Source organism: Fistularia commersonii, chromosome 24 (assembly GCF_037954325.1).
Source record: "Fistularia commersonii isolate RoL2024-O1a breed Wild chromosome 24, RoL_Fcom_v1.0, whole genome shotgun sequence".
Classification (NCBI taxonomy): domain Eukaryota; kingdom Metazoa; phylum Chordata; class Actinopteri; order Syngnathiformes; family Fistulariidae; genus Fistularia; species Fistularia commersonii.
The window spans coordinates 762,301-823,248 of record NC_141307.1 but is presented as its reverse complement, the minus strand read 5'-3'; the positions used below and the strand labels follow the sequence as shown (position 1 = coordinate 823,248).

Genomic DNA, 60,948 nt, shown 5'->3' with positions numbered 1-60,948 from the left:
CGCCCACACTAAGCAGGTTTCTCATTAACCTCAACAAACAACATTTTTATGCATTTTTATTTAAAAACAGTTCATGATTTTGATGTGTTTTTTGTACTTTTATTCCAGATTGGACCTGCTACTGGCCCGCGGGCCATGTGTTTGACACACCTGGAAAAAATAAGACTGATATTGAGACAGACAGGCAGACACAGGGATGTTAAAGGTGTTTGTTGTTAAACACGAGGTGATGAAAAGACGGATCATTTCGAACTGCACGTCAAAATCCCCTGAACTTGAGTCTGCCTGTTTTCAGTTTTGTTTCCTCGTTCCCAACAAAACACATCCCGGAGCCAGCTTCCCCCTCATGTTGACTCATCAAATCAAAACAAAATCTTTTGAGGAAGTCCTTCATTTGAGAAAATTAAACACACACACACACACACATGTGACAGCTGACAAGTCACCGCTCTGAGCGAGGATGTAGCCCTGGGCCATCCCATCACTGTCTGACAACGTGTTGAGGTGTTTCTGGTTAAATAAGAGTTATAAACAAAAAACTCAACCTGCAAAAGGAGTTTTGACGCCCCGTCTTGTCGGCGGTGGTGATGGACAGGCTGACACACGAGGTTAGACAGGAATCTCCTTGGACCAAGATGTTTGCAGATGTGCAGTGAGAGCAGGGAACAGCTTGGAGAAGATCCTGAGAGGTGGAGGTTTGTGCTGGAAAGGAGAGGAATGAAGGTTAGTCGCAGCAAGACAGAATATATGTGTGTGAATCAGAGGAACCAGGGTGGAACGGTGAGGCTACAGGGAGTGGAGATCAAGAAGATGGAGGATTTCAAGTAGAGGTTAACAGTCCAGAGTGTAGGAGAGCGTGGAAAAGAGGTGGAGAGACGGGTTCACGCAGGTCGGAACGGGTGGAGAAAAGTGTCAGGGGTACCAAGAGATAGAAGAAGATCGGCTGGAATGAAAGGAAAGGTGGAGGAGACGCTGGTGAGATGATCAGTTGAAGACCCACTAAGATTACAAAGAAGTCCAACAAGAAGAGGCATGAATGCGTAAAGTTTAAATAAGCTTTGGAAGGCGGCGTTCACGGGCGTTTAGAAGAAGGTGAGAAGATGGTCCTTCGGGAAAACACACCCACGACACAGTGAACCTGGGCTTTTAATTGCATTATCCCCTTTTGAAATAAATAAATCTAATTAATTCACATGCGTAAACACACTTTTCGCACACGCCAAGTTAAAGGGGTTCATAGCAGTAATGATACGTTTTGGGTTTTTTTTGTTTACATTTGTACTCATTTGTTTTGCATGTTTACATCTGCTGCAAACCGCAGGCCATAACTGTGGAGATATCTGTCTCCATCTAACCCTGTTTGTCTGCGTTCATTATGCAGGACAAAGATTAATCTAGTAATCCTTCCGTTTTGGTTGTATTCATCGCCCTTATTTTGGCGGCTGATGTCATTTTTGGACCACGACATGCAGAGACGAGGGCTACCAGCTGAGGGTAGAGCCTTCGGTTTCTGTTCCAGTCAAGGTCTGATGAAACCGCTGTTTTTCTTTTGCGGTCAAGTTCCTCACTTTGACCCCAGAGTGTCTCAGAATGAGTTATCAGAAAGCTTTCCAGGAGGCTCCCAGTCAAAGCTGCTGAAAGGCCTCCTCGTCCTATTCTCCGATAAGTGTACATTCCTGGTCTATAAATGGTCTTTTTTCTGAATCCTCCATTAGCTTTTTTTTTTTTTTTCCCTGGGAAAGCGTCTTTCTGTGAGCGTAATTCCCCTTGCTAGCACAAATATTCGCGTCCCGTCCCAAACAATGTCATTTCCTCAACAAATTCCATCCATATTTGACAACAAATATATGTAGATAACAACGAGACTGAAAGGTCAAGTTTTATTTCAGTCGCAACTTACACATCAATGACAAGAAAAACATCGGTTGAAAGGAGGAGGAAACCGTAGAAGTTCCGATGAAACGAATTAGCAAACAGAGGCGAAATACAACGCCGATAATGATGGCGTGAAATAAAGTGGGAAAAACAAAACGGACATTTATTTCCAGCGTGAAGTGGATAATCCATATAAATGATTGTCATCGCGGAGTTTTGAAACTTTTTTTTCAACTCCGTTCTCCAATCGGGTCAAACCTTCACCTTTTTTTTATTATTTTCAGCATAAAGTCAGTCGGAGATCAAGGTATACAAAGTGAGGTACTACATTGACGCTTGTTCCCAAACACAGTAAAATCGTCACGACTCGACCCCGAACGCACAAACACACGTGGTATAAAAGGAACATCGGACATAAAGAGGTAGATACCATGTGGGCTGAGCCCTTGGATACTTTGACGGGTCAATCCCAGTATTGAGTCACTCAATAAATACATCTTTCAGACAAAAGAAAAGACAAAAAAAAAACAGCATTTGCTGTCAATGCCATGAAACTTTTCTTTCAAGAGCGACAGCTGGATGTTTTGTGCGGCCGCTGACCCCCCCGCTGATTGGTTAGCAAGAAACCCACGACTTTAGGAAAAATGAAGTGACAACATTTTAATTGCTTTTGTAAGTCGTACACATTCGACTGTTAAAAATACAAAAACGGTGCTCAGTTCTCAACAGGGGTCAAATCCAGCAAGGTCACTTCCACTGTTGACACCTCTGGATTGTTCTGGGAAAAAAAAAAAAAAAACAAGGCAGCAGCAGCACGGACCTTTTCCGGTTGTCACGGAGACTAAAAAATTAAAAACACTAAAACTAAAAAGAAAACCTTTTTGTCTTGCAGTGTTTTTTTTCCTTTTGATAAAAGACGCCGTGGTTTGCGATGGAACTCTTCTTTAAAGTTACACACTTTGACCTGGATATGTAGGAGTACAGAAGACTTGTCTGAACGCCTAAAAACGTCAGGTTCAACACAAGATTACAGGGTGAATTCATAGACAGGCATCTCCAAAAAAATAAAAATAAAAACATTCTTGTAATGAAGATCTGTGATGGCGCCGTGTGTGACCTTGAAGATTACCTCAGTGCTGGCCGGCACACAGGAGGTTGAGGTTGGCGTCAGCTGTCTGCAGCTTCTTCTGCAGTCTCGTAACGTCGGCGGTCGCTCCCGCCCTCTGGAAGATGTCTGGAAGCGTCCGGATCTGCGCCGGCGTGGCGGAGTCGGTCCAGGCGGCGGCCTCCTGGAGGAGTTCCTGGACGCCCATTTGCAGGAGGGACTGGCGCCGCTGCTCCCTTTTCTCCTCCGACGGCAAGGTGACCACGATGCGCCGCAGCCGCCTGAGCGGCCTCTGGCGGTGGAACAGCGCCCGGATCACGTGTCGCAGCTGCCCGGCTGCATCTGCAAAAACAAGAAACGCTACTTCGCTAAGTTATTTTTATTTTGCAGCAACTTTGGCTATGCAGTGTGTGTGTGTGTGTACGTTTGTGTGTCTTTGTCCAAAAAAAAAAAAAAAAAAACCTCACTAACCCCAGCTTACTGTTCTGTAGATTTCCTGTGCATCTTGTATTTGTAAGTGTATTTGCAGTCCTTATGTCCTCTATTGTAAGTCGCTTTGGATAAAAGCGTCTGCCAAATGCAATGTAATGTAATGTAATGTAAAGTGCGCGGTGTTGCGGGAGGGGATGGGTTTTAGCTTAGCATCGGCGCTACCTGCGGCGGCCGGGCCGGTGCAGTTGGCGCACACGCTGTCGTGCCAGGCGGTGCCGTTGAGCAGGAGCTCCCGGCCCTCGGCGGCGCAGTCGCGGTGCAGCGTGCAGTTTCCTTCGGCGGAGAGGACGTCCGAGAAGGCGCCGGACGGACAGCTGTGGCAGACGGTGTCCTCGTCGGCCGTCCCTGAGGGGGAACCGGAAAAACAAATCCCATCCGTCATCATTTCTTTCAGTGCGGGGGAGATCTGGACATCTTGACACCTGCTACATTCTGCAGTTCACACTTTGATTCATGAACTTATTCTGTATCGTGTTAGCTCTTAGCTGCTAAGAGCCGGCGTGGGCACCTACGGCCCGTCGGTGCCAAAGATCAGTCCAAAATTCATACTTAATGTGATTGAATGGATGTGCGAGCTCAAACTGGAGATTATTTCATTTTTGGAGCTACTTGAGAAGTTTCCTGAGCCGAATGACACGGATTGGCTTTGCGATTTATTTACGAATGAGCTGGACGTGAAGCTACCAGGAAAAAAACGATTTGTTTATGAAATGCAAACAAACGTCAGAGCCTTCAAAACCGAGCTGCTTTCATTTTCAAAGCAAATGTCAGACGAGTCTGATATGTACCGCTGGCAAATTATTATTATTATTTTTTTTTATATGTATCCGATCTTATGCTGACCCAGCCAAGTCAACACGGCCCCTGAGCCAAAAAGTTTGCCCACCCCTATGCTAAGACTTAGCATGTAGCTGCTAGCGATACATGTTAGCAGGAATCCCGTGGCTATCGCACTCTGGACCTCCTCTGGTCACCAGAGGAGATCACCACAGAAACTCCTTCCGACCCTCTCTTCCGTATCCTCACCGCCTCTTTACTTCTTCTTCTCTCCACCTGTGGGCTCTTCCAGCTCCAACCTCAGCTTCCCTCACAAAGTTCAAGACACATGCACGTCCTCAGGGTTCTCCAGGTTCGCGGAGACACTAATTAGCCCGGATGTGTGAATGAGAGGGTGAATGGTTGAAGTCTCTACAGGACGTGTTAATGGTTGTAAGTCACCACAGTGCATGTGATGAATGAAAGGGTGAATGGTTGTGAGTGTGTATAGGATGGGTGACGGGCCGGGTGTCACACGCCTCTATCAAGAACGAATGACAGGGTGAATGTTGTGTCTCCAGGAGGCCCGAATGAGAAGGTGAATGGTTGAAGTCTCGATAGGACATCTTAATGGTTGTATGTCACCATATTGCACGTAATAAATGAAAAGGTGAACAGTTGCGATGGTTTATAAGATGGGTGACAGAGTGAATGTCATATGCCTCTATTAGAGGCCTGAATGAGAGGGTGAATGTCAAATTTCTCTATCGGGGTGAATGTCACGTGTCCCAATACAAGCTGTGAATGAGAGGGTGAACAGTTACAGGTCTATGTGAGTGAATGAGGGTGAATGTCAAATTTCTGTATAAGGGGTGAATGAGAGGGTGAATCTTGTGTCCCAATGCAATCTGTGAATGAGAGGGTGAACGTGCTGTGAATGAGAGGGTGAACGGTTGCAGGTCTATGTGAGTGAATGAGAGGGTGAATTGAGTGAATAAGGGTGAATATTGTATCTCGAGGAGGCCCTGATGAGAGGGTGAATGTCTAATCTCTGTATCGGGGTGAATGAGAGAGTGAATTTCATCTGTCCCAATACAATCTGAGAATGAAAGGGTGAACGGTTGCAGGTCTATGTGAGTGAATAAAGGTGAATGTTAAATTTCTGTGGGTGAATGAAAGGGTGAATATTGTGTCCCCATACAAGCTGTGAATGAGAAGGTGAACAGTTGCTAGTCTATGTGGGTGAATCTTGTATCTCTAGGAGGCCCATATGAGAGGGTGGATGTCAAATTTCTGGAGAGGGGTGAATGAAAGGGTGAATCTCACGTCTCTAGGATCCTTGAATAAGAGAGTGAACGGTTGCAGGTCTATGTGAATGAATGAGAGGGTGAATCTTGTGTCCCGATACAATCTGTGAATGAGAGGGTGAACGGCTGCAGCTCTATGTGAGTGAATGAGAGAGTGCGTGTTGCGTGTCCGTCTAGAAGCTGTTGCGTGTGTCGATGTGCGTGAGTGCGGGTACCTGCGGATGTGACCCCGCTCCCGGCCGCGCATGCTCGGTGCGGCATGCACGGCACGTCCTCCAGCGGCGCGAAGAAGCCCGGCCTGCACACGCAGCGGCTGTTGGCGTCCGCGCGACACGCCGCGCTCAGCACCTGGTCGCGCGCACACACGCCGCACGGCAGGCACCTGCTGATGTAGTTCCACAGCTGCGTGAACGACCCCGCCGGGCACGGCGCGCACACGCTCGGCGTCGTGGCCGTGCATGCGCGTTCAAGGTAGGTGCCGGGCCGGCACTGGGCGCACTGCAGCGGCCGGCCGTCGAGCGGGTCTTCCGCCGGGAAGGTCCGAAGCGCGGCGGCGGCGGCCGCGGCCGCGGCGGGGGGTTCCACCGGCCCGGAGTCGAGAACGAGCAACAGCAGCGGAAGAAGCGAGCGGGACATCTGGGAGCAGAGAAGAAGAAGAAGAAGGAGAAGAAAGAGAAGGAGGAGTCAGAAGACGCCATTTGTCCGCTGGAGACGGTGCGCCACCGGAAGCGCTCCTACCTCTGGTTCCGCTGCGGGGCGCAGACTGTCTGCAGGAGGAACTCCCAACTTTATATACACCGCCATCTCTTTCCCCCCCTTTCCCTTGGTGTTTCCCGCCCTGCGGGGGATGTCCGTCTGCCTCCCGAAGTTAGGATTTGCAAAAGCATCAAGTGACGTGCGGCGCGGGGAGGACACGGGAGGCAATCCAATAAAAGACATTTACTGCCATTTTTTGTCTCCTTTTAAATCTTTTTAAAGTAGTACACATGAGCGCGGTCTACATGTACCGACTTGCCGCCGCTTCCGATAAGGTTCGAGCTCGACGGTTTCGGAAGAATTAAAGTTGGTTTTTGACGACTCCAAAGCAGAACATTCGTCCCCGTGACCGATGGCAGATCTGACGGCAACTTCTAAACGGACGATCGACAGGCGACCTTTGACCGACGACGTCTCACCGAGCTCGGTGGGATCAATTCAAGCTCGGCGGTTTCACGCTTTCGGACGATTTAAAGTTAGTTTTTGACGACTAAAAAGCAGAACATTCGTCCGATGGCAGATCCGACGGGAACGTCTAAACGGACGATCGACAGGTGACCTTTGACCGGCGGGCGTCTCGCCGAGCTTTTAGCAGCGCCGTCACCTGGTGGGATGGATTCGAGCGAACGGGATGGTTACTCACCGAGGTGACGAGGCGGTCCGGGGTGGGCAGAGCCGGCCGAGGATTCGTGACGTCTCGTGAGTCACCTGACCTCGGCGGGTTGGATTAAATCGTGACAAAGAGCGAGTCTGTTCCTTGTCATCGCCGAGACTTGGCGAGGGCACGGAAACTCCCAAAGTTCGCGGCCGAGCCGAGGGAGGGAAGGCGGCGAGTTCATCACTGGAAAAAAACCCCTCTTGGGTTAACAATCTCTGGGTTTTCCCTGAAATCACCAGGACTAAAACAGCAGTCCTAAATCCGCCCACGAAGTGATTTATTTCCAAGAAGCCGGCGGGGGTGATTGTTTCCACGGATACCCGTGGTTTTTCCAGGAATCCTCCTTCAAGGTAACCTCAGATGCACCACACCGAGCCGCAGCTGCCTCCAAGATAATGCCCCCTTTCTTTTTTGGTTTCGCCGCCTCGCGTTTACTGCGAACAGCTGATAATTCCTGTTTAGGCTCGACAGGTTCTCCTCGCAGTCCTGCCACCTGCAGAACTTCTCAGATGACTCTGCCATCGTGGTGTGGACTGAACCACCTGCAGCTCAATGTGTCTAAGACAAAGGAGCTGGTGGTGGATTTCAGGAAACAAAGGACCCACCTGGATCCGGTCACCATCAGGGGTACAGAAGTGGACATTGTGGACACCGACAAGTACCCTGGTGTCCACTTGGACAATAAACTGGACTGGACCTTGAACACCAACGCCATCTTCAAGAAGGGTCAGAGTCGCCTGTTCTTCCTCAGGAGGCTCAGATCTTTCAACGTCTGCAGGACCATGCCGCAGATGTTCTATCACTTGCCGGTGTCCAGCGTCATCTTCAAGACAGCTGATGCTAACAGACTCAAGAAGCTCATCAGGAGAGCTGGATCTGTCCTGGGAGTGGAGCTGGAGTCTGTGGTGCAGGTGTCAGAGAAGCTCCTCAGCATCATGGACGTCCATCACCTCCTGCATGGACACTGACGTCCTGTCAAAGCTCCTTCAGTCGTCGATTGAAACCACCAAGGAGCTCCACTGAACGCCACAGGAGGTCTTTCCTACCTGAGGCTATCACTTTTTAATTCCTCTTCCTTCAGCCAAAGTGAATCTTCAAATCTTTGTACTTTTTAAGACCAATAAAGTTGTTCTCATCTCATCTCAAAATCCCCGTCCGAGGTCCAGAGCGTGAGGTTCATTTGCGTCGTCCGTCCACCTGGTGAAGCTGCTGATTCTGCACACCTGATTGCACTTTGTCAGACGATCAGGTGCATCTTAAATAGGTTCACCAGAGGATCCACAGGCAGAGAAGCAGAAGCTCCTGGTTTCTTCTTTTGCCGACCATTGCTGGGCAACTGTCGCCGCAAAGGTTTGTGGAGTCTGAGATGGCAACAATGGCCCCTGGATTTTGTTTAAGGTGAGTTTTTGGTTACTACATTGGAAATGTTGGTCATCTGTCAGTGAACTGGGAGTCCTTGAAGGGTAAAACTAGTCCTGGTGGAAGGGTTACTTAGTGGACCTTCACTATTAATGCTGTCTCTTGCTTACAGAGCATTTGCACTCTGCCTGTTGGCCTCTGGATTCCATATCCATGGTAAGGCCCTGCTACATTAGCAAGCTGGTAGCTTAGCATCCATTCTAACTAGCACCCACAATGTCTTTCTCTCCCAGCGTTTATCCTGAAATATGGACTTTCTGGTGATAACTCTAAATCGTATGAGGATTTTCCCGATGGCCGCAACAAAGAGTGGAATCGTGTGGATGACGTCCCTGGTGCCGGACTTGACAACGGTGAAGAAAGTTACGTTCCATTTGACCATGCTAGCCGGATTCGCCGAAGCATCAGACAGAATGCCCATCTTACCGCTGGTCACGTACCATATTCAGAAGATGTTCTCCAAAGCAAAGCTGGCATGTGGGACCCACCTCTCACAGAAGAAATCTGTGACACTAGAAGCGATAAAGTTCCTGAGCCACTGAACCACAGACCCACAAAGCAGGATCAGCCAACACTATCGCCGACAACTGGGGTACCAGAGTCTGCCACTGAGTCCACTACCCTGGCCACCAAGACGACCAAGGCTGCCGAGTACATCCCCCAGGTCCTCGTGAAGACCAAGACCGCCCAGTTCATCACCCAGGCCATCAAGAAGGCCCCAGAGACGACCAAGGCTGCTGAGTCCACCACCCTGGCCCCCAAGCCCACAGAGAAGGTCACCCTGGTCTCAGAGACGACCGAGGCCACGGAGACAACCACCCTGGTCACCAAGAAGGCCACAGAGACCATCACCCTGGCACCAAAGACGACCAAGGCAGCCGAGACCATCACCCTGGCCCCCGAGGCCACGGAGTCCACCCTAGCCACGGAGACGACCGAGGCCGCCAAGTCCACCACCCTGGCCCCCAAGGCCACTGAGACCACCACCCTGGCCCCAGAGACGACCAAGGCAGGTGAGACCATCACCCTGGCCCCCAAGGCCACTGAGACCACCACCCTAGCCACGGAGACGACCGAGGCCGCCAAGCCCACCACCCTGGCCCCCAAGGCCACTGAGACCACCACCCTACCCACGGAGACGACCGAGGCCGCCAAGCCCACCACCCTGGCCCCCAAGGCCACTGAGACCACCACCCTAGCCACGGAGACGACCGAGGCCGCCAAGCCCACCACCCTGGCCCCCAAGGCCACTGAGACCACCACCCTAGCCACGGAGACGACCGAGGCCGCCAAGCCCACCACCCTGGCCCCCAAGGCCACTGAGACCACCACCCTGGCCCCAGAGACGACCAAGGCAGGTGAGACCATCACCCTGGCCCCCAAGGCCACTGAGACCACCACCCTGGCAACAGAGACCACCGAGGCCGCCAAGTCCACCACCCTGGCCCCCAAGGCCACTGAGACCACCACCCTGGCAACAGAGACCACCGAGGCCGCCAAGTCCACCACCCTGGCCCCCAAGGCCACTGAGTCCACCACCCTGGCAACAGAGACCACCGAGGCCGCCAAGTCCACCACCCTGGCCCCCAAGGCCACTGATACCACCACCCTGGCCCCAGAGACCACCAAGGCTGCCGAGACCACCACCCTGGCCACGGAGACCCCCAAGGCCACTGAGACAACCACCCTGGTCACCGAGAAGGCCACAGAGACCACCAAGGCCCCAGAGTCCACCACCCTGGCCCCAGAGACAACCGAGGCAGCCGAGACAATCACCCTGGCCCCCAAGGCCACTGAGACCACCACCCTGGCAACAGAGACCACCAAGGCTGCCGAGACCACCACCCTGGCCACGGAGACCCCCAAGGCCACTGAGACAACCACCCTGGTCACCGAGAAGGCCACAGAGACCACCAAGGCCCCAGAGTCCACCACCCTGGCCCCAGAGACAACCGAGGCAGCCGAGACAATCACCCTGGCCCCCAGGACCACTGAGAAGGCCACAGAGGTGACTTCTGCCGAGCCCACCGCCCTGGCCACTGAGGCGACATCTGAGGCCACCACTGTAGCCCCCCAGGCCACATCCAGGTTTATTCTGCCACAAAAGGCTTATCAGTATGGTTTGAAGCAGTAGGGCTTGTGACAACATAATAAACTTGCAAACTCACTTTCTGTTTGTCTCATTGGTGGTGTGGGGGGGTCTAAACCTTACTTAGTTTGTGGCTGGAGGTGAAACTGGCAGTTCATGGCTGCGGTTTCAGCAAGCTGTGTTGGCAGAGCGTTTCCTTCCAGCCTTTGAATCCCCTTTCTGTCTTAAAGGGTAAAACTCAGCTGCAGGAACAATTTGACTCCTTTCCAGTTCCACAGGTATTTCAGCAACTAGAGGGCTGAAGGTGCTGGGATTGTTTATCTTCAGGGGAAGGCAGTGCCTGAAAGGACTTGTAATGTTACTAGGAGAAATTGCACCCTGACTTGTAACTTCAAATCACTGGGAAATTTTTATTTTACAAAAATTATGTAGAAATAAATACAAGGTGAGACTTTACGGGAATTGGCAATCAGAAGTTTTCAGAGTGGCCTGTGATTGGCGGCTGTAGGGCGCGTCTTCATCCGCAGCAGCTCTGCGACCGGTCGCTCGCTGTCCCGGTAGAAATCCAGCCCCGTGATCCACTCCACGTCTCGGACCCGCGACTGGTGGAACCACACCAGATCCTCCACCCAGTGGGGTTCGGGTTGTGAGCTCTGGAAGCCAGGCAGAACAAAGTTCTAGGTCGTCTGGCTTTTAGATGCCGCTTAGGTGTTTGGCCCATAAATCTTGTCGTCAGAGGTGGATCAGTGACGCCGCACCTCTGCCAGGAACTGTAATTTCACACGTTACGCTACTGAAGCTATGAAACCTGGATCTGACGTCTGTTTCGTACCACGCCTTAAAGACTGAGTAAAGTACAGGAATCGGCGGGGCAGGAACTTCTGAGGATTGTTTAGAAATCCCTCAGGGTATCATAGTTTAAAATACACCAGCTGTGTATCAGGCTGGATTCAAGACAAACCGGCACGGCGTCAGGAGAACCTCCTTCCCACGCGTCTTCGAGGCGGGATCCGGTTCTTACTTCACAGCTCTCAGAGTTGCTCGGCCGGTGAGGCAACAGGAAGGCGACGGTCTGCAGCTCGCCGCCGCACAGACCCGCGGGCTGGCTGGCGTCCCTGCAGCTGGTCAGCACGGTGAAGTAATGAGTGGGCACGGGGATCCTGGAATTGGGCAGGAACCTGCGGACCACAGCGTTTTTCACACCGACGTTCTAGCAAAAGCTCCGTGAAGGTCGGGGCATCCGTCTGATTTTGCTCGCTCCTTTATTCATTGACGGTAAAAAGAAGACTGACGGGGGAGCGTCAAGAACCCAGATGTTTCCGTCAACCTCGGAAAGGTTGTCACCAGGCAGGCTCACCTCTGGATCTCCTCTGGAGCGTCGTAGCGTCCGTCGTAGTTGAAATCGAAGGCGGGGCCGGTCACTACGTTGATCCCGTTGTACACGGAGGCGTACTTCTTCAGCAGGACGCCCTGGAAATAGTCCCACATTTCTGCGGAGGGCAGCAGAAGCCTTTGAGATGCCGGTTCTGACAGCAGGTGGAGCAGCAGTCGTCCGTCCACCTACTCTTGAACTCCGGGAACATCGGCGCCATGTTGCTGGTCAGCAAGGCGTCGTTCTGCTGCTCCGCCGTGACGCTCCAACCTGTGCATAAACATTTATTCCCATAAATGTTTCCAGAAATGCATCTAGGACTTTATTTTGCTGGGTTAGGAAGGGATCTGTGAAAGTGCAGTCGCAGTTCAACAATCCTGAGTGTGTGTGTGTGTGTGTGTGTGTTTGGTAGAGCGGTTCTGTGGAATCAGCTGTTCCTTTGAAGGCTTCCATGGAGCTTGGGTGACAGATATTCACTGTACACATGGCGTGCATCATCCTTTCCCAAGATGCATCTGCACATTTGCACACACAGCGGGAACCGAACCTCACTGATAGAAGTGTGTGTGAGTGTGTGTGTGTGTGTATATAAGAAGTGTAAGTCACTTCTATTAAACTGTGTGTGCATGTCCCTGAGTGTGTGTCAGGGTGGCAGCACAGTTCCCCGGAAAAAGCTGTTCCATTGTAGAAGGAACTTGCTTGTGTATCTGTGCGACTTTGTTGCAGCGTGTGTGTGTGTGTGTGTGTGTGTGTGTGTGTGTGTGTGTGTGAGAGACGCTGGTACGTACCAGGTGGATACAGGAAACCGTGCGTGAGGTTTCCTGCGGCGGCGTACAGGTCACAGCGTGGTGCTTTAGGGGGTGGGATTCTGACATCGGGCCTCAGGCAGTCGTTCCTCGGCGGGCTGAAGTCCATCTGGACACGTGGAGAAGAAGTTCAATGGAAAAACAGTCTAGTCTTGCAGGAAGATGTGGGTTTGTTGGTTTGTTAGCAGATGTTTCCTGCATGAAGCACCAGCTGCAGTTCACTGAGGGTTCTCCAGAGTCTTCCGCGAACCTGCTTTAGCTATGAAGACGAAGACGGAGAACCTGAAAAAACATGGAGTCCGACCCGCTTCAGGGTGGAGCGATCATGCAAACCTTCTCCTTCCATGTTCCTCATGGTGGCCTTTGGTGCCACCTGACCGGAGCTGCAGCTGAGAACATCACCGCACACATACCGTGCTTTTGATGGTGAAGGAGCTCCAGAGGGGCATCAAGTTTGTGTGGCTGAAGCCGCTGACGAAGTCCTCCTGATGGAACAGGCAGTAGCTCTGGTTGCGCTGGAGAAGCCGTGGACGACCGAATGGCATGTGCGTCTTCGCCGCCACCAGCGCTACATACATATATATATATATATATATATATATATATAAACATATATATATATATTTTATACCCATTTATCATTCATGTATATCATATATATAAAATTCTGAAGATGATCCTTTATCTATCTGTTTCCTCACCTTGCGCCGCCGTCAGGTTCAGACGGCTGTTGGAGGCAATTATATCCTGGGGCATGAAAAATAGAAGTTATAAAAAAAAGGAAATTGATCAACATAAAGTGATGGATGAGTAAGAAAACTGTGATGACATGAGAAAAAATAAATAAAATAAAACAAATTGATGTTGCTACTCTGTAGTTCGTCATGTCAAGTCATCCCCCAATGGAGTAATAACATTAAAACAGGAGAAGTAACAACTACAACAACATATTAATAATAATAAATACTTAATAAAGTGTTTACTATTATTATTGTTGTTATTGTTGTTGTTGTTGTTATCATTATTAATGTTATTATTATTATTATTATTACTGACAAGAGGCGGGAAACTTTTAAGAGGCTTAGTTTTTGAATGAAATTCAGCAGATGCGAGCTGCTATGTAAAATCATAACCAATAAATAAAGCTTTTTTCCGATTTCTGATTTCTACGCCTGCAGACAGGCTTTGGTGTGTTGAAATTAGCGCGTTGATGACTTCTCACCGAGGCACGCTGCAAATACCATCGACTATGATTCATTCTGCCGAGCTGACGAGATCTCTGATCAAGATATGGACCCACCAGGCCAGGGCAGGAGCATCCGAGAAGGTCTGCAGGGCTCAGGGTGAGCAGCGGGCACTGCTCCGGCAGGGTCTGCTCCGTCGGAGGCTTCGGGGTGAAGCGGGGATTCCTCAGCGCGTGGTTCATGCTGCCGTGGGTCCCGTTGTTGTCGGCGGGCGAGATCTCCAGAACATCTGCAGAGAAAAGGCGAGCTTTAATCCTACGCTAACATTTGGAGGTTCGGACCAAGGGGAATATTTAACTGATAAAAGCTGGGCTCAGGCAGAAGTTGAGCTGGTTAGCTTATCATGTTAGCATATGTTAGCAAAGGCTCTTCAAGAAACAGTAATAGCTTGCAAGCAAACGCTTAGCTTAGCTGCTTTTCTCAGCTACCTGCAGAAGGAGTGCAACTTAGCGACGCCCCCTCACTTTCCGCGGCTAACAAAGTAGCTCCCAAACAAACCCTTGACACCATGTAAACTGTATTAACTCTACAGCGGGAGCTGGATTTCCAAGAATTTTCAGGTTTTTAAACTGGACGTCGTACACAACCGCAGTATCACGGTGCTGCTGATGTTATGGCAGTACTATCAGTAGTATGGGTAGTATGGGTAGTATGGGTAGTATAGGTAGTATCTGCTGAGCTCAGGGAAACTCACCACACATCAGATTGTACAGCTCAATGTTGGAAAAAGGCTGGATTTCAGTTTTGGGCTGAAACTTGGGTCCATAGCTGAGGAAGATGGCCTGGGAGAGAAGGCAAGCGAGGGACATCTCAATTTCAGAGGGACGTCTGGAGGTTCTGACCGTTTGGCGTGGAGGGCTGGAACGACGCTCACGTGCATGCTCTCCACGTCATTGTCGTAGCCGTGAGCTCCGCCGGAGCAGAAGTGCAGGGATTTGGGATACCTGCCAGGGTCCAGATGGAGAATCAGGGACGGATCTCGCAGGTGTTCCGAGCCAGATCATTGCGGCGGCGGTGAATTCTCCCGGTATGAGAACTTGAACACGAATGACCCAATATGTTGGTGGGGCTCAATAACGTGAGGCTGGAGGAAGGATCTGCTTCGTAGGAACCTCAGTTTCAGGCTCACGCGTTGGCTGGTTCATTTGTTTATTGATTGTCCACACTAGGAAGGGGGACCAGACGTCCAACCATTCACACCTTTGGACAACCGAGAGAAGCTGCTGACAGAGAACCAGCAGAGCTCCAGTCCAATCCAGATCCAGATTACAGGATCTTGTTTTGATGATTCCGCGGTTTCGGTCCGTCGGAGACGACGATGCTAACATTTGGAGTTTCGTACCAAGAGGAATCTTTCAGCGGTAAAAGCCGTCTATCTGGGTTCCGGCAGAAATTGATTATCGGTTAGCGACCGTCTTTGGAACCGAACATTCCCGGTTGGATTCCCGGCTTTGGCCACATGCGGGTCAAACCGAGCCCGGGACACTTAAAGCTAACACGCCTGGCCAGAAACACACGAGCCGTTGGTGTCGACGACCGAGGGGGGAATTAAAAAAGTACAATAATGGCGGGTGGACGAACCTCTCGAAGAGCCAGCCGGGCTCCACCAGGACGTTGACGTCCTCGATGCGGCGGCTGTTTGCGTAGTGGAAGCGCTTGGGCAGGTGGGCCTTCAGGTACGGCTTGATCTTCTGCTGCGGTCGTTTGCACTGCCGTCGACACGCCCGCGAGCTGGTTAGCGAAAACGGCGAGGCGGCTGCGGTCGGTCGGGGGCGGCTACTTACCGTCATGTTGGCGACGAGCGCCTCCCTGTCCACTGTCGGGAAACAAATACAAGAAATAGATGTGTTCATCTGAACTTGCTAGCAACAAATCAAAGAAAAAAGGAAGCTCTCCCCATAAGATTAGCGTGAACTTTTTAATTTGTAGCGCATCACATGATGGAAATTCCTGATTTCCCGTACGGAAAAGGTCATCCACCAGTCTTTTGGGCTTTTCATCATGACTTGGAATCTTTCATGTGTTTTTACAACCAAGAAATCCAAACAAGTCGCTGTGACACACAGGAGTCATAAGAAAAACAATAATTTGGTGTTGTTTTAAAGGCTACGCTAACGGGGTCGCTTTCAGGTTCACGCTTGTCGGCGGAAACCTGGAAAATTGTATTTTTGTGTTTGAGCCACTCACGCTGCTGGTTCTTGTCCTTGGCCCGGATGCGTCCGAAGGGGCCCTCGTAGACCCAGAGGCTCCTCACGTCCCCAACCAGCTCCTGCAGAGCCTCCACCCGCTCGCAGCTGGTCGCCTCCATACCTGCGGCGGCCACCAGAGGACGTCGGCCGTCAATGTCTTCGTCATTCAACGACCTCGAGGTCACGTGACTCGACCGTCGGCGTCACGCGCGGTCAGGCGACGGACAGACGGACCAGACTTTTCCGCCCTACCGTGGTCAGACACCACCAGCACGTTGAGACAGCGTTCCAGTCCCATCTGCTTGAGGCCGTTCATGAGCTGGCCCATGATCTTATCCACCCCACCCAGCGCTTTGATCACCTACACACACACACACACACACACACATTACACGGCGGGACAGTGCTGAGCGATGATGATTGGATCCAGATGTTTGGAGTGGATGTCCAGTCCACGGACTGATTTCTAGCTCCTCTCAGCCTCGGTATCTGCAGGAGTTTTCGTGGCGTTCTTTGTTGACAAAGCAAGTTGAGGGGGCTCTCAACATCTTTCTTATTTTCTTTGCGAGTCCGGACGTCTCCGACCCACCTGCCCGCTGACGGGGCCGTACTTGTGTCCGGATTTATCCGGCTCCTCCAGGTACAGCGTGAAGAAATCCGGCCTGGGGACGGGAAAAAGTCACAGAAAGGACGGGCGTCATTATTCGACGATCAGACCATAAACACCGAGGCCGATCGTAAACTTTTAGGGCGCCCGCTGTAAAAAGGGATCTTTATCGATTGGCCGGATTTAGCATCAATTTGTGGTGAGGAGAACGCAGAATTCACCCACCTCTGTTCATCTGGAAGCTGCAGCCACTTCAGCACGGTGAAAACTCGCTCCTCGTACGGGACCTTGCTGGAGGGGGAACAGAAGGATACACTCGATACTTGTTCTTTCAGAGGTTGAGGAGGAGGAGGAGGAGGAGGAAGGTCCCACCCGTTGTACGGTCGATACATGTCTGGGTGGCTGCCATTGATTTTGACGTCAGATCCCGGCCAGAAAAACGTCCCGGACTTCAAACCTTGGAAGCTTGCCGTGTGCCAAATCTGCGCACACACACACACACACACACACACACAACGTGATTGGATATGGTGTAGCAATTTGTGACCTTGGAAGAGTAAAGTTGTGAAAGTGCAAAATGAAATGAGTCTTTTGGGGCTCGATGGCGACGTTCTCCGACAGCGAGGAGGCCAGAGCTTCTCATAACCATGTAAATATTCACATATAAAAGACCTGCTATGGCTTTTTATTTCAATTTAGGACTTGACGTCAGTCAAGTTCAGTCTTTTACATTAGTGAGGTATTTTGTATGAAATATTCATTCATAAAAATCATATTGAAAAAAATTAAATATGAGTAAAAAAAATAATTATAAATATTTGACATTTCATTTCTTGATTTCTATCAAAGAATTTTATAGGAAATATTTAGCATAAATCCTATGGAATAATTCATAAAAATAGTCAGTCTAAATATTTGATATTTCATTTCTTGACTTGAGTCAAAGTATTTTAAATGAAATATTTAGCATAAATCCTATAGAAACATATATAAAAATAATCAGTCTAAATATTTGATATTTCATTTCTTGATTTCTATCAAAGTATTTTATAGGAAATATCAAATATCAAATATGAAGAATTACTTCATATTTGATATTTCATTTCTTGATTTCTATCAAAGTATTTTATATGAAATATTTAGCATAAATCATATAGAATAATATATAAAAAATAATCATAAATATTTGATATTTCATTTCTTGATTTCTTTCAAAGAATTTTATAGGAAATATTTAGCATAAATCCTATGGAATAATTCATAAAAATAATAATTCTAAATATTTGATATTTCATGTCTTGATTTCTATTAAAGCATTTTATATGAAATATTTAGCAGAAATCCTATAGAATGATATATAAAAATAATCATTCTAAATATTTTATATTTCATTTCTTGACTTGAGCCAAAGTATTTTGAATGAAATATGTATGAATATAAATCCTATAAAATAATTTAAATGATATGTAAAAGTAATCATTCTCAATATTTTATATTTCATTTGTCAGATAAATGAAATATAAATTGCCCCCTTTCGACTTTGTCCCCAATAAATGGCTCCTTCAGGCGTTTATTATTATTATTATTATTGGGGCCGTGACCTCGTGGATTGTCTGCACTGGTATCTTCTCCTTCTTATCTCATGGAGGAGGACGTGGAGCAGCAGAAGCAGCGTTCAGAAGGTTTGCGGTCGGCACGTACTGACCGGCTGTCCCAGGTACCACGCAGGGTTGTCCTTCTCCGGACTGGACAGGCTGAAGGAGGCGTCCATCACCGGGTCGTACATGCTGTTGTCGATCAAACCGTTGGATTCTGGGTAGAGACCCTGCAAAGGAGGAGGAGAGGAGGTTAGAGGTGTGTGTGTGTGAGTGTGTGTGTGTGTGTGTGTGTGTGTGTGTGTGTGTGTGTGCGCGCACCGTTACGATGGTGTAGTGGTTGGGGAAGGTCTTGCTGGGAAAAGCCGCCTGCATGTACGGAGCTGAGGTTCCACACGTCTCTGGCACAGGAGCAGCAGAAGAGACGTGATGTTTGTATTTTATTAGCTTTATTTACTTATTCCTTCTTCCGTGCAATAAATGTAAACAAAATTACTGCATGTAATCGCATACATGTGCTTGTATATACAGTACCTTACATATATTTTTACATACCTTTAACTTTATTTTTATTTATTTCTCTTGATCTTTACTGTTCTTCCTATTTTGTTTTTATTATTCGCTATTTTATTCTTTATTTTTATAGATTTTGATTCTTCCCCACTTGACTCTGTTTACTGTTTAATGTAACGCTGCACTTTACTTTTAATTTTGTTGTAATTTCATGTCAGGGTGGGATTGTGGGTAACAACTTCTCCAAATCAACGATAGAGCCGACTTTTTACTTTATTGTATTAACTTTTTTGAATTTATTAATTTATTTATAGATATATTTTAAAAATGTTAGTCTTTGTTGTTCACAATTTGATGCCGCTACGCCAAATAGGGACAAATAAAGTTTTTTCTGATCTGATTCTGACTTTGAGTTTGATTCTTATCATTTCTTTCTGTTTGGAGCGTTTGGGTCCACTCAACATCCTCAGCGACAATAAAGCATTTCTGATTCTGGTTGCAGTGAAGATCCCGGTTGCGTAGTTTTAACATAAAAACATTAGCGGGAAAGAAAAACAGAATTACATGTCAGCAAACAGCTTGTTTCCTTCTCTTTTGAGTTTCGTGTTTTCCCCAAAAAACAAACATTTCAAGTGTTTTGAATCTCCAAAAACAAACCCCGGGGGTGTAATTACTCATTTTGTCCAGGACGGGCGTCACGGAGCTCCACGTCCGCAGGTACTCGGCCCTGAGGCCGTCCAGAGAGACGAGCAGGAGGGGCTGCCGCTTGAAGCTGGCGAAGGGAAAACGTTACGGTCAACTTGAAATGCGAGGAAGCAGACTTCGGAGTGACACGTCCCGCTCGTGGAGGTCGCCGACCTCCTGGGTCCACCTAGCCGACCAGACAGCTACGGCTAACAGAGCCGAGCTGCCTGCGCTACTTCCCGTCGCCAAAAAAGATCCGACGGTCGGAGGTCGGCGAGTCTTACCCCGGTGGACACTTGGGGGACGCCAGATCCTCGCACTGGTCCTCCACCCACTGGCTCTCCCCTGCAAGAACGCCGCAAATTATTCATTTAGCGTCGATTTGTCCCGCTAAGTTAGCGCACGCGGTGGGAGCTCACCGTGGCAGACATGTTTGTAGTCCGTGCAGCAGTCTCCCGCCGCGAGGCAGTCGTTGGAGCAGTGGCATTTGCTGTCGGCCAGGCGCTTCTCGCCGCAGCGTAGCTTCGTGCATCCCCACTGCTGGGCTGAGGGCGGGAGAAGCACAACGGAGGAACCCAATCAGGAACATCCGGGGGGAAGCGATTCGGCGGCGTGGCTGCGGAGGATACGGCGTCTCACTCGGGACCAGGCACAGGTCGTGGAAGTCGTGGCAGCAGGTGCCGTCGGCCCCGCAGCCGGCGTCGCATCTGCAGCCGGGGATCTCGTCGTCGAAGGGCTGGTAGCAGATGTTCCTGCAGGACGTCAGAGGAACCGCTGGAAAGAGGGAGTCAGAAGATGCTTAACGTCAGATCTGGTGGGACGCAGAACTTTCGAGGTCCGTACGGGGAAGCATGAACCGGGGAACTCTACGGCATCAACTTGTCATCTTGGTTCCCCATCTTCCTCCCACAGTCCAGAAACACCAGAATGAATGTTGTGATGCGCTCCCGCTGGCGGGGAGGGGAACCCTGTCCCACATTCTCTCCTAAACAACCTGAGATTTATTTGTTTGTGGAAACCAGATTTCCTGGAAGCAGACTTTTAAAGATATCCCTCACGGCTGCGCACCACATAAAAAATTCTCCACTGGTGACTCCACAACGCCGATACCTCTTCGGGGATGCATGTTCGATGAATCACGGACGCCGCTTTTAACCTTCTCCAGGCAGATGTTGCAGATTTTTCCTGCAACTACAACTTAATTTGAGCCTGAGAGGGTTAAATAGGATCATCTTTTTAGCTGCCGGATCGAAGGAGTTGGCGGGCAGGTTCTCCGACAAGCCCGGGCAGAGTACGGCGAGGTGCCCCAGAGTTTCTCAAGGGAGGAATCCTGTACACACCCAGCGCTCGTGACACACCAGCGAAACTGATCCCGGCCCAGAAACCTGGAAAAGGAGCAGCGAGCCCCGAGCAGAATCGGGGGGAATCAGGCCGAAGTTCGACATATTCATTCATCCGTCTCGGGACAAGCTCTCCGGCCAGTCCGGATGGAGTTCCACGGGTCGGTATTACTCCCCCGTAGGTCACCATCCAAAACTTCAGACTGTCCCGGGGGAGCCTTCGATACACCGAAGAGGAGTCTTCGAGGGAGATCCCGTCCGGCTTCGGGAACAGATTTCGACGAGCCGTCCGAGCTCGGTCATCCCAGGTGGAGCCAAGCGGTCGGGGGACAGATAAGGGAACAAATCGGACCCCGTTGGCGAAGAGGTTACGATCTTACGTGCTAATCATTACTGAGGCTTTGTCACGGGATGATCCAGCGCTGACTCAGCCGTGGAATGCCGTTCTCCCGTTTGCCAACCCGGGAATGTCAGGAAGAAGATGAGCTATCGGAGCTGTTGCAGGTTGCAGATCGGCCGTGAGTCAACCTTAGGGCTGAGTCACGATGCTATGAGTACTAACGTGACTCTGAACAGCTGCCGTTTGCAAGGATGTAATGTCTCTTGACATGAAGCCTTCGTTCAGCTTTGCCAAAATTCAGAGCTGTAAACAAACACGGAGGCCCGTGGAGGAGAAGGGAACCAGGAACCCAAAGGAAGCAGGGGGGTCGGTTAGCAACCCGGGACTCATGTACCTTTGCTTTTGGGTAATTGTTTTACCAAGCAAAGTTTGGTTTTTGCTGACTCGACCACACCTGTGGTTTCCTCCTGAAACACTGAGATGTTTGTGTCTGTCGAGGTGGAGGTGCCGTTAGGGTGAAGTACAAACCTGTGTCGGGACACGGACGCGTTTGCATCCCCAGGCCCAGTCCGAGCCCCAGGATGATGGTCACGATGGAAACAGCCAGTAGGCCTATCTGTTGGTGACACACACACACGCACACACCATTCAGAAGTGTTGAAAGTCAGGCAGTGTTTCAGTGATTTTGTCAACAACGTTGCTTCTTACACACACACACACACACACACACACAAAGAATGCAACATGACGCAGGTCAGATGTGCAGGAATGATATGACGTCAGAGCTTCTGAGGCCATGACCTGTTCGGACGTCACCCCATTATTCTGCCCACACACACACACACACACACACACACACACTGCATCATGATCCAGGAGGGAATTTCTGCAGCAATTATTGTCAAGCCTTGCAGGATAATCTGATAAGGGGATTCTGTCACATGTCTGCAAGATAAGGCAAAGATGAAACACTGTCGCAGTCACAGGGGAAGGATTTAAGAAATGAAGTCATTTGCTTAGAAAAGCTGCACTTTGTACCGTTTTAACTTACAAAAATAGAAGTAAGAAGAAGTGGTGGATTTAGTCTGGAAATAGATGAGGTTTCAAAAAAAAAAAAAAAAAAAAAAGAGGATGTGTGATCAAACAGGAAGTCTGGGGAATATCACCCCTTAAAAAAAAAAAAAGAAAAAAAAAAAGGGGGTTCTCCTCCCGTCCCCCGCTGCCGGACCGGGTCCGGCTACTCACCAGGAACATCTTCTTGGTACGTGGGTCGGTGAAGTCCATGGTGACGACGTTCTCAGCTCACTCAGGAGTGACTGATGGATGCAGCGGTGTGTGTGAGGGTAAGGGGGGGGTGTCGACGTTCGCGGCGCGCGACCTCTGGACCGGCGTGTTGATAAGTAACCCATTACCTCACGTTTTATTTGTGCGTCTCCAGCCTGTCAGGTGTTTTTGCCCCGCTCACCTGGGGCAGAGCATCATGGGTAATAACGGTGGCGGAGCACATTCCTCCAGATGCTGGGGGGGGGGGGGGGGGGGTCAGGGTTGCCATGGCAACGCAGCATCACAGATCATTTGTGGCGCGAGACCTAACTCCCTGTTCGTCGTCTTTGTGGAACACGCATACTTTCCTGGCCGCCACCCATGACAGCCGGCGTCTCGGGAGGAAGTAAGTGTCGGGCCGGGGTTGCCATGGAAACCGTCAGCAGCTGTTTCCCGGGAGTACGGATGAGCAAAGTCGACACCTCGGGGTGACGCCACGTTCATCCGAGGTTCAACTTCCCTCTTGCGCTTGGAGGAGTGACCTGGTAGGACCCTGGCTGGAGGTCATGGTCCAGCAACCCCTGCTCTGACTGTTAGCTACCTGGATTTTAGCAAGTGTTTGTTAGCGAAAGACAACAGAAGGTCCTCGAGCTTCAGGCCCGACTGTCTTTTCGGGGTCTGCGGCTCCCTGCTGTTCTTTTGACGTCCGACTCCACCTGTCCTGACTTTCCCGTGAATGAAGACCTTCAGAAAGACCTCACACACACACAAACAAACATGAGTTGTTACAAGATTGCAGCATCAAATCTATTGTGTGTGTGTGTGTGATTAATGAAGGCGAAGGATCGCTCACTGAGCTTAGCTTAGCATTAAACCTGCAGACGGTCCGTTGAAGGCTTTGACAAGCTGTCTCGAGCAGGTGAGACCAGAACGTCAGCGCTGACGGCTGTTTCCCCTCCGATAAAACACTGCAAAGGAAACCTTCAGAGTTTCAGACGTTTAATTTCACATATTTATACGTTCTTCACAACTCAGCCGGTCGCCTCCTTTACTGCTGCACGTTCTCCAGGTGGAGCGAACGGCACCTGAAAGCGGATCCAGGGTCACTGATCTGACCTGAAAATATCTTTATTAACAAGAAAAATCTGACCGCCCCCCCAAAAAAAAAAAAACAAATGTTATACGATTTGGTCATTAAGTATTTAATAAATGATCGGGTTGTAAAAAGAGGAAAAAAATCGAGGTCGGCAATTCAATGAGATGCTTGCTGACGATTTAGCAAAATCCGTTTTTTGTTTATTCGGAGGAATTTTTCTGATTCAACTGTTTGTTAAACAAACCAATAAACTAAATTGATGCTGTTTTTCCAAAGGAAATTCACCCATTTATTTATAAAGCAGGAGGAGGCAGCTAAAATAAACGTACATGACATAAAAAAAAAACAAAAAACAAATCTGGAATAGTAAGAGAGAAGCGTTTCCTTGAAAGGGGAAATGAACGTGTGATAACTGTGATATTTACGGGTCAGTTCGGGGAGCCTGCGTCAACCGTTTCCTGTTTACTCTGGAGGTCAAATACTTCTGCCCTCCTCGCCACCCCACGCCATCTGACCTTTTATTTCGGAAAGATTGTACTTTTATTTACCTCGGGGGAGGGGAGGGGGGCTAACATGGCGTCTAGGTTTAACAGCTGACAGTCATTAGCGGCGTGCGGCGTGCGGCGGCGGCGGGGCTTAGAGATGGCGCTGGTCTAGTGAAGGGTCGGTGAGTGAAAAGCGCACGGAGGCGTCCGTCCCGAGCGCAGAGGCCTGTGTGTGTGTGTGTGTGTGTGTGTGTGTGTGTGTGTGTGCGCGCGGTCTAATCGTCGCTCTCGAAGCTCTCCATGTGGGTCTTCAGGCTCAGGGTGGACGTGTAGGTCAGGTTGGTGGAGCGGAACAAGTCCAGGCCCGTCAGCAGCTCCACGTCCCGGACCCGGGCCGTGTGGAGCTTCAGAAGGTCCTCCACCCACTGGGACTCGTCCTCGGCGCTCTGCGGGGACGCCGACAGGAAGTGTTCAGGATTCGGAAGAGGGACGTTCAGCCATTCATCCATTTTTTTAATATTATTATAGTATTTTGTAATTTCTTGTGTGGCCTCTAGAGGGCGCCAAAAGCCTCAAAGGAACCCCTGCATTAGGTCATCATTTAAAAGGGGATTCCTTGTTTCTCACATACACACACACACACACACACACACACACACACACACACACACACACACACACACACACACACCACCCCCAGCTGTGATTAGTCACCTGCCAGGTAGAATGCCAAGAGTGAAGAGTGCAGGATTTGCTTTCTCCAATTAAATTTGATTGCCAGTATATGTGTGTGTGTGTGTGTGTGCGCGCGTGTGTGTGTGTGTGTGTGTGACAGAATACACATTAGGAGGTTTTGAGGTTATAATCCTTGTCTATTTTCCTGAAAAGTTAATGCTTTTTCTAGGTTTTGACATTTTAAGATAACTTTCCAGTGTTATGGTTTTATTCAGATTTTTTTGGTTTTTATTGGTATTTATTTTTCCTCCCTGTGTTTGTTTCTCCTTCCAGAAGAAAAAATCCAAAATGATTCAGTCTAATATAAAGTAGATAAAGTGATATCTCTGCAGCCAAACATCTCCCTGGTCTTCTCCAGACCTCCTGTCTTGGAGCTCCAACCTCAGCATCCTTCTACCCAGATCTTCACTATCCTTCCTCTGTAGGAGGAAGTCATCTCCACAACATCTACCATGAGCTGTCCCTCACTCCCAGAGGAGAACCTCCATATCTCCACGCCCCTGTCTTCTCCTCAGCGTCTCACCTCTCCTCTCATTCATTTCCAACCTGCTCGCTCACTTTTCTCCACCCACTCTGCTGCTCTGGACTGTTTACCATCTCCACTTAACCTCCATCTCCACTCCCTGTTTCCTCACCGTTCCTCTTGAGTTCCTCTCATTCCCACACACGTCTTCTGCCTTTATTTCTCTCCATACCTCAAACCCCTCCCGCTCAAATCACAATGTCATCTACAAACATCAGATAAAGAGATGGGGCTGAATGAATCCAATAATGAAAATGCAAGATGTTTACATCTACGGACCGAAACCGACGGTCTGGAGACCGTTGGAAATTCCATGACGCATCAGATGTCAACCAACTGTCAGCAACGGCAGGGCTGACCTTTTGCATCGAGTAACTGCACGCACACTCACACACAAAGAACTCCAGGGAGGTTCGATGTGTGTGTGTGTGTGTGTGTGTGTGTGTGTGTGTGTGTGGCCTGCAGTAAGTGTTTATCTAGTTCATGGGTCACAAACCCTGGCTCCCTGAGGCTTTTGAAAAAACATTAAGGAGTATCTAATTAAAATGTATTTTATTTTAGTTGGTTTAATTTTTGAAATGTCATTTTAAATTTGAAGATTAAAATTGTTAAAATATTTTTGTTGCTGTTAATGAAGTTAACAGCAATAAAAATATTTAATAATTCAAGTTTATTTCCAAGAAGGATTCAAATAGACGTGGTGTATTTTGCTTAAAAGTAACCTTTCATCCAACTTCTTTTTTTTGTAGTTTGAAATCTTTTGTTGCAAGTGTCATCTCCTTGTCTCAGTAGTTGTTCACTGATTTTAAATTTTGTTTATACGTAGCATAAAGGCCGAAAAAAATAATAATTAAATGCCGTGTTAATTCATTTTAAATGTCAAAAGTGCTGTGCGGCCCCCGGTGTTTTCTTTACTGTGGACAAACGGCTCCAAATGGCTCTTTGAGCGGTAAAGATTGCCGACCCTTGATCCAGTTAACCGCCATTTTGTTTATTTTGGCGTGTGTTATTGTCTGTGACGGGCACGCTAGCGGCGGCGGCGGCTCAGCTCTGCTGCCGACTGATGGCGACACACTCACATTGCAGGTCTCGCTGTTGAGCTGCCGGTGGGGGATGAGGAAGGAGAAGACCGTCAGCGCCTCCTCGCACTCCTCCAAGGTCCGGTTGAGCTCCTGGCAGCTGGTCACCACCGTGAAGAAGTGAGTGGGGACGGGTGGACCGCCGCCCAGCGACCTGCGGCGAACCAGCAGGAAGTGACACGTACGGATTTACACGCTAACTCCAAGGCGTGCGTTTCCCCGAAAGAAAAGGTCAAAGGTCACGAAGAAAGCCCACTTCTTTCCAGGCCCCCAAACAGGAAGTGGGCCCCGGAGATAAACAGGAAGTCACTGGGGTGGCCTTATACCGACGGGTCGCCATGGTAACCCCCTGGAATCAGGGTCTTACTCTTTGATGGTGTCGGCGGAGTCCCGCAGCCCGTCGTAGTCGAAGTCAAATATCGGGCCGGACAGCACGTTGACGGCGCCGTTCTCCCTGGCGTAGCGCCGCAGCAGCACCCCCTGCAGGTAGCTCCAGATCCCTGCGCCCAGACGTGACAAAACACACTTTTACCCGCAGATTGTGACATAAAATTGAAACGTTAAATCCCGGCTTTTACCGAAAAGCTCGCGGGAAGAAAGGCGTCGCGTGACTCCCTCGTGGTGATTCAGGGAGGAAGACAATGGGGCTTCTTCACCGGACAAAGAGCGTTTGTCCCGGCGGGTGTCAGGAGCTGACATCGCCACCAGAGACGGAAACCTGACTTTACCCCAGTGTCAATCAACTTGTTACCGCAGCGACAGAGCTACTCCCCCCCCCTTCGAGCTGGAACAAACAAATCCCGCTTCATCCACCGAATTTCCCTTCTGCTGCAATCCAATGACTGTAACCTCCTACCGAATTCTCCAATCCCAGATGAAGGTTTAAAATACAACCATTTCAGACGGCGCCCTCTGCACCACGAGCTGAGGCTGATGAGCAGAACTGAACGCTTCAGACGCACCTTTACGGCAACACCAATCAAACCGTATCACCGTATCATATTTTATTCATATTTATTGACACTCTAACTGTTACCCTGCTGTGACAAAAGAATTCCCCCGATGGGGATCAATCAAGTTTATCTTATCCTCCTGGATCGTGAACGTCCAGCGCGAGGACCAGGTCAGAAGGTTGACTGGAATCATCACTCACGCTTGAAGGCCGGGAACATGGGCGCCGTGTTGGTGATGAGCGAGGCATCGTAGCGGGACTCGGGGGACGAGGCCAACTCTGCACACACACACACACACACACACACACACACACAAACCGCATGACATATATCATTTAGGGCAGGGGGCGGAAACCTATTTCCACTCATTTGGAGCCGTTTCCCCACAGTAAAGAAAACACCCGGAGCAACACAACACTTTTGACAGCGTGGCATTATTATTTTATTATATTATATAATTTTTTTTTTGCCTTTATGCTATGTATAAACAAAATATGTGGTGCATTTCTTTACATCAATGAAGAGCTGCAGAGAAAAGGATATTACATTTGGTTAAAGGTTACCTTTAAGAAAAACACTCCATGTCTATTTGAGTCCCTACAAGAGACATTTTAAACTAAAATAAAATACATTTTAATTCAATGATAATTATTTTCAAAAACCACAGGAAGCTGGCGGATTGCCGACCCCTGATTTAGGGACGGTCGCGGACTTGTGACCCCGAAGCGGACCCACCTGGGGGGAAGAGGAAGCCGAAGGTCAGCCGGTCGTCCTGGCTGTAGGAGGTGCAGCTCTGGCTGTGCTGGGCCGACACCCGGGGGTCGACCCGCACGCAGGAGGCCCCGGCGGAGGCTTCCGGCAGCGGGGTGACGTCTTCCTGGGGAGACACAAGACACCGCATTCATTCGCTCATCGTGAAAGTGGGCGGGGCTTGACCCGGACCCGTCCGCGTGGATGGCAGAATCGTTCAGATTTGATTCGGCTCGGGGTTAAAACAGGAAGCGCAATGAATATCGATGACATATAACATCTGATAGACGCGCACGCTTGTTAAAAAGTGTTTGCTGGTCTGTTTCCGCTCCCAGAGGCTTTTATTGGCCCCTGGCTTTGCAGGGGCGACAACGAGCGTGTTGTTTCCAGCTCCGTTTTACAAGGAGGCCCCGACCGACGTGGGCCAGGACGTAGGCTAGGGTCCGGGGGCGACACTCCCGGTGGGATTCCTCTGAACGGATCCAGTGTTCAAGAGAAAACACGCAGCACGCCACCGCCCCAACACCTCCACGTGTTTTTGTTGGTTCTTCATACCTGGTGCTGAAGCGTGAAAGACGTCCAGAGGGGAAGCGCCAGCTCTCTGCTGTAGCCGCTGATGAACTCTACGTGGTGCAGCAGGCCGTACTGGGTGTCGAACATGACGGCGGGGCGGCCGAAGGGCAGCAGGCTGCTGTCTGCGGGGACGAAGACGGGGACGGGGTCACCGACAGAAGCAGCGGAGAGCCTGCGGATGAGCCTGCCGACGTTCTGCGGACAGGAACAGACGAGGAGGACCTACTGTAGGTGTAGCTTCCGTCCGGCACCGGGCTGAAGGGTTCGATCACCTCCTCCACCGTGTTCTGAAGGAGACGGGGAACACACGGATGAGCGGCACTTCCTGAAAAGGAAACCTGACATGGCTAAACGGGGCTTAGCCACAATTAGCATGAGCCTTAAAAACTACAAATAAGGAGTAAAAAACTACAAGACAAGGTGTTACCGTCACTTGTGGCAAAGTCTTCGGTAAAAACACGTCTAGAAGCTCAATCCAGGCTGTAGGGAAGCTATCTAAAACTAGCCGGCTATCGGCGGGCTAACTAATTTGCAACATTAGCGCATCATCGGGGTTTTCAAGTGGGCACCTTGCATCGTCGCCCTGTGCGTGAACACGAGCGAGGTGTGTGTGGGTGTGTGTCGCGGACTAGTTGGTGAAGAGATGGAGAAGTTGTTGTGGGTGAGATACGGTGACGGACAGCATCGTCTGTGAGAAGGCGGGAGACATTCGGCGGTAACGTGAACGCACGAGGCCCCCGGTCGGGAGACGATTTGAAAGTTTTAGAAAGACGAGTGGCTTCACTTCTCAAAGTGTCACAAAGTGTGCGGGGTAAATTTAGCAATTAAGTTGTTGTAACGAGTGAGTTAAATGAAAAAGTCCTCCAACGTCCTCCATTTTATCCTGCATCATTATTATTTATACGTCATGTTTTATTTATAAAGTACATTTTTCATTTAGACATAACAAAACCAGGGACTGGAACAGATTTCAATTAATTTTAACAGGGAAATTCAGATTGAGGTTACGGCTCCGTCGCCTATCTATTTCTTCTGATGGATGCACGACAAAGCTAACGCGCTTCTCTGGTCTGACGTGAATGGGCGGGGCTTAGGCGGTTACCGTGGCCTCGCCTCCACCGACCTCCTCATCGCAGCTGCAGCCCAGGTCCCCTGCGAGCACGGCCTCGGGCGCCGCCGACGGCGCCGTCACCTCCTCCGGCATGACGGGGAAAAACGGCGGCTCCTTCAGCATGTCATTCAGGCTGCCGTACGTCCCGTTGTTGGGCGCCGGCTTCAGCCCCAACAGGTCTGGGAAGGCGGAGAGGGGAAGGCGAGGGGGGATTTTGATCCAACGAGCTGTTTGGGTTCAAAAAGGAATTGAAGAGAAAAGAAAAACACGACTCTCACCGCACATGACGTTGTAGAGTTCGATGTTGTCGAACTCGGGAACCTGTTTCCTGAACTTGAAGCTGGGCCCGTGTCCCATGAAGATGGTCTGCGGGGAGGAGAAGCGTCACGCTCTTTAGCAGGAAGAGAGCGACGAGAGAAGAAGGAAAGAGGACCAACCCTCATGCTGTTGATCTTGTTGTCGAAGCCGTGGTCGCCGAAGAATCCGCATCGGGACCGGGATTTCTCCGGAGCTTTCCTGCAAACGAGAAGAACCTGTAAGCGGCTTGGCGGGTACCGAGCGCACCTCGTGCAGTCATGTGACCTACTTTGCCACGTGCCACTTCCTCTCCATCAGCAGCTGCACGTCCTCGATCCGCCGGTTGTTGGCGTAGTGAAGCCTCTTGGGCAGGTGCTGCTTCAGGTACGGCTTGAAGTGCTGATTTGGCAATTTACACTGAGAAAACAGCGGTGGAGGTCAGCGACCTTTGACCCCCTGAACCTCCATCCTCCCCCCCCAGATGGTTCTTACCGTCAGGTTGGCGACCACCACCTTTGGGTCATCTGGAAGGGAGAAACGTAAGCATTAGCATGAGCCGGGATCAAATACACTTGGGACAAAAACGAAAAACATCTTCTTCTTTTGAGGCTGATATGAAATAACGGAGAGGCTTGAACATCTTCGACGTCTTCAAGTGAAATTCAGGTCCAGTTGCCGCGACAAGAAGATGTTGACAGGAATGCGACCTCCGCACACAAACCCATAGGTTTATCGCGACAAGCGGTAGCTATCAAAATTAGCATGGACGGAAAGGCGGGTCCCTCACAGGTGGGGTTCTTGGGGTCGCGGGGTCGGATCCTGCCCAGGGACCCCGGGATCAGCGTGATCTCGTCAATGTTGACGGGGTACTTGCTGAGGAACTCTATCCTATCGCAGTGGGCCTCCTCCATGCCTGAGGAACACACACACTCTTCTTGATGTGCAAGGAAAAAGAGCCTGGAGAGTAATATTTTGGTATTAAAAATAATAATGCGTGCGCGCTGAGCTCTGACCGTGATCGCCCACGATGATGACGTTGATGCAGCGGTGCAGGTTCATTTGCTTCAGGCCGTTCATCAGCTGCCCGATGATGTTGTCGATCTCCCTCAGCGGGTTGTCCAGCTGCAAACACACACACACACACACAGCGACTGACATCCAGGGACCGACGTGTCCACCTCCACCTCTACCTCCTGCTGTGACCCCTCACCTCGCTGCTGAGCGGGCCCAGACGGTGCCCGAAGGTGTCCGGCTGCTCCGAGTGGACGGCGTACACGTACGGCCTGCAAAGCGTGTCGAGAACAGGTGGACACACCTGAGCTTGAAGCTTTTCAGCGCTGAGCCACCGAAGCACCCGTGGACTCGTGACTCACCTCTCGTTGTCGGGCAGATGCAGCCAGCGTAGGATGGTGAGGATCCTCCTCTCCAGAGGAATCACCCTGAAAGACAGGCGGCGGCGTGGAGAGTCAGCTGGCGGTCCACTGGCCCCGCCCCCTCCATCAATCACAATGCAGGGTCCCCCTAGTGGTCAGACCTGGAACTGCATGCTAAATTATCTGGTTTTACATAAATATGTAATGCAAGATAAATACACTGCTCCAAAAAATAAAGGGAACACTAAAATAACAAATCCCACATCTGAATGGATGAAATATTCTTATGAAATACTTTGGTCTTTACATAGTTGAATGTGCTGACAACAAAATATCACACAAAAATCATCAATGGGAATCAAATGTGTGAACCCAACGAGGTCTGGATTTGGAGTCACGCTCAAAATGAAAGTGTAAAAACACACGACAGGCTGATCCAACGTTGACGTGACGACAAAATGAATCAGTGTTGCTTCCTAAGTGGACACTTTGATTTCACACAAATGTGATTAACTTAGGGTTAAATTGTGTTGTTCATGTCAGTTGGCCCCGACCCCGGGATCAATTGGCTGCCCAAGAAATAATCAATTATTTCCGTGGGATTTATCATCTGAGTCTGAACAATCTTCATTTTGAAGAATCTTTTATTTTGAAAAATGACCGGATTCTCTCGGTTACACCTCGGTCACTCTAGTGCCAAAAATGTAACCCACGAGCTAGCAAAATGATAAAAAACAGACGACTTTGGAAAGTTTCTTTTCAAAGGGGACAGAGGAAGAGCCTACAACGTCCAAGAAAAGGAAAGCTTTGAACAGACAATCCCAGGAGTTCTACTTGAAATATGGATTTATCACAACAGGTTAGTCCAACCTGAGGAGCTCGCTCTGCATAATATGCAGCGACCGGGTCTCTAATGAGGCAATGAAGCTTTCAATATACTCCTGTTATGATGAGAAGCTGCTAATAAAGTTGCATACGAGCACACAATGGGCTCACGTTTATTATTATATTTGCAATGTAAGCCCCCAGTCTGTGGGAAAATTGTCAGGCGTTGAGCACGGTGATAAAAAAGTTGGTGACTATTGGTTTAAGTGTTCCCTTTACTTTTTTGAGCAGTATATTTATCTTAAAATTAAACTTTACATAGAGCGAGAGCCGATAAACATGTTTTCAACTCAAATGATAAAAATGACAATATAAAAAAAATAAATAGAAAAATAAAAAAATATATGAAAAAAAATAGATAAAAATATGTAAAAAAAACTGTGTGTGGCTCCGAGTGTTTTCACTACTTTAGAATGTTTTCCATCACTTTGTGAAAATTTGCCAATTACGGAAAAAAATAGGCTGCTAATAATGTGATCTCAAAAAATAATGTGACGGTACTATTAGTACCAGAGCAGAGGACTAATATATAGTAATAATAATAATCCATGATGTTTAATTCGTCGACCCGGAGGTGAATCTGAAGCCATGAAAAATATTCCAGTACCAACTTCAGTACCAAGGCCAGAAGAAGGTGCCGGCTTTGACTCCCTGCTCCTCGGCCGTGATCCAGATCTGCAACACAAGAACCACAGCGGCTCCGTCGTCACGCGGCTTCAGAGCCTCCCCTCCCCTCCATATCTCCCTCTATCTCAGGATGGATCCACACTAGGTCCACAGGGGGACCTCCGGACCCCCACGCCCACGCCGTTCCACTCACTGGCTGCCCACCCCACCAGCGGTGGTTGAGCTTCTCCCGGGTACGCAGGCTGAAGGTGGCGTTGAAGACGGGGTCGTGCATGGTGTTCCCCACGATGCCGTGGGACTCGGGGTACAGACCCTGCGGGGGGAGAAGAGCTGGGCTCAGTATTGTTCGTGCCAGAAAAAGAGGCGTAGAGCCAAAAAAAAAAAAAACAAGAACAAAAGCTCTTATTTTTTTTTTTTTTTTCTTTGTTCTGTACAGCACAAATACAAAGATATTTCACTTCTGCTTACGGCTATCGGTAAAATATTTTTGGCACTATCCCACCCCTCTGGCCTGTGCAATATCCATTCTTTATTCTTCTTACTTGTTATTATTTCATTTTTACCAGCCACATCTCCATTATATCCATCTCTATATTATATCTCAATTGCTTTTGCTTCTTTTAAATTTTGTATTCTCTTGTGAATTGTTTCCCATGTTTTTCTACACAAGTACAAAAGTATGTATTTTACTTATTCTTAACTTGAACTGTGCGTTAACTTGTTTTTAACATTAACTGTATGCTAGTGTTTTTAACTAACGGAATGCCCATGTATTTAACTTAAACTGCATGGCACTGTTTTAACTTTAACTCGATGCTAGTGTGTAACTTTAACTGTATGCTTCTTGTTTTTATCTTTAACTCTATGCTAGTGTTTAACTTTAACTGTATGCTAGTGTGTAACTTTAACTGTATGCTTCTTGTTTTTAACTTTAACTCTATGCTAGTGTGTAACTTTAACCATATTCTACTTGTTTTTAACTTTAACTATATGCTTGTGTGCTTAACTTAATTGTATGCTACTTGTTTTTAACTTTAACTGTAAGCTACTTGTTTAAACTTCTGTGCACAAGTGCAAAGTGCAATACTTTGTATGCTCATGTTTTTAACTTAAAATATTTATGACCTTACTACCTTGACTGCAATGAGCACTTTCGGCAGTTTGAACATTTAAAAACGCACTGTGTTCTGCACATGGTTTACTTATCTCATGTTTTTACGACTCACAGTGGCGAGGGTGTACAGGTTGGGGAAGGTCTTGGTCGGGTAGACCGGCCGCATGTAGGGCGCCGACGTGCCGCAGGTCCCTAACAGTGAACGCACACATTCAGTGTAAAAGCCAGATTTGCGGGGAATCGAGCGATGACGGGGAGACGTACGGAGCTTGTGGATGTTTGGCGTCACCGACTTGCCCTTCCTCAGGTAGGAGGCCCGGAACCCGTCCACCGACAGCATGATGAGCGGCGGGCGGACGAAGCTGCGGAGCCACACTGACAGTTTCCCTTACAAACACACACACTGTGCCATGCATTATTTTGTACAAGTCATATATTTGAAGACACCAAAAGGGTCTGCGGTGGACATGCTAATTCCTGCTACGGTGCTTTCAAAGTAAAAGCCTGGAAGTTTGCATTTCCTTCCTGTAATTCATTCATTCCCATAATGAAAGGCGGGGCTTGACATGAATGGGTCTCCTGTCAATCAGGAGTTTCATATTTAATATCCCCATTGAAATGAACTGTATAAGAAATATGTACTTTATGAATAACATTTCGGTTTCGGGCAGGTGGAGAAGAATGTCAAGTATCAGCCAGAAGGAAAGGAAAGGTCTACAAGACAATGGTGAGACCAGTGAAGCTTTGAGTCCGTTAGAGGGACAGCACGTGTTAGATGTTTTGGAGGTAAGGTCCGAGAGGCCAGAGCGAGATGTTCAGTCACGTACAGAGGAGGGAATATGTTGGTAGAAGGACGCTGAGAGAAGATTTATGGATGGAGTCAAAGAGGACGAGAAGGTAGTTTAACGGTTGACGGGAAAAGAAGAAAGGAGAATGTAAAGAAATAAAGTGGTTTTATAAAGTGTATTTTACCCAGAAGGTGGGACGAGGAGAGGAGTTTTCACTCGTGTTTTATCGCTTAACTTAATTTACCGACTACACAATTAATGCTGCAATGTGTTGCAAAATGTAACACGCACGCTTTGCTACCATTTTTTGTCTAAACACAACATCTCGCTGTCTGTCACTCAATCTCACACACCCACTTCTCCATGGCTTCGCGACACGCACACCTCATTCCTGTTTCTCCATGCAAATACAAAGCCAAAATATCTGCCGAGTGACAGCAGGGATCTCCTCCGTTGATGCACTCGTGTTCCACTGCACAGAGGGATCAACCGAGAAGAAGTGCAGCTCCATAGAGGCATTAGTTATTCCTCATTTCTCTACAAACTTGGAGCTTCATTTCTAGACACAACTGGAGAAGCGTCTACTTTCGGGTGCAGCGTCAGTAGAGGAACGCCATTTCTCATTTGAAACAGAAATATGTGGAAAATACAAACTACAGTTTTGTTCTAATGGGGAGAAACATCTCCTTTTGGGTGCGGCATCAGTGGAGGAACATCATTTGCAACATAAATATAATAATTATACTTTATTAATCCCTCATGGGTCAATTCGTTCCCTGCAACAAACCCATCTTGGATGAACCATGAGCAGTAGGCTGCCGTCCACCAGCTTGCCTGACTCTGCTTTTATTTCCGTTAGGTCTAGATGTAAATACAGATGTTGATGTCCACACGGAGCTCCGGGTTTGTCGCACCCTTGACGAGAGCGCCTTGCTTTCAAACTCACCCTGCCGGACACTCGGCGCTCTGGATCTCCTCGCAGTCTCCGTCCACCCATGAAGACTCGCCTGGGACGGGAAAAGCGAGCAGATACTTTTTGTACGTGTACTTGACCCCAGAGAGCGGGTGTTCTTTGGTGGAGGTACCCGTCCTTACCCGTGCAGAGCGACTTGTAGTTGGAGCAGCAGTCGCCTTTCTCCAGGCAGTCCGCCGAGCAGTGGCAGGCATGCTCATCGTTGCGTTCCTCGCCGCAGCGTTCCTGGGAGCACTCGAAGCCTCCGGCTGCCGCGCGGGAAACAGAATTTCAAAATAAAACAACCCCGCCGTGTGGTTTAACATCTTCCGGGAATGAATTTAGCATACGGGCGTAACACTGACCTGTCTTCAGGCAGTGTTCGTCAAAGTCGGAGCAGCAGCTGTAGTAGGTTTTACACAGATTGTCGCACCTGCAACCCGGGGGTTTGGCTTCCTCCAGCTCGAAACACCTCCCCTTGCAAGAGCCCGCCGAGCTCACCCACTCGGAGACCACTAGGGGGAGGAGAGGAGATACAGGGAAATTCTTCTTTTTGACAAATCTTTAAGGCCTGCCCTTTCTAAATAAAAGCACTCGAAGGCGCAGGATAAACGGTATTATTACAGATCTGTTTGCGTCGGTAGGAGAAAGGCACCCTCTTGTGGAGGAAGCCGGTTTGACAAATAGTGAGCAGGTTTTGCTCTTCTTTGCGAACCCGGAGCTTCAGGGGCTTCTTCCCAGATCCAGAGCTGGCGTGACATTCCCCTGTGAATGACGCTTTTCGCATCCGGTCGGTCGCGGCTCGCCCGAGAACGTCCCCATCCTGGAGACGATCCAGGGGTTTACCTAGAACCTCTGCAGGTTTTCCCCGAGGCAGCAGCTCATGAAGGTTCCAGGGGCTTCACCGGAGGCCAGACAAAGGCCTCCTTTCAAAGGCATGTCACTCTTGTTCCACACCTGCTTCCGCTGGTTTCTGTCCCACAGCGTTCTCCACAAGAAGTCCCTAAAATTCTCCTGATATCTCCTGACAGACTTGTGGAGCACCAACCACATACAGGAGGAGTAAACAGAGTACTACCGGTTCGCAGAGGGAGGGTAAACACATCAAAAAAGGAATTCTAGCTAAGTGCTAGGCTACGTTAACGGTTGATGGAACACGGCGGAGATGGAAAACGAGGCGTTCTCACCTTTGGTGTGCGAGGGGGGGCCGTCCCCCCCCTCCGAGGGCCCGCTGGCCGGATGCAGCGAGATGTAAGTGCCGCCGACTCCGATGCCGCACAGGCCCGACACGACCACTACCTGCGGAGACACGAAAAGCATTTTGGTTTTTAGTTTCATCCGGAGCACGGATTTGACACGGGTTGGTGTCCAGAGAGGTCAACCGTCGGAGCTTGGTGGTTCTGAGATTGGATCTTCAATGACTTTTACTCTGCGGTACCCGTTGGAGAACCTTCTCCGGTGGAGACCATGGGATATTATCAACGCCATCAATCCAAGGTGGAGGTGGAGTCAAGAAGAGCTGTCATTGTGCAAAGAGTTACCCTGGACGGGTCACCCGTCAATCAAACGGACATCCGACACCTACGGACAATTCGGTTTTCGATGAACCTGCTGGTTGTTCTAACGGCGTTGGGGAACCTGGAGAACGTGGGGAGAACCAGGATCCGAGACGCCCCCACGGAGTGCCTCTGGACACACATTTGTAGTTTTATTAACAGTGCAAAGTTCGGCCTCTGAAAGGAGAACGCAACGTTTTTTAACTTGTTTGACTGACCTACTTTGCGGTGAAGATGGAAAGGGTTAAACGCCACACACGACCACGTAAGCGACGCAGAGGCGTCAACGATTGCAAAACGGCGGAATATAACCTCTGACTTAGTCAGAGGAAATATGGCAGAGCGAAATCTGAAGTAAAACTGGCAGGGGAATTTACAGACAGTCAGCGAACGCAACATTGAATTCATTCATTATCTGCAGTTTCAATCTGCACAGCTGTTTTGGGGGAGTGGGCGGCGTCTGAGCTGTCAATCACAGGACATCCATACGTTCGATGAAGCCACTGACTGTTTTTGAAATGCGGGGACGATAACGGAGGACCTGGTGGGACCGGGTGCGGGTTTGGGCCTCAGGTTGGAGGCAGAAGCCTGAGGGTGAACTGATGAAGCAGAACCCGTCCTTCATCCTGGTCCACAGCCTCCAATGTTCTACCGACATCCCCAAAATAAACAGCAGGACAGGAACATTCTGGCCTCCTCCGCTCCCACTGGATCCTTTCGAGCTCATTTTTCACATTTGTTGTTTTGAAATCTAGATGGTTATGATTTGTTCGTAATTCACAATATTTTTGTACTTTTTTTTAAAAATTTTTTAATTAAAAAAAAAATTATTATAAAAATTTAAAGGACTTCCTTCCTGTATATGAGCTTTTTCATCTGATTCCGAAAAATAATTCCATTTTAAAATATAAGAAAGATTGTTTTAGGTGTTTTTTTAGTCACAATATTAAATTGCTTTTTTTTTATTTCCGGTCGAATTTCAGGTGTTTCTTAAAATAACTTTCTTCTTGCGTTTGAACCTTTTCATGTGATTCCGAAATATTAATATATTGATAATAAAAAAAAAATTAGAAGGTTGTTCCCCATGGTCTGATAATTCGTCGGTATTGGGTATTTTGGAAAAAAAAATCGGATGTGAATCCCCGCCGGTCGCTTCCGGTCCCGGAGGCCGCCGCTTCATCATCACCATCATCATCCTCCTCCTCGGCAGCCCCGGTGCCCACGGAAGGACCTCCGTCCCCGGGGAACATCGAGCCTCCTATCGACGGCAGTCAAAGTGCAGCGGTGGGTCGATAAATGTAACCGGCTGCAGGGCCAACACACACACACACACACACACACACACACACACACACACACAGTGCGGGGGTGGCGCAGCTGCGGTGCGAACACACACACACACACACACACACACTTGAACGGAGCATAAACAGACAAACAATGTAAGAAGGGAAGAGAGGGGCCCCCGGGGGTCCACCTGCCCGGGGGGTCTTACCCACCAAGAAGCCCAGCAGCATGATCCCAGCCGCGGGTCCAGCGGGTCATTCCAGCCGGGGGAGAAAGGAAGGAGCCCGCGTCCGACGTCCGTCCGGCGGGAGAGCGTCCTGCGTGCGGCTCCGCAGATCGATGGATGGCAGGATCTCTCTCTCTTTCTCTTTCCCCCTCTCTCTCTCTCTCTCTCTCTTCCCCCCTCCCCCGCCTCGGTCCCGGGCCAATAAGCATGAAGTAATGGTGTACCGGTGGCGGGCCGTGCTCTGGTACGACTCCCGCTGGTTGTCCCTCTCGGTGCAAAAATAAACAAATCGCGTTATGCATGTGTGTAAATTCAAATCCTGGGAGAAATAATAAAGAATAAAAACCTCCCCCCACGGGCTGATAAGGAACCTGGAGTGACCTACTGCAGCAGGGCCGGACAGGGGCCCGCCGGGGGCCCGAGCGCCTCCGGGGGCACCCTGGCCGGCACCTCACAGGAAGTCATCGACTTTCTGTACGAATTCCGTTCCGACGCCGCAACCTCACTGGCTTTAAGTCGGGACTCATACCGAGAACAGATGCCGCTCGCCTACGCTACACAAACGATAACTTCTTCTTCTTCTTCTTCTTTTGGCTTTTCCCGTCAGGAGTCGCCACAGCGAGTCAACTTTCTCCATCTAGCCCTATTCAACTTGTAAAGCGTCTTTGTGTACCGTGAAAAGCGCTATACAAATCGTATGTATTATTATTATTATGTATTATTATTCTCTGGATCCTCCTCTCTCACACCAACTACCTTCATATCCTCTCTCACTACGTCCATAAATCTTCTCTTTGGTCTTCCTCCAGACCTCTTGCCTGGCAGCTCCAATTCCAGCATCCGTCTACCAATATATTCTCTATCCCTCCTCTGTCCATGACCCAACCATCTCAGACCTTCTCTCCAAAACATCTAACATGTGCTGTTCCTCTGATGGACTCATTCCTGATCCTCTCCATCCTGGTCACTCCCAAAGAGAACCTCAACATCTTCATCTCTGCAACCTCTAGTTCTGCCTGCTGTCTTTTGGTCATTGGAACAGTTTCTAGTCCAAACATCATCGCTGGTCTCACCACTGTCTTGTACACCTTTCCTTTTATTCTGGCTGAAAGTCTTCTATCACATAGTAGCCCTGACACTTTTCCCCACCCATTCCAACCTGCTTGGACCCGTCTCTTCACCTCAGTGGACCTCATGGACCGAACCCCTTCTAATGTAGCATTAAATCCTTTATTAATCCCTCATGGGGAAATTCGCTCTCTCCAATGGATGAACCATGAGCAGTAGGCTGCCGTCCACCTGCATCTTGCTCAACAACACGAGGAGCCGGGAATCAAACCAGGAATGGTCGGTTCCAAAGACAACCTCCTGCACCACGCCACGCCACCCCAATTTCTGGATACCGTGTAGGCTACGTGCCAACAAAGAGGGTGAGGATGGTGGACAGAACATGAAGACGACCCTCTGACCGATGCTTCCGCAGATGGTGCTTTCAGGATTGAGGGTTCCTCTCCAACCCTGAGGACTCCTCCCTCACTTGTCCCCCAGACGTCTCTTCGTTTACCTGCCAGGGGAGTTCTGAAGAAGTCGCAGCCACCGACTCGGCATCTGACAGAGGACGGACGTGCTGGCGTGACGTAACACTTGGACGCGGCAGAAACAGCTGAATGAAAGATCAGCTTCTTCACACGTAACCGTGTGTGTGTGTGTGTGTGTGTGTCTGTGCATTGCTGCAGGGACGACATGACAATGTCTGGAGGCACATCAGTCGCCTCGCCGCGGCTTCGCTGCTCCTCGCAAAGAAAACCCAAAACCGTCAGATCACATAAAAGCAACTGACTGGCTGAATTGTTGACACGGCAATGGCGCGGCATCAAAGCACGGGCATTGCCGTGCACTCGCAACACGATATGATGTGGTTATCCGCCCCCCGCCCAACCATTACCCGCATTTATCCTAAACCGCAATGACAGTTTGAGTTCGGCTTTGAAGGGAAAGTCAAGAGTTTACAAAGGGATTAATACGCTGTCGAAGGCAGACTCACGGAAATCCATCAAATACCTCGATTGATACTCCAGTTCTTGCGTAACAACGGGCTACAACAACAACAACAGTCCGCTTTGATGGTAGAGGAGAAGGCACACAGAACGCTCACAAAACTGGAGTGCCGAGAGGAGTTGCCGCTCCACAAACCCCAAGGAAATACAAAACAAATGCTAGCCTTGAGCCGCCTCGCTCAGCTAGACGCTGAAAACAACCCGAACCCCCACCTTCGTCGCCCCGACGCAACGGAAACAATTAGAGGACAAAAAAGGAAAACGGGTTAAAATTTCGGGAGTCCTAATCCGACGGGTGGTCCCGAATTTTCAACGAGAATCAAGATACGATTTAACGTGGACTCTGGACGTCCGACTCACCTGGAGGAAAGCGGTGTGTTTTCCTTTGGAAAAAGTAAGTCCTTGAAACAACCAAGGACTGGTTGTCAACACATCTGGAGGCGTCCACACCTCTGCCATTGGTGGCTTTTACCTCCTACTGCCTCCATACCAATGGTAGTGCATGGGAGAGCGAAGTTGGTATCTTTCCGTTTGTCTAGTTATGACTACCGGTTAGGGCTCGGCAAAAAAGGGCTCTCATATATAACAAACTAATGACGGGGTTGATGGTTCAGACATGTTATTCGGTCAAGATCGTGTCATGTTGGAGAGACTTGGACCAGGGAAAGGGGTTCATTTAGCTGTTTGAAGAGCAGAAGGGACCTCCAGTTGTACCTTTGTTGACTTCCTGCGCCACCCGGTAGCCTTTGAGCACACAATGAAAAATAGACTGTTTGAAAAACTCTTTGATAATCGAAAGGCCAGGAGGGAACCAGCTTCTTAATGTTGAGGTCTCCAGGACATTGGGGGCGGGTTTTGTGAGTCGGCTAATTGTTAATTCAACCATGTTAGTCATTACTGCTTCCAAAGAGCAGTTCTAGTCGCAGGTACAATGGAAACCCACCTCTGATCTTGCCATATTAGGTGTTCTTGTCAAAATGTTCATTGTGGCAACTGGACTCGAATGACCCTTTGAAGACAATCAAGTCCAGTTACCACAAGAATCTACCATGTCCTGGATGACCGAGAACTTCCACAGACACATCAGGAATACTCCGTCCCCAGAAGTACGTCTTACTACACCGGGGCTTTTCTCTGGAACGCGAAGTCCCGCAGGTCCACGGGGAAGAAGTGCCTCACAGTTCTTTTGGTTGGCGCTCTTATGGAGGTGACAATCTGAACATCCTCCTGAAAACAACAAAAGATACCCGAAGCCTGCGGTGAGCTCGAGGTGATAAGACCCCCACCACACACACACCTCTACAAACAATGAGTAGAAGCGCTCTCACACCGCAGCACAACAAACACAGGCTATGCTAAGATGTTTATCGCGTGGCATTTCAGTTGAATGAAAGAGGGAACTGCAAAAAAAGGGGGGAAAAAAGCAACGCTTTGTCACGTTACTCTTCTCCTCTTCCTGTAGCGGCTATCAAAACATGCGGCGCTGACAGCGCCGGGAACATTTTGTTCGTGGGGGAACACCTTTCCCTGTCTTTGAAAAGTGATCTGTACATCCACCACCTCGGGGGTGAGGGTGAGGGGTGGACACACACACACACTGTCGTCTTACAAAGACCACACACATGCATAAACACTCCGACGGGGCTATGCATGGGCACGCACACACAATGCCGTCTCGGCTGCGTGAACACAAAGGATATTCATAGGCATGAACGCCAAATACAAACAGGCCTCGGAGGGAGCAGTGCCTCTCCGACAGGCTGACACACACACACACACACACACACACACACATCTGCCTCCGGCACAGCTTACCCACTGAGAGCCATCGAGCGATCCTATTGGTCAGCGAAGTCCTCGTGGCCCCGAGGCCGCGATTAGCACGCTGATCCCGGCAGGAAGCGCACCTGGCGGCCACGTCGGCTCATCTCAAACCTACAGGTAGGATCCGGAGCAAACTCAAAGAGGGCCGACGCCACCGCCGTGACATCGGCACGCACATGACCTCGTCTCCAACGCCGGGAACGTTGGCGCCATTCATGTTCTGGGTTTGGTTTGTGTGATCCGGACCAGAACTGGGGCTTCCCGTGAGCAACATCTGGGTTCCCTATTTATTCATGTTGTTGTTTTCCTCTGCCACTTGATCTACATTGTGGGCACTAAATTATCTGAAAAAAAAACAGAAAAAATATACTCTGGAAGAGATTATTGAAGACTTAATTGGAAACTGTAATGTAAACAAGTTTTTTTTTCAAGGCGCTGCGGTTAAAAGACTGAAGATCAACCAGAAATGTGGCAGAAACTATTTGGAAAATACTTTTCATGGTGGAAGGAGTTCCACTTCGAGCGATCAAGACATCAACAAGAAAAGAGGCGGGGTTTCCGTGGGTCGCGGTGCCGGATTGGACGGCGGTTCCCGTGCCCTCCTACGAGAGACATCATCATCAGTGAACGAGGAAAACAGAAAAAAAATAGTCCCTTGTATTAAATAAAAACGCACAGGTCTTTTGAAAACATCCGTGTTTTCCTATCTTCCTCCCACTGCAAAAAACATCTAGTAGGTTTAATCAGACTACACTTCCCATGGGTGCGAATCACATGATGAAATAATGCACCCATTTATGATGGGGGTAACAATCAGAGGGCACCCCTGAATTCCTCCGCCGGAGGCCTGGTGAAGGTGCGATCCGTTCCCGAGTGATCGAGCTGACGGCCCGGGGACGGTCTGAAGTTCAGGGGGAGTCGAGGGAGGCCGGGGGGGGGTCAAGTACATCCACTTTGCTGGCATCCGCGGCCCACAATTCAAGAAAGACTTATGTACTTTGGACAAAACTAATATTTGCACCATGATGGTCAAACACACATAACCCCCGCTTCCCGCACACACACACACACACACACACACACACTCACACACACAGACAGACTGTTCCAATGTTCAGACATTACATGTCTCTCCGAATAAAGTCAACCCGGTCTGAAAGAAATCAAAAATCAAAACTGACATGTAAGTTAATCGTCCAAAAGGCGCTTTGATTTTATCACTACTTTCATGGTAACAGCACCATGAAAGTTATACACGTTGATATTCTATATGAGTTATTTATGGGGGTTCAAGTGGCCGGGCGAACCAGGACGTGTCAAACAGTGAACAAAAACAGCCTTCTATCAGATAATCTACACAAAGAAAGGAAAGGAAGAAAGGCTTAAAAACACTTTCAAGCGGGATCAGTGTTGTACGGTCGATCTGAAGAACTAAAGCTTCTTAGATCTCATCACAGGAGGCTCTGAGGCTTACAGAGCTAAACTTCTCTTCTGAAGCACTCAAGCGACCCGGTGAAGACGCGCACGTATGGTTTTATGATGTTCTGGAGAAGGAGGGAGTCTGAACATGAGGAGACAAGGAGGTGCAAGGCAGTGGAACAAAAGCCACACCGAGGTTTGGTGTCCAGCAGAGGGCAGCATTGCACCACGTAAGGAAAATACGGGTTTCAGCGCTATTGCACCTTTGGCTTCTCCGAGGAGTGAACGGTTGGTAGAAATGGAGGGGAAAAAAAGACGCTGACAGTAATTCTGACAGCTTTTTCAAAGCGGGCGCTCAATTTGTAAAGAGCGGCGTTCTTTGCCAACGTTTGGAGGCAAGGAGAGAATAACTCCCTTGAAATGAAAAATGTTCCCCGACCAGGGGGGCCTTTCAGTGATATTGTCTTCCTGCAGCAGAGTTCTGAAAAGGACAGAGAACAAAAAAAGGCCGTCTTTGTTCTGTTAAGCGGAAACCTCTTGCGTTGAGTTTTATTTCGGTCCACACAGAAAAGCTTACACCTGAATCAGCGCCACCGCTGCAATTACATCTCCGCGTGTGGTGGAGGAAGTACAAGAAATGCGGAGACACAAGAGAAAGAAGGGAAAGTACAATCCTCCGGACAAAAGCAACCACCTCGCAGAAAGAGTCGGCCGCAGAGAGGATAACGGCGGTACTGTTCCGGTGAGATCCAGGGAGTCGGACGATGAGGGCCGGCGGCCGTTTTGACCGGGGAGGCAAGATGTTTGGGTCCAACCACTCACCTGAGGACGGAGACCAAGAGCCCAGCGCTCAGGGTTTCAGGGGCCGTTGCGAAAAGACACTACGTCGGCATGTCTGTAGAGGTTCTCAGTCATCCAGGTCACGGTGAATTCTTGTCACCCTCCTCTTGTCACGGCAACCAGACTTGAATTTCTTCACTTATAGATGTTTCTTCGAGGGCTTGAAGTTCCAGGGCCTCTGGAGTGCATTACCCGTTTTGCTGTTCTTCTCAGTGAAGGACACACCGTCATCTCCTGGAGTATGTCCTTCTGACCGGCGAGCATCTTGAACTAACTCTATCCATTGTTGCCACTGCCCCAACAGGAGTCCTGGGCGCAGGAGGACGCCCTCAGCTGCCAGCTGCCACAAAGAGAGTGGACCAAACGGGTTACGCCGCAAATTATTGGCCGGGTAGATCCGAGTTGCCACTTTGGAGGAGCCTTTCGCTCTGACGGCTCCGTCCTCCAGCCTCCCTCTTTGGCGGGTGTCGACGAGCCTAGGCTTGCGATCTGAACCTCAGATTTATCAAGTAGCTGCCTAAACCGTCCACCTTGTGGGAGCGTCGGAACTTTGTCCGCACCCAAGAGAAGAAACGCTTGACGGAGTTCTTCTTGGATTTGTTGCCGGTGTTGAAAGAGGAAGCGGCGGTGACAAAGTCCTCGGACGTCTCGTTCAGCTTCGTGGCCCCGACTGTTTCGGATTCCTGGAGCGGATCCGCGTCCACCTCGGAGAACCGGTCGCTGTCGCACCTGGCGTCGGGGCTGCCGTGCGATCTGATGGCCGGGGCCACGTGAATTTGGATGATCTTGGGGGAAACAGTGGAGGCCCTTCCAGGGGTGGGCCTGTCGTCATACCTGACGTCCAGGTCCCGGTGGGCGACGGGGGCCACGTGGATTTTGATGATGTTGCTGAAAGGAGGTACGGCCAGCGAACTTGCGATGTGTCCAGACGGCGTGCACTCGTCGCTGCAAAGTAAAGGTTCGACTTATGGCGGGACATTTCCGATGGGACCCGAACACGCGCGGCGTCTTGGGTTCTTATTTAAATACATAAATTTGGTTATTCCTGAGGAACGCTGCAGTGTTATTGTTGTGTTTTGAACTTTAGACTTTGAGACTTACCTTCATGTAAATGTGTATTTGTGGCACATTAGCATTGCATTCATACGCTGTCATAAACATCGGGGCGTTGGGTCCGGATGGTATTTCACACCGTAGCTTATCTGACGTTATTCGACACTTGACTCAACCAAGAACCTGAGAAGCTTGCCTGGAGCAGAGGTGGAGGCTGCTGTCCTGGTAACTCCTTGTGATGAATGGGTGCTCGAGGATTTCGCTGGGCGTGATCCTCTCCTTCTCGTCCCACGTCAGCATGGCCTTCAGCAGGTCGATGCAGGCTCTCCACTCCTCCGGGTTGGTCTCGTTCTCCTCGGCCTGCCACGGCGAGGTCGACCGACATCGGAGAACACTTACTGCTCAAACCCTCCGTCAGACCCTGCGGGGGCGACCTTCTCGGCCGAAGCACTGACCATTTCAAACTGTTCCCACGAGCGGACCTGCCTCTTCTTTGACGCCCACTGTTCCACGGGGGAGAAGGTCGAGACAACACGTTAGCCGCGTCAGGCAGACGCTTTAGTAAACCGTTACTGGTTGCAGGGGAGAAGGAGAGCCACCTTGAGAGCCCACTGGTTGGTGGGTCTTTTTGTGAAAAACAAACTGACGTCCCCTCCGATTTCAAGAAGGTGGTCCGGCGGCGGTCCGAGGAGGCTGTTCATCTCTTCCAGCTGTAAAGAAAAAGACGCTCGCTTCATGTTCCGCTGTTTTCCAGCAGTCAATAACTAACCTGGTCAATGTTCTGAATCCCGTTGAAGGGTAAGGTGCCAAACACCATTCGCGCCATCACCACGCCCAGAGACCACATGTCCACGGCCTCCGTTATGGGCAGCCCAAGAATGACTTCTGGAGCTCTGGAGACGGAGGAGAGCTCTTTAATCCCCAAGAACCGCGACCCCTGGAGATGCGCCCGTCTCCCCGCAGCTCCTACCGGTAAGCCAGGACCTGCAGAATGGGGAAAGGCTCCCTGTCTCGTAAGCGGGCCAAGCCAAAGTCGATCAACTTGACCCTGAAAGGCTGCTTCACCCGGTCCACCAGCATGATGTTGTTGGCCTTCACGTCCGTGTGGATCACGCCGATGCTCTTCAGGGCTTCAAACGCCCTGGCCAACTGCAAGCACCGGTTGTAGTCAGGACTATTTGACCTCCCGGGACGACTCGGAACACCGACAAGAGTGTCAAGTCTACCTGTTCCATGACGGTCCTGACGTCCTCGAGACGCATGGGGGTCTTCCTGGCCTTGAGGTACTGCCACAGGTCAATGTCCAGCTTCTCAAACACCAGATACCTGTTATTACTGAAGGCTCCCAGAAACTTGACAATGTTGTGCCGGTCAAACTTTCTGTCCATGAGCATCCTCAGGATAGGCACCTGCGAGTCATAGGACAGGAGGTGACCTTTGTATGAGAAGCAGCGGCTTGAAAAAAAATGCTGTTTGCTGTTCATGAGCTCTGGACTTTAGCGCTAGACGTGACCTGAAGGTCAGGACCAAGGACCAGGAAGGCAAGTTCCAGTGGAGAAAAACAGGGTGAACGCAGCGGTTTATATTTCAATTTACACTCAACTTTCACATCCTCTATATCCTGTTTACATCTCATTGCAGTAAAAGGATTATTATTTATCTTTTTTTTTTTTTTTTGCTCACTACTTGGCTTCACTTTGGACGGCAAAATAAGAATTTTTTCATACAGGAAAACACGTTTCGAGACCGTACATACGACAAATAAACCTTGAATCTTAAAATCATGCAGGCTTTCACCACAGGGTGGCGCACTTAACCAGCAGACGAGGCGCAGTATCCCGAAAACCCTTTTTTTTCATTCTCGACAGCACACACACTTAGTTGTTTGCATCCCTCAGGTGTTTTATAAGAGTTTTAAAATATTGTCGCATTTAGTCAAGGCAGGCTTCTAAATCCAACCCTGCGTTCCTGAGGTGACAATCGGCGCTCTCTCTCTGGAGCGAACCAAACTCGTACCTCGTTGTTAGTTTTATCCTCGTCGTAGTTGATCTTTATGGCCACGTGTTTCTTCAGTTTGCGGTCCTTGCAGTCGAGCACCTTGCCGTAACCGCCTGACCCCATGACCTTCACCACCTTGAACCTCTTGGGGAGCGAGTGCAGCAGCTTCGACCGCCTGGAGGACCTGGAGCTTTTCGACGAACGGTTCCCCATGGCGGGTTCACTTCCCCCGTCAGCAAAATCTGCATTGTGGCGAGAATAAAGATAAATGTCAAGAGAGTGTAACAGTGTGTCCGAGATCGCGTCGATGTTTTGTAGCATTTGGTGCTTCGCTTAACACACGGAGCCTTGTGCTCATCAACAATCAGGATCTCGGGCTTGAAACATCAGGGCTGCTGAAATCCAGCTGTACATTTAAGAAGCGGCAAAGCTAAAGGCCACATTTGGTCCAGACGTCAGACGAGCACCTCACATCTCGACTGCTTCCCTCCTCCTCTTCCTCCTCTTCCTCCACTTCCCCCTCTTCCTCGGCGAGGCGCGGCGGCGGCCGGCGTCCATGTGTGACGTCGCTGACCGTCAGGATGGGACGCGCCGGATTCCATATACAGGTCGAGAGCACCTGTGTTGTATCATCGCACACCTTTTAAGATACAGAGGAGGGGGGATGTTACACTGTGGAGGGGGAAGCTGTGATGCCATCACACACACACACAAGCACACACACGCACACTCATACACACACACACACACACTCACTTGTCTCTAAGTTATTGCATTTTTTGTGACAAAGCTGCTGATGCAGATTCTGACCGCACCACGTCTTTCCCGCTTTTCTTACCTGTTTTATATTTTCTATTTGATTTATCTCCGCGCCGGCAGTCGGACGGCCGCTGTGATGGACGCTGTGAAAGGGGGAAGCTGTGATGGGCGCTGTGAAAACCAGAGGAGCTGTGATGTGAGCGGCCACGTCTCGGCGGGAGCAGATGTTCCCCGTCGCCGGAGACACTTCTGCTCCTTTCAGGACTTTCCAGGTCGTAGGACATAGATAACCCCTTGCTACTGCAGCGGCTGGATCAGATGACAGGAAGCACCAGAGGATCTTGATACCAGAACCTCCTCTGGCCCCCTGCTCTGAGGAACGAGCAAGATGTCCAGCCCTGGACCAGCTGCAAGTCCCAAGACAAGAGTGTGTGTAAACAGATGACACACAGACATGTTGGCCCTGTTATCACATGACCTTCAGAGCTCAGGGTCAAAGGTTAAACCACTCCTGGGTTGTTTTTCCAGCGGGCAGGGCGTTACAGTGTCAGACGCTGATATATACATATATATACATATACGTATGTGTGTTTGTGTGTGTGTGTGTGTGTGTATGTACTGCACAAAAAAATAAAGGGAACACTTACACAAGACAATGTAACTCAAAGTCAATTACACTTGCGTGAAATCAAATTGTCCACTTAGGGAGCAACACTGACTGATTTTGACTTGTTTAAAGTACATTATATAAAAGTTGGATCAGCCCGTAGTGTTTTTCCACCTTCATTTTGAGCCCGACTCCAAATCCAGACCTCCATGGGTTCATATATTTGATTTCCATTGATCATTTTTGTGTGATTTTGCTGTCAGCACATTCAACTTTGTAAAGAACAAAGTGTGTGTATATATATATCGATATATTTATATTCACACACACACACACACACACACATATATATCTTGACTAAATGCAATGAAATTATTCAACTACAGCACCAAATTCACAAAAATGTGAATTTAATAAACTGTCAGCCGCTCTTTGATAAATAAAAGCAGTTCAATGAATATATCAAACAAAGCAAAGGGTGAAAACACATGAGTTGATGAATCTGTTAATTATTCAAAGCCTTGATGAGTCAGCCAGTGATCAATGCATTGTGTTATAAAGAGGTCATAAGTGTGCTGGGAGTCACAGGGGGACGTTGACCTACCTGAACCCCTGCAGGAATGCGCGCCCCGTTGTCTTCGCCTTATCTTGGGCCGGAGCGGCCGTGTGGCTGTGTGACTCAAACGCATTGATCAACGATATTTCGGAAAGGCGCGTCCCGGGGTGAAACACAGCTGGTTGATTTTCATCGGTTGTTGTTGTTGTCGTTGGCAGCGGTGACGACACCGGCATATTTGGTCGCCGCTGTCGATCTCGGCCACGTCGCCCCGACGATTCCGCCTGAAACGACAAATAATGCACTGGTATACCAGCTGAAGAGCGTGGCGATCCAGTGTTTGGGCCGACAGGGGCACAACTTAAAATAAACCTCATGGCTAAAATAAAGTGCCTGTATTGGGTGTGTATTTGATGTTCCACGTGTTCCTCCGCCGTCACGTCGACGCAGGACCCGGCGGCGTTTCCACGGAGGCCCGCTCGCAACACGGCGCTCAGTCCCAGGGTAAACAGATGCACTCGGGCCATCGCGGCTCAGGGAACACGCCTCCGCTGCCGCCTTTGACCACCGGAGCATAAGCGATGGCCGCTTTCCTCTCCAGCTGCAGCCTCGCCACGTCTGCGTGGCAACGGGAACCCGAAGCTTCCGCCTTCAGGGTACTCGCCACCGGGCGGCGTTTGAAGTTGCACAATACGGTTTCTTTTTTTTCTAGAATCAGTGACAAGATTAGTTGAATTTGTTCAGCCCGAGCACAAAAGCACAAGTTACTCAACGCGCGGCGGGGAACGTAGCAGGCAGTCTGGGGTCGGGCCAGCTGATGTGTGGACTTACCGACGGTTCTGTTTGAAACATGCCAATGTGGCAGAGGTGTTTTCTCTCCATCATCTTACGGACCCCAGGAAATCACGGGACCTCTTGACTCAATTCCATGACCGAGCTCATGTATCAAATTAATTTCCCCATTGATATGAATTGAAACACTTAATCCGTTGCACAGATTAAGTGCACACTTTGCTACACTTTAAACTTCATTTAGCGACGGGGTGAATGCCGCTCCTCTCGTTAAAACCATCAAACCAGCTTTGAATGAAATGCCTGATTGTCCCCAGCCTTCTCTCATGTTTTTCAATGATTTTCTCTGGGCTAGCTCGCGGCGTGGTCGTCAAACGTTCATCCTGCTCACTCCGAACTCAGATCTGGGACACAATCATAAAAACATCCCCTGAGCGACGGCTCGGATCTCGGAAAACTCATAAGTCGATGCACTCGTACATCAAAGTTCCACTGTGTTTATCGTTTAAAGGCCCTAAAACCCCAAATAACATGGATGGGTATCTGGTGGGAGTCACTCATAGCGACAACAACAACAACAATGGCAGCTGGCCCTTAAGAGTGTGCACCGCTTTACATCCCCTGTTGTGACTGGGGGTCACCTGGGACAAAAGGGAAGGCGGGGGTACATCAACAAAACCCTGGTCCGGTGGGTTTTTGGCACTCAGGTGACTTTACGATTGAAAGACTGAAACTGGGTTGGGGGCGGGGGGCCAATGGGTGTTAACGACCCCTAATATCGCAATCATTGGAAGCCAATCCAATCACAGAACAGGCCCGACAGGCGGGGGGCTGTCGGCTTCTTTAAGGTGGAGATGGCCGCCGTCCATCACGTCAGGACACGGTCCAGCCGGTAAGTCTCTTCTTCTACCCGCCCCGGTCTTCAGGCAGCTCCTACACTTCACAACATAAAAATAGCGGGTTGGAACTCAAGGAGAAAATCTGTCTTCCCTCTTTAAATAATCAATACTCCAGTTCTATGAAGCTATTTTATCTGGTTCTTCCACCTCAGTGCGGCACAGACTTTACATAATGGAAAACAAAAACAACAAAACATGAGCTTGATCTCGGAGGGAGTGCAGGGAGAGGCAGCTAGAAATATTTCAAGTCATCAATACTTCAGTTTTAGTTTATTTTTCTAGGTCCTCTATTTTATTTAAGCCTCATTAATCTTTTCTTTCCAAATGTGAAAAATAATATATTCTATAAAATAAAGAAAAGCCAGAAGCTGTGGTTATATATTCTGTGAAATCACCGTCTTTAAAGAATCTCAAGTCTATCTACTTCAATTAGCTCATATGAACATTTATTAAGCTTTTTAAACATGTAAATTCAAATTCTAATTCCCAATTGCCCCTTGGGGATAATTAAAGTTTATTCTGATTCTGATAAATTGATGTTCATCCTCCATTCACAGTGAAGGAACATTTCTATTTGAGGCTCCTCCCCCCTCCTGCTGACGGCCCTCTTGTTTGTTTAAGGGTTTAATATTTAGCTCAAACACACACACACACTCAGTCTGATGGCTATCCTTGCTTTCCGATCCATAAACACACACACACACACACACACACACACATACACACAGGTCTAAGTGACTGTAAAAAAAAAAGATCTTATGAGACCTCCATTGAGCTGAGCCTACGTTTTCCCCTCCGGTTCCATCTGAAGCCCAACGTCTGGACTGGACCTCGGCCTGTCGTCTTCTGGAGCGTTCGGACTGAAGATGGGACCTCAGAGCGACGGTACGTACGCCCTCATTGCAATTTAAAGAAATTATGATTAAAAAGGGTAAATAATCAAATCAATCACAAGTTGGGTAAATTTGTCATTTTCTGTTGATAAAATTGTGTTTTTATTTGGAGCTTGGTTCTTCAATACTCCGTTCAGTTACACACAAAATGCGGTATTTTATTTACCGTGATGCTTCAACACTCTGGACACATGTTTTTAAGGATCGGTCTGAAAACATTGATCAGTCGTAATGAAAACACACATAATTTCAAAATTCAAACATTTGCTTCATCAGGTCAAAGGTCAATATTCCATGAATTATTCTGCTACATTTCAGCTTTTGATATACACATCATAGCTTCTTTAAAATAAAAGACGCAATATATTCCCATCAAATCATTTCCTATCCTTATCATTCCGTCACTGTTTTTGTGTAAATCAGGCGGGATGAGATGAGTCTTAATCGTTCTGACAAAATACTCACATGAGCCAAAATGTTGTAAAAAAAGGTAAAAGGACATAAGAAAGAAAAGAGAAACAAAGATATTACCAATAAACTGGTATCAAGCGGAATCTTTTTCCAGACATAATTTTGTTTGATCCTAAAGATGGGAAAAATATATATAAATGACTATAAAATTACTTCATATTAATGTGGCAGATTTGTTGCCGTGGTAACTGGAGGCTCCATCATCAGGCCGCATTGTTGTTATTGTCGTTATGACGCGGCGAACTCGTCACGTCAAACTGCTGATTATTTAAATACAATTTTCTTATCGGAGTGTGTGAACACCTCCCCTCCCCCCATACTGCAAATATCCAGTGACCTAATAAAAAGTGTGTGTGTGTGTGTGTTGTTTCTCTGCGAAACTTTCCAAAAGCGGTTTGTACTCATTGGTTGCCATGGCGAGCCACAATCTGTGCATCCAGAGTACGAAGCCATCTTCTAGCGAAGGGTTGTCGGCCATCCTGAAGGTCATTTACATTGAAGTTGATGGTTGGGCGGGGCAACGACCCCCCTCCTCACACCACACACACACACACACACACACACACACATTACAATGAGCCATTTTCAGGTGTGAACGACCAGTTTCTCGGGAATGTCCAGTTGTTTACAACAAGGGATTCAGCCATGGTTTTTAGCTAGTTTCCAAGCAAACAACACTTCACAACTCAAACGGTCAAACTGAATTTGATGTTTTTAATCTGATTGTGAAAAAAAAACAAGCTGCTAGAAGATGAAGACTCAGGAGCTGAGACTGAAATCCTGCAGCAGCGGTTTCTCTATCGTTTTTTTTTTTTTTTTTAACTGTATGCATCACCACCTTTGCTCTTGTCCTAAAATTTGATTTCAATAATTGAGTATTGAAAGATGATTTCAACACAATTTAGAGGGGCTGACATATTCAAGGTAGGACTGCAGCTTTTCTTCCCGTTTCATCAAAAGGTCTTTCTTCTACCCGGTCTGCTTGGAAAATGCGGGAAAAATTCCACCAGTGCGCCTTGAGGGCCACGTTGTTGGAAGACCCCCATTTATCCGACGGGAGATGGACCAAAATCAATCGGACAAAAGCAATGAGTGAAATTTTTAAAAGGTCTACACCCAGGAAAAGGCTCCTTAAAACATGGCTGAACCAAACTTTTCAAACATCTCAACCCAAATTAGTAACACAACTGTACGCCTGCGGCGACGCTCAACCTCTGTTTGACTTCCTTATCGGTTCTTTTCAAGGAAGCAGCGGCGTGTTATCAGGGGCACGTCTGTGCAGAAAGGCAGATAGCTGTGAGACTGAATGGAGGCTGATACAGAGGAGAGACGCTGCTCACCGTGCCTTCTTCTGCTTTCAGTGTCTCCCACCAAGGAGGGGGGTTCCCGGCTGAGGAGCAGCAGCGACGGCAGCAGGTACAGCCGCCCGGCCGGCGGTCTCCGAGGGAACCCCTCCTCCCCGGTGCTCTGCAACCCCAGGTCAGGTAGGTGATTACGTCGCGAGTCTGGGAATCATACAAATGATACTAAATACTAAATCCCGAGGATGGAAAACAAACCTCGTTCTAGCACGGCACTGCTGGCAAGAGGTTGAAGTCGCCGATGCCCTCGGCATGAGGAGAGTTCTCTTGAATTTCTGCACCTGTGTTGACCCTCTGCATGGATTTTCTTGCTTGTTTGTTCAGTCCTGAAGAGACCCGTGAGCACAGAAGAGCTGCAGGCACCGGGGGGACCCTTCGTCAAGAAGAAGTTCACAGTATGTCCCTCGAGCGGTCTTACCTTGTCCGGCGTAAGGTGTGTTTGGTGATTTATTTTGTCCTGCTGTCCAAACATTCAACTCACCTGCGTGGCCAGATTGTAGGCGACGCGCTGGGCTGGGGTTTCGTGGTTCGAGGGAACCGACCGTGTCACATCCAGGCGGTGGAGCCCACCGGGCCGGCTGCTGCTGCTGGGATGAAGGTGGGTCGGCGGCACGGGGAACGCAGCTTGCTAGCTAGCCACCCATGTATCCAGTGCAGGCTCAGGAACCTGATTCAAATGGTAGGGCAGAAGTGAAATGAGCTAATTCAAGGGCTAATTTAAAAATACGCTCTTCCATGCAGTGCAGTCTGAATCCACCCATTCTTCATGATTTTGGATTCACCAAGGCTTTTCTCCTTTAATAGGTTCGCCAGTTTGTGGTTTCTGTCAACGGTGTGAACGTTCTGAACCTGGACTACCGGACAGTCAGCTACATAATCTTGACGGGGCCCAGGATCGTGGCCATGGAGGTGATGGAGGAGGCCGAGACCCGGGGCGTCAAAGCCAAAACCTCCGGGAACGCCATCTCAAGTCAGTGATTACAGGATGAGGACGGCGTGTTGGGATATACCTGGGAAACATGCTTTTCTTTTTTAAAACTAGTCGCGGGACTCATTCTAGCCATCCAGAATTGCTGACTGACAGAAAATACCACTACAGGTATCCCTGGGGGTCCTCGTTCTTCTTGTCATGCCACTTCTTTCCTAAGGAGGCAGCAGAGGAGGTCCCTCCGGGTATCATCTGCAAGCGTCTGACCGTCAGCAAGCTCTGGAGTTCTAACTGGAGAGCTAAGACTTTGACAAAGATCTGGAAACCAGAGATCCCTGGTCAAACACTGAAGGTTCTGAAGATCGGTTCTCAGGATGCTCCTAGAACTTCTCGAGACGCAGCATCGTAACACTACGAGACGCAAATCGAGGATTTGATTGTTAAGCAGTTCCCCCCCCGACTGCGAGATGAGATTTACCAGGTTTTTCCAAGGATCAAATTCCAAAGGTGATGAAGACTTCTTCCATTCCACGCAGGGTTTGATATTTTGGACAAGCAGCAGGTGACGTTGCACAACTGCGCGCGAGAGCACACAAATATGCAGATGATGCGAAACTCGTCAAGCGTGTTTCCGATCATTTTGTCCCGTGAAGGACAGCCGCTGTTTCCTGACACTTTATGGTTTTGTTCCTCCAATGGAGTCTGTTTTCAAAGCACTGCATCGCTAAATTATATTTACTTTCTATCCAGACAGAGAGATTTCCATTTCCTACAAGTGGAAAAGTTGCCTTCACCGAATTCCAAGGTTTATTTATTTCTTTTAGTTTTCAGTGCTTTGACTGAAAACACCGGTTGATGGCCCAGGCAAGGTGGAATTTTTGCATGTATATATATTTAAACACTGTATGGGGTCACTTAAAATGTCCATTATGGCGGAGAAAGACCGTCCTCTACTTGTTAAGTCACCATGTACTTGTACTTCAGTGGTCCGCAGGTCCAAAGGGATGAACTCTCCACAGAATGGTGAGCTTATGTCATATGAACATTTTGGCTTTTTGCTGCTCCGAACATTTAAGGTCACTACATTGGAATCGACTTCCTTCCATTCAGCGGAGGCTAATCCTGGTCTCCTCCTGAATTTTGTTTGCTTGATATCCCTCCTGTTTAGTTGCTTTAAGCTCCTTTTACTTTTGATTTTTTTTCACCTCCGTTTCTTTGACTGCAACCGTTTGACTTTTCATTTTGTTATGAATAAAAGGTTGATTGCATCCACTTCTGCCTCAAATGCCACGATGTCCCTCTGTGATGCTACGTCCGCTGAGACCCACCCTGGAGCCAATCGTACGATATGACGTTTCAGGGTCACGGTTCAGCCCAAGCAGTCATTGCTCTTATTCGGCAAACCACCTATCCTCAAATGTGGAACCGCTCTCTTTATCTGTAATCGCTGCTGTTTCACATCACTAAAGCTCCTTTGTGTCCGACTGTTAGATGAATATAGCCCCTTCGCACGGCAGCCATTATGACATGTCATTACAGGATAATTACACAGGTGTTATAAAAGTTATAATGGGCCCGTTCCAGTAAAGTGGTTCTGGCACTCGGAATGGTTACGACTAGATAATGGAAATCTAGCAATTTTTTTGCGCCCATTAACGGGGTCCCAATGCTCAGTCACATGAAGAAAAAAAAAGTTGGCAGGACCCTTAAGAGAATACGGGCAGCCCAACCTGGCAACCCAGAGCTCCTCCAGATGAGTTACCTCCACAGAGGTGTTTAAGCTGGTGAACACTGTCCAGGCTTGGAATCTGTCACAAGACAGCGCAGACCACTGTGGACCCCCTCCTCAAAACTGAGCTCCAACCACTCGCTTTGTGATGCGCATCCTCACTTCAGCATCCACACGCAGGCTTCAGTGAGCGCGCTCAGAACGTTCATGAATGCCAACAGTTGGATAGCCAGACTGGAGAGGAGAAACCCAGGAGGCCTTCAATTGGGTAAGAGGGTCACTTTCATTCGGGTTCCAGCACTTTCTGGCACCTGAACTGGCGGAGTCAGACGTTTCATCAAATTTCATCTTCGTGCCAACCCCGCCCTGGTTTCCAAGGGCCGAGGGACCATCTTGTATTCGGTCCCCTCTGTGGCAGCTTCATACCACCGTGTGGGTTTTGCCTCCCGGTTTGCGCAGCCATTAACAAAACACAGATCCTGTGAGTTGGGAAAAGAGGGGGCAACAATCACGGCAGCTCCTCTGAAGTCTGCCGCCGAGTGTGCTACTTCAGAAAAACTCACCCCCTTTCAACTTCCAACACTGACTTTTTTTCTTCCCCCTCCCGTTTCAGGAGAATGGAATAAGACCAGCTTTGTGTTGGATGTTAAAATGCATACTCTAAATTGTACATTCATGTCGGCTCTGTGATTTGCTGGGTGTTTGGAGAGAACGGCACCCGAGACAAAAGGGATGTAAGGAAAGAGACATTTTTACAAATGAGAAATAACAAATCACCCTTTTTCTACGGCGAGCCAATTAATCACCGTTGAGTAATTAAAATTTTAAAGCTGCAGCACTTATTAAAAAAACATTACAATCAGAGCTCATGAAGATAAACCGGAACATAAATCCTTTCACAAGCTGAGATTTGACAGCCCTTTCTTTATCTTTGTCTAAAAAAACACGAACAATACAAACAAAGGGATTCTTTAAACTGAGGAATCCTGGATTAAACTGTGTGTGTGTGTCCTTATCTGGTGTCCAGGTGAGGAATCAAGCTGATTAGTTGTTTTCTGAAGTGGAATCACACTCCTCCAGAATCTGTTTCAAAACAAGCACACACACAGAGACCTATTCAAAAATAAGAATAAAGCGCCATAATCCGATTTCCTGTCTTTTTTTAAGTTTAGTGTCCTCTCAGTTTCATGCTGAATGCACATTTAATGTTTATGGAACCTGTAAAATCATTTCCAGATGAATAAAGCAGATATGCTTTAGTTAAAACTGAAAAATATCAACTCACCCACACTAATGAGGCCTGTTTCTACCAAACTCACCTTTCTATCTATGGAATTTGCCACTTAAACATTAATTTGTGATTTACTTAGGGCAACTAACAAACTGATAAATGTAAGTGGCCCGCATTGGCAAGCGGTTAGCGCCACACCGGCAAGCATTAGCATGCAGCGAGCACTCTCTACTGTCAAATCTAAAAACCTAGCGCTCACTAGTGACAAGCATTATTAAATTTGGAAAGTTAGCAAATAGGCAGCGGCTACTACCAAATAAGCATTAGCGTGTTGTTCACACTCACTACCGTAAACATAAACCGTGTAGGGCTCAGTAGCGACAAGCGTTAGCATCCAGCTAGTGCTCACTAACAAGCACTAACATTACATTAGTCATTTAGCAGACGCTTTTATCCAAAGCGAGTTGCAAAAAGTCACCTCAAAAGTTAGCAAGTTGACAGCGCTTACAAGCAACAAGCAATAGCATGTTGCTACGCGCTACAATTGGAGAACCCTGCTAATCTGCTTGCAACATGCAGAAGAATGCAGATACTAGCATTTGCTTAATTTTCAGTAGGTCCTGTTTGGCAAAATGTCATTTATGGTCAAAATCGTAATAAAATATGAAATTGTTTTTTTTTTTAAAGAGTCATCAGATTTACAGCCCATTCTAGGTTTTGTTTCAGAGGGACTGAGTTTGTTAACTGAACCACACATTGTTAATTAACACCAAAAAAGTGATTTAATTAACATTCCTTAGCATTCAAAAATCTGGTCTTATTTTCCTGTTTTTAATTATAAAAACTAATCAACATAACTTGTTTGTGACCAAGAATCAGCCAAAACTTCTTGAATTATAATAATATACCTAATATTAATTCGGCTGGAAACACCACTTACTTGACCTTCACCACAGCTTCAAGAAGCATAAGCAGTACAAGTGTACCAATTTTTCTTATGTGCAAATAAAACAAGAATTACGTGACATTATACTATTTACTTGATTAATGTTATCATCCCAACTTAAAAAAGATGGATTAAGGTGGTGCTGATTTCTTTAGGTAATTTTAAAGAGAAGCTCCCGTCGAGGTGGAAATATACAATAAAATAGATATTTTAAAAATGTGCATTCCAGTCATTCTGTCGGGAAGGCTGTAGAGAAATCAGGTATAAGCCCACTCTTAAATATTCATGACGGCGATAGTGCGGGAGCCTTCATCCGGCTTCTGTCAAACACACAAGCTGGCAACAGCGAGGAGCGGCGAGAACGCCGGCGCCTTGTCTTCGTCCCACAAAGATCCATTATTCCTTCCCGGCTCTCCGAGATAAGGACGCCTGGGTCTGCAGAGAGGGGGACGCTGAGGAAGACAATTTTATGTCACACACTGTGTCTCAAGTTTTTAAAAACCTAGTAATAATTATTATAATGATCCTGGTTTGCTTCTGTAACCAGTTGATTAAATCTAGTGATGAATGTGTTATTTACTCTTCCGTTATTCATCCGTCCTCTAAAACAGCACATTGCAATCTACACATTTTGTTCATTTCCTGCAATAATTGAATACAAAGGCCTGCAACTCCGCTGTTTGGATTTGATCATTGAGATCTCTAATTTAAAAGCTTTAAAGTGTTGGTTAAAGGTAAACAACTCACAAGTTTCAAATGCTTATCTTTGAAAATACCAGCAATTTGACGATAAAGGATGCAAACGAGGAACATAACTGGTCGTGAATGCTGATAGTGCTGCAACTGTTCGCAGTTGTTTTGTTTCAAAGTACAGCGTCATTGTTTTCTAAATATATGTGTGTGTATGTGTGTGTGTGGGGGGGTGATGCTGAAAACAAACTTCCAGCGTGAATGTTATACTGGAGAGGTCGGCAACCCACGGCTCTAAATCATGAACTTCTAATTTACATTAATTTCTTTTGAGTTTGTTATTCTTTAATTGGAATTAAAAATTGCAAGATTATGCTGATCTTGTAACATTAAAATAAATCGAAGTTTCACTTCTTGTTCAAATATGCACCACAACCGCCATTTATTGAGCTTTTACAGCTTTGATGTGGAGGCACTGCGCTGAGGTTCAGGAGCAAAAATCAAATTAACCAGGTAAAATAAACATTTCAGTTGCAAATTCAATTTGCAAATACATATTTTGCAGGTTCAGTAAAAAACTTATTTTAATTTGCAATGACGGCTGACTGCACACACCAGTAGAGCTCAAAAATAAATGACGGCAAGCGGACGCAGACGGCATTTTTGGTTTGCTGCAGGGAGGATAATTTAAGTCCAGCCTTTTATTTTATGAATGTGTGGACGACTCAAATAGACACTGAGTATTTTATTTTAATGTAACATACACCGCAGAGTTCAGAATGTTTTTGTTGTATGCAGAAATAGAATTTTGTCTGTAGCAGTTTATTGATTTCATAAATGCGACACTTTATTCAAAGCTTGAAGGGAAAAAAGAGATATGCAGCGCTATCCTCATTTTAGATGTGAAAAGGGTCCGAATGGCAATTTTAGCGTTGAAGAGCGTGAAAGAATTTCCGGCTGGATCAGTAAAGTTCTATTCTGGAGGTCGATGACCCCTGTTCTAGTACCATCTAGTGGTCAAATTGCTGCAGAACCACCTTCACCACAGTTGACACTTCTTCAGACTCAGGGGACC

At 48.5% G+C, this 60,948-nt stretch overlaps 4 protein-coding genes across 8 annotated transcripts; 1 reads left to right on the top strand and 3 right to left on the bottom strand.

Annotated features, from left to right (window-relative positions):
• Positions 1-578: 578 nt before the first annotated feature.
• tnfrsf11b (tumor necrosis factor receptor superfamily, member 11b) lies at positions 579-6,611 on the bottom strand. Of its 4 annotated transcripts, none has more exons than XM_086171735.1 (5): positions 6,274-6,611; positions 5,751-6,171; positions 3,635-3,817; positions 3,005-3,322; positions 579-702 (listed from the first exon to the last, which is right to left on the bottom strand). In XM_086171735.1, the coding sequence occupies exons 1-4, from the start codon at positions 6,472-6,474 to the stop codon at positions 3,006-3,008; spliced, it is 1,122 nt and encodes a 373-aa protein (XP_086027861.1). In that variant the 5' UTR covers positions 6,475-6,611; the 3' UTR covers positions 579-702; position 3,005. The 4 variants fall into 4 exon arrangements, with proteins under 4 accessions (XP_086027861.1, XP_086027857.1, XP_086027860.1 ...); XM_086171734.1 differs by lacking the exon at positions 579-702 and adding an exon at positions 2,704-2,839; XM_086171732.1 differs by lacking the exon at positions 579-702 and adding an exon at positions 2,750-2,876.
• A 1,693-nt stretch (positions 6,612-8,304) lies between these two features.
• LOC147219576 (uncharacterized) lies at positions 8,305-10,651 on the top strand. The gene is made up of 3 exons (XM_086171730.1): positions 8,305-8,347; positions 8,481-8,524; positions 8,602-10,651. Exons 1-3 carry the CDS (start codon positions 8,316-8,318, stop codon positions 10,500-10,502), a joined length of 1,977 nt encoding a protein of 658 aa, XP_086027856.1. The 5' UTR covers positions 8,305-8,315; the 3' UTR covers positions 10,503-10,651.
• A 196-nt stretch (positions 10,652-10,847) lies between these two features.
• LOC147219575 (venom phosphodiesterase) lies at positions 10,848-22,531 on the bottom strand. Its single transcript, XM_086171729.1, has 25 exons — positions 22,393-22,531; positions 21,676-21,763; positions 20,107-20,241; positions 19,887-20,012; positions 19,752-19,812; positions 19,458-19,555; positions 18,592-18,671; positions 18,381-18,500; positions 17,048-17,157; positions 16,901-16,966; positions 16,658-16,730; positions 16,321-16,429; positions 16,067-16,189; positions 15,664-15,695; positions 15,461-15,588; positions 14,754-14,823; positions 14,574-14,661; positions 13,936-14,108; positions 13,337-13,382; positions 13,049-13,203; positions 12,618-12,744; positions 12,022-12,099; positions 11,815-11,947; positions 11,479-11,635; positions 10,848-11,110 (listed from the first exon to the last, which is right to left on the bottom strand). The coding sequence occupies exons 1-25, from the start codon at positions 22,429-22,431 to the stop codon at positions 10,937-10,939; spliced, it is 2,589 nt and encodes an 862-aa protein (XP_086027855.1). The 5' UTR covers positions 22,432-22,531; the 3' UTR covers positions 10,848-10,936.
• Positions 22,532-23,392: 861 nt separating this feature from the next.
• Positions 23,393-38,954, bottom strand: enpp2l (ectonucleotide pyrophosphatase/phosphodiesterase 2-like). 2 transcript variants are annotated; one of them, XM_086171727.1, is made up of 25 exons: positions 38,807-38,954; positions 36,939-37,050; positions 36,117-36,266; positions 35,895-36,020; positions 35,746-35,806; positions 34,276-34,373; positions 34,124-34,203; positions 33,091-33,210; positions 32,890-32,945; positions 31,386-31,451; positions 31,223-31,295; positions 31,026-31,134; positions 30,800-30,925; positions 30,505-30,536; positions 30,302-30,429; positions 30,153-30,231; positions 29,994-30,081; positions 29,707-29,894; positions 28,831-28,891; positions 28,587-28,726; positions 28,017-28,158; positions 27,482-27,559; positions 26,696-26,828; positions 26,329-26,482; positions 23,393-24,437 (listed from the first exon to the last, which is right to left on the bottom strand). In XM_086171727.1, the coding sequence occupies exons 1-25, from the start codon at positions 38,822-38,824 to the stop codon at positions 24,267-24,269; spliced, it is 2,589 nt and encodes an 862-aa protein (XP_086027853.1). In that variant the 5' UTR covers positions 38,825-38,954; the 3' UTR covers positions 23,393-24,266. The 2 variants fall into 2 exon arrangements, with proteins under 2 accessions (XP_086027853.1, XP_086027854.1); XM_086171728.1 differs by having other exon boundaries at positions 29,728-29,894.
• Positions 38,955-60,948: the final 21,994 nt, after the last annotated feature.

Excerpts from the sequence above, each read along its gene's own strand:
- tnfrsf11b (XM_086171735.1), bottom strand. The coding sequence starts at position 6,474 with ATGTCTTTTATTGGATTGCCTCCCGTGTCCTCCCCGCGCCGCACGTCA. Across the intron at positions 6,172-6,273 it reads GCCCCGCAGCGGAACCAGAG|ATGTCCCGCTCGCTTCTTCC; the intron begins GTAGGAGCGCTT and ends CTCTGCTCCCAG. Across the intron at positions 3,818-5,750 it reads GAGCGGGGTCACATCCGCAG|GGACGGCCGACGAGGACACC; the intron begins GTACCCGCACTC and ends GTTCCCCCTCAG.
- LOC147219576 (XM_086171730.1), top strand. The coding sequence starts at position 8,316 with ATGGCAACAATGGCCCCTGGATTTTGTTTAAG. Across the intron at positions 8,348-8,480 it reads GCCCCTGGATTTTGTTTAAG|AGCATTTGCACTCTGCCTGT; the intron begins GTGAGTTTTTGG and ends TCTTGCTTACAG. Across the intron at positions 8,525-8,601 it reads CTCTGGATTCCATATCCATG|CGTTTATCCTGAAATATGGA; the intron begins GTAAGGCCCTGC and ends TTTCTCTCCCAG.
- LOC147219575 (XM_086171729.1), bottom strand. The coding sequence starts at position 22,431 with ATGGACTTCACCGACCCACGTACCAAGAAGATGTTCCTG. Across the intron at positions 18,672-19,457 it reads GCCCGTCCTGGACAAAATGA|AGACGTGTGGAACCTCAGCT; the intron begins GTAATTACACCC and ends CTCCTGTGCCAG. Across the intron at positions 18,501-18,591 it reads ACCACTACACCATCGTAACG|GGTCTCTACCCAGAATCCAA; the intron begins GTGCGCGCACAC and ends CCTCCTTTGCAG.
- enpp2l (XM_086171727.1), bottom strand. Across the intron at positions 32,946-33,090 it reads GCTGGTGGGGTGGGCAGCCA|ATCTGGATCACGGCCGAGGA; the intron begins GTGAGTGGAACG and ends CTTGTGTTGCAG. Across the intron at positions 30,082-30,152 it reads ACAAGATCAACAGCATGAGG|ACCATCTTCATGGGACACGG; the intron begins GTTGGTCCTCTT and ends TCCTCCCCGCAG.